General features: G+C 31.2%; 1 protein-coding gene, 1 long non-coding RNA gene and 15 other non-coding genes across 17 annotated transcripts; 1 reads left to right on the top strand and 16 right to left on the bottom strand.

Annotated features, from left to right (window-relative positions):
* Positions 1-5,267: 5,267 nt before the first annotated feature.
* On the bottom strand, positions 5,268-5,339 carry Trnap-ugg (transfer RNA proline (anticodon UGG)). The gene has a single exon. It is a non-coding gene; the product is annotated as a tRNA-Pro (tRNA).
* Positions 5,340-7,562: 2,223 nt separating this feature from the next.
* Trnap-agg (transfer RNA proline (anticodon AGG)) lies at positions 7,563-7,634 on the bottom strand. Its single transcript has one exon. It is a non-coding gene; the product is annotated as a tRNA-Pro (tRNA).
* Positions 7,635-8,436: 802 nt separating this feature from the next.
* Positions 8,437-8,508, bottom strand: Trnap-ugg (transfer RNA proline (anticodon UGG)). Its single transcript has one exon. It is a non-coding gene; the product is annotated as a tRNA-Pro (tRNA).
* Positions 8,509-9,996: 1,488 nt separating this feature from the next.
* On the bottom strand, positions 9,997-10,068 carry Trnap-cgg (transfer RNA proline (anticodon CGG)). Its single transcript has one exon. It is a non-coding gene; the product is annotated as a tRNA-Pro (tRNA).
* A 3,160-nt stretch (positions 10,069-13,228) lies between these two features.
* Trnap-agg (transfer RNA proline (anticodon AGG)) lies at positions 13,229-13,300 on the bottom strand. The gene has a single exon. It is a non-coding gene; the product is annotated as a tRNA-Pro (tRNA).
* A 1,961-nt stretch (positions 13,301-15,261) lies between these two features.
* Trnap-ugg (transfer RNA proline (anticodon UGG)) lies at positions 15,262-15,333 on the bottom strand. The gene has a single exon. It is a non-coding gene; the product is annotated as a tRNA-Pro (tRNA).
* A 1,432-nt stretch (positions 15,334-16,765) lies between these two features.
* Positions 16,766-16,837, bottom strand: Trnap-agg (transfer RNA proline (anticodon AGG)). The gene has a single exon. It is a non-coding gene; the product is annotated as a tRNA-Pro (tRNA).
* A 2,442-nt stretch (positions 16,838-19,279) lies between these two features.
* Positions 19,280-19,351, bottom strand: Trnap-ugg (transfer RNA proline (anticodon UGG)). Its single transcript has one exon. It is a non-coding gene; the product is annotated as a tRNA-Pro (tRNA).
* Positions 19,352-24,664: 5,313 nt separating this feature from the next.
* On the bottom strand, positions 24,665-24,736 carry Trnap-agg (transfer RNA proline (anticodon AGG)). Its single transcript has one exon. It is a non-coding gene; the product is annotated as a tRNA-Pro (tRNA).
* Positions 24,737-25,125: 389 nt separating this feature from the next.
* Positions 25,126-25,197, bottom strand: Trnap-cgg (transfer RNA proline (anticodon CGG)). Its single transcript has one exon. It is a non-coding gene; the product is annotated as a tRNA-Pro (tRNA).
* Positions 25,198-27,743: 2,546 nt separating this feature from the next.
* On the bottom strand, positions 27,744-27,815 carry Trnap-ugg (transfer RNA proline (anticodon UGG)). Its single transcript has one exon. It is a non-coding gene; the product is annotated as a tRNA-Pro (tRNA).
* Positions 27,816-28,159: 344 nt separating this feature from the next.
* Positions 28,160-28,231, bottom strand: Trnap-agg (transfer RNA proline (anticodon AGG)). The gene has a single exon. It is a non-coding gene; the product is annotated as a tRNA-Pro (tRNA).
* Positions 28,232-29,333: 1,102 nt separating this feature from the next.
* On the bottom strand, positions 29,334-29,405 carry Trnap-ugg (transfer RNA proline (anticodon UGG)). The gene has a single exon. It is a non-coding gene; the product is annotated as a tRNA-Pro (tRNA).
* Positions 29,406-32,955: 3,550 nt separating this feature from the next.
* LOC128181067 (uncharacterized) lies at positions 32,956-36,293 on the top strand. Its single transcript, XR_008243280.1, has 3 exons — positions 32,956-34,031; positions 34,425-34,524; positions 34,924-36,293. It is a non-coding gene; the product is annotated as an uncharacterized LOC128181067 (long non-coding RNA).
* Positions 36,294-38,019: 1,726 nt separating this feature from the next.
* On the bottom strand, positions 38,020-38,091 carry Trnap-ugg (transfer RNA proline (anticodon UGG)). Its single transcript has one exon. It is a non-coding gene; the product is annotated as a tRNA-Pro (tRNA).
* A 2,308-nt stretch (positions 38,092-40,399) lies between these two features.
* Trnap-ugg (transfer RNA proline (anticodon UGG)) lies at positions 40,400-40,471 on the bottom strand. Its single transcript has one exon. It is a non-coding gene; the product is annotated as a tRNA-Pro (tRNA).
* A 13,575-nt stretch (positions 40,472-54,046) lies between these two features.
* LOC128181203 (uncharacterized) lies at positions 54,047-57,193 on the bottom strand. The gene is made up of 2 exons (XM_052849509.1): positions 57,050-57,193; positions 54,047-55,641 (listed from the first exon to the last, which is right to left on the bottom strand). Exons 1-2 carry the CDS (start codon positions 57,094-57,096, stop codon positions 54,795-54,797), a joined length of 894 nt encoding a protein of 297 aa, XP_052705469.1. The 5' UTR covers positions 57,097-57,193; the 3' UTR covers positions 54,047-54,794.
* Positions 57,194-60,948: the final 3,755 nt, after the last annotated feature.

Below are 60,948 nucleotides of genomic sequence, written 5' to 3'. Positions count from 1 at the left end.
ATATTTTTTTGAACTAATTTTGGAACAATGCCTGTCTTTAACATTTTACATTGATAAAAAATCTTTGAAATCATATTTTAAAAATGCATATAGTTAAAAAGTTATTTTTAAAATAAAAGAAATTAAATTAGTCAAATAAGTAGAATAAACAAAAAAAAATGGAACTGTTTCCCCATGTCTCACGCACATTATTTCATATAAATTAAAATTTGATTCCATAGCACATATATAATATGTGCTATAAAAAAAATATAAAAATCATGCGTTTAACTGTTTTAAAAATAATTTTGATAAAAACAGTCTAATTTTCTATCAATAAGTGAACCTATTAAATACAATCATCAAAACATTCTTTAAATTTATCATAATATGTTTGTTATGAGTAATCAATATAAATGTGCTTTGTCATTTTAATTTGAGTGTTTTTATCAGCTGAAGTTTATCAAAAATATGTTTAGTCAATTCGGTTTGGATGTGTATCTAATTGTTATCGAAAATATATTAATATCTATCTTAATTTTGTTTATGGTTCCTAAGAGACTTGATGAATAAATATCACCTTTTAAATTATTTTCTTCTTTATTAATTATATGTGCAATAATTATAATATTCCTTCGGATCTGCATTATTGCTTGCTTAAATATCCTTATCAACACAAGATCGTGTTGAAAACCTTTTTGTATATAATGTTGATTACCTTGGAAATAATATGTGTCTGACAGAACTTTTCCTGTGTTTGCAAAACAATTGTGAAAAAGTTAATTTTTTTTATTTTATAGACTTTAACGACTTTCATAATGTATGCAAAAGCATGTAAGACCTAGATATTAAAACAATGTGATCAGAGTTTTATCCGGACGATATTGTACACCAAGATAAATGTATTTAAAGCAATATATGAATGGCCATTGTGTTACATGTATTTCTCTCTGCACAATATTAGGTTTCTCATTAAAATTGAGATGTTCCGTAGTTTCTAAATTAGCCGAATAAGTTAGACAGTAAAAAAAAAATTAAAAATCTTGAGGTTCATACAACAAATTGTCTTCCAAATTCACTTTGCTGCTTCGCATGTCTAACAAATTAAAATATTAAGACACATTTGAAATAATTTCCCGTAATTTTGTTAAATATGGAATATGTATTTTAATAAAGTTTGCATAAGCAGGTCCATGCCAACGCTAATACAGTACAAATATTTGACTACTAGCATGTACAGTGCTAGGGAATAGAGCTTTGATACTTTTGGTTTGGCTCATTTATAAAGATTTAAATTCAAAATCTTGCCTAATGTAATAACATGTTTAATAAGTGTAGGTAGGCTTTACACTTAAAACGCACAGAAAGACTTGTTTGTCATGAAAATATGCAGTCCGGATAACAAAAGTTAATAATCGAAATGAAATTGAACCCGTAAATTAGATGTCTATTAGTGGATGTAAAAATCACATCAAATAATATAAGGACTACTAGACTGGTTCATTATGTCTGATTTATTGAACAATTCTTTTTGTCATAAAAGGTGTTTAATGTACAGAAGGATTTACAAGAAGAAGCAGAGGATACTCACTCCTCAATGACTCCTGATCCTTCCTCTTTTTACGAACAAGTTTGAAAATACATTTGAAAATCTCATCAGTTTAAGCAGTTAATGGCACATTTTCTTCCAGAATTGTCAATGTAAATGTATATTTTGCGATGAGATTTTGATCATATTATCAGTAAATCTGTTATTGAATAGTAGACGATTTCTTCAAAATTAATTAATTTTTTTTTTGGGGGGGGGGGGGGTTAACTTTCTATATTTTAATTTAAAGTAAACAAACCTTTGAATCAACGATATCTGCCCACGTATATAATTCTTCAGTATCCTGCGACAGAGTACCGAGTGATTCATTCGGATTTATTGTCAGATATATTGAAAATGAACTTACTCGTCAATTCGGTAATAATCGAAGTCATACATGTAATTTGTATTATTGCAATAGAAGTCATATGACCTTAATGTCATGTTTTTGCTTACATTGTCAGGTTTAGACCTAAAATAAATGTGAAAAACGTTTGGAACTGCTTATTTAAATTAAAAACGAATCAGCAGATAGAAAAATCAGCTTGAAAAAGATCTTTTATCGGTATGTTTAACTAAAGTAAACAAACAAATCTTATTTGTTGTCTTAATTGTTTTTTTAATCTTTTTTATTTTTGTAACTTTCTTTTTTTTTACTAAAGACCGCCTTTTATTTTTAGCAAATAATGCGTGATCGCGTTTAGACCAGCGTGCAAGATTAGATAAACTGAAAAAAATGCATGAAACTAAATTTAAACAAAATTACGAAGAAAACTGCTGGACCGTTGTTTTTGCAGAGACTTTTATTAATTGTTTTGCAAAAAATGATTGTTATAGCTCAAATACTAGTATACTAGTTAAAATCATTACATTAAAATAAAGATAAATCCAAGTTCAAGAATTTTGATTGTTTTTTAAAGGTTTGCTGGACTTGGCGCCGGGTTTTGGGTCCTTTTCAGTAGCTTCTGTTGCGTTTATTTCTTAACCTAATATCACTTCTGTTAAATTTTTTAAAGAGTCTAGTAAATTTCCAAAATGAATTAAGATTTTAGGCTGTGATACAATAAGCTCTTTCTAAGTTTTTCTCCTTCCAATTATCGAAAATGGGATAATTTTAGCTTTTCTGCCAGTGATCAAACATACGATTGATATTGATATACATGATAGGTGGAGCTGGCATTATCAGAATATTCAGGTATTGTTATTAGACTTGCATGAATAACAATGCCATGTATAAAAATTTATGTGATCACTCTTTCACCATAGCCCTATCTATTTTATATAGTACAAGTATACTATTTACTATGGTTTCAACAATTAGACCACTAGACTTCAAATCAACACTTGACAACTTAATGTGTTCGAAAATATTGTCTTAGTTTGTACATAACATGCTATCTTACACGTCACGTGATAGAATTTTGCATTCACAGAGTTACCCGAGGTGAGAAATTATGTGGTGAATTATAATATTCAAAATGCATCAACCCTTGGTTACACTGGGGAAAGCAAAAGTCAGAAGAAGCGGTTTTTTCTCATTTAAACCATGAGCGCATGTTTGTCTATTAAAACCCCTTTGACATAATTTTGATAATGCAAAAATACAACTATTGTTAAACGGAGAACAACAGACAAACATGCACTGACTATGTATGAAGTCAGTATAAAAGTGGGCGCCCTCTTTATCGTATGGAGATTCAAAAAATCGTGATGACCCCTGCCTATGAAAACAAATTTGTACTTGGTAACAATATACTTTTATTTAACGCAATTACCTAAAGTTGCAGTTTAGATGTTTACCATTACCAAATATCGCATGTCTTTTAGTACAGTCATCTTTTATTTGTGCAAGACTTATTCATTTTTACTCATTCCGATCAAAATAATGTCCTGGCTTATTAACAGAGTTAATAATTCATAAAGTGTATAATTACAAAAAACCATTTCTACGGACCATACAACATTTGTTATCTTAAATGTACAGGAATTTATCAAACCTAATATATTTGTGAACTCTTTTACATGTAAGTACAAAATTTGTTGCAATAATCGAAGTTAACATTTTGTTTAAAGGTAATTTCACTATAACCTATATACACTCTTTCTTTGCTCATGTGTAAATTTATAACCCCACTCCGAAGGACAAGATGGAATACTGTTTTACCCTTGTGTGTCTATCTGTCCGTATGTACTTCTGTCTGTCCGTACGGAACAAAAATTTCTGTCGCATTTTCTAAGCAACTATTTATTGCAGATGCTTGAAATTTTAACACACTATATGTGTAGGCATGCCATATCGTGGGATACATTTTTGTACCCATCAGACGTCAACTTCCTGTTAAATGACGAATTTGTTTACTTTTAGCCTAAATTTTCGAACAAATTTTTGTCAAAGCAACTATTTATCGCAGATGCTTGAAATTTTAACACACCATTTGTTTAGGCATGCCATATTGTGGGATATATTTTTGTATCAATGGGATGCCAACGTTCTGTTAAATGCCGACTTTGCATATTCACATCAGAGCGGGGCTATCACTAGTAAGCATTAGGTCACATATATATCTTGTTTAAATATTATAAATATCAATTTCAGAATGGAAAATTATTGAACCTTCAAAGTGTAAAAACATGTTTGGAAACTATGTAAGTACAAAAAAAGCCTTTTTTCTATTTTTTTCCCCAAAATATGGGACCCAATTTCGACCAACAACTTTAAGTCAAAGACGAAAAGTTCTTATTGTCTATTTTTTGGTACAGATGAAACAATATATACTTTCAACATGATAGCAATAAAATATGATCGTTATTTATAAACACAAGTTTAGATCACAAAGTATAAAGTCAATCGGAAAACGTATCAACCAAACCATTTTGCATATTTTCCTGTGATTCACGCTCTTAATTCTACAACTTTACAACACAGTTATTAACTTTTAATAGTCTTCAGGTAAAAAAAGGTCCAAAAATATTATTATAATACATCAACCAAGACGACAATAAAGAAGCAGGAAATATATAGAAAGACCGAGAACAATTGTTCAATGTACTGCCTATTGAAAACAAGTGCCTCTCATTGTTACTAATATCAAATCCTCTCAAATATTTTTTAAAGTCCATTATAGGAATTTTATTTTGACGTCCTTAATTTCTGATCTCATGTATTTGACGTAGCCTTACTGAAATCTGAATTCGTAAACAAAACTATTTGATAACATATGACAACTAAGAATGTTATAAAAACTAAGTTCAGGTCATGTTTTTGGTTTAATATTCGTTATAGACCTGAAATGAATGTGAAAATCGTTAGGAACTGTTTATTTATGTTCAAAACGAAAAAGCAGATAGAAAAATTAGCTTATAAAGAACCAGTGTACTGAACAAATGTAAACAAAACACAACACGCCCTGTTTACATAACAAAGAATTGTGAGCTCTGTATCTTTCTTAGAACCCTACGACATATACTCAAATTTTAAATATAATAAGAAATGCATCACTAAAGCATTGTACATGTAAACAATTAAAATTATAATAAATTGACAAAATCGTGACCATTCCTTTTTAAGGACACACGAGAAGTTCCTCAGTTTTACGTATTTTTCCATGATATGTTATTCCTTATCAGTTATCATTTAAACCTGTTAATTCCCAAAAATTCAAAGTAAATAACCAAGCTCTTGCAATTAAGTAAAACTATTGGGCTCGTCCGGGATTTGAACCCGGGACCTCTCGCACCCAAAGCGAGAATCATACCCCTAGACCAACGAGCCAGTTGTATGCTAAATACTTAAAGGTCTAACCCCCCCCCCCCCCCCCCCCACTATTATTTGATGATACGCAACAGCTGGCTTTCCTTCGTGAGTTAAAAAAAGTGTTGACACGCATAGTTTACTACACACTGAGATCAATGATTTGCTTAAAAGAAGTCTGGGGTTGTGTTTGAATTGATTATAGATTTAACAGAATATTTTAAACCTACATAATTTTTCAGAATGATGGGTAAGGGTTTCAAAATACACTAATCTTATTCTTAAACGATCTAAGGTTTCACTATTGCTATTATGTATTTGAATTTTTCAGCCAAATTTATCGTTAAGTGTACTGATCGGTGTCATTTACATTGGAATTTAAATTAAAGACAGGAACTTAGATTAAAATAAAGTGTTAAATATAGATATCTGCATTTGTTATTTTTTTAATGTTTAATCGACCGAAAGTGATTGGAATAACCATCCTTAGTCAAAAATACAATACAGCACCAAAAACAAAAATCAGCACAAAACATGAATTCTTTCATATCATAAGAGAGCAGTATCAAACGGGCAAAGTAATTACTGGAGTATCTAATGATAATTTATCATCGACAAATCTCCAATTCCCCCTACTCAAACTTACTTTGGGAATCATACCTTGCTAACTAAGTGTTTTTATATAAACAAAATTACATTTATGAATATATTTTTTTCAAAATATACATATCAACTGATGACATATCATTGTTCCGACCGAGCAACCATTATTTAACCCATTTTATACTTTGCATTATGTATTGACTTAACAAAATGATAATCTTTTGATAGATTGTTAAATTCATAAAAATTCAGTTCATGTAATACTAATTTTTTCTATCTACATTTCAAAAACTATTTTTTATAGCGAATATTTGATTGTTATCAAATGTAGTATAATCAAGATGCTCACACTTTTTATGTGTTTTAATTCACATACTTTCTGTCCTGGACATTAACATTTTTTAAACTGGTCACAAAATATGCTAGAACAAAATAGGAATCAAGACATTCTTACATTTACTAAGTTTTTAACTATGTTTTTAAACTTTTGAAGGTTTCGAATTTATAACTTTCCATTTTCAAATTGATATTCACAATTTTTAACTAAAACACAAAAATAACAATAATAAGATGGGGTTAAGAAAGTTATTTTTAAACAAAATGTTAACATTGATCAAAACTAATAATTTTGAACTTTCCAATTTCAAATTATTTTTAGGTGTGATAAATTCCTGTACGATTCTTGTCAGATTACAAATACCATGCATAGTCGGTCGGAATGATTTCCTGCCAGTAAATAAACAGCTTTGGTATTTTACAGGAAGTCGTCAAAGTTATTCAAACTATTGAATTTCCTGGGTGATGATATCATTTGGATTACATTTATAAGTCTTCCACATGTGAGTTTAATAGATATCAAAAATTATAAGTTTGCATAAATCTCTCTCTTTTCCTTCATTGGTTTAAAATTTTAGTCAGATGTATAACAACACTGTTAACAGGTCAATCAATCTGACTATAGGTTAAACAAAGGTCAAATATAAAATTCGCAAAGAACAAACCAAAATAATAGAAGAAAATACAATTAATACAGCCTGCTTTAAAGGGGCATGGTCACAATTTTGGTCAAATTCTATTTTTATGTTTTTATTATCAACAATACTTTAAAATGCATTTCTAATAATCAAATAAAATTTGAGATTCATTCGTAAAGTTAGAAGCAAGATACAGGACTCACAATGCTTTGTCATGTAAACAAAGCTCGTGCCCTGTTTTTGTTTACATAGATTCAATATACCAGTAAAAAATCTTTTTCCAGCTTATTAGTCTATCTTTTTATTAATCTTAAGCATAGATAATAAGTTCCTAACGTTTAAAACATTCGTTTTAGGTTTAAAACTGAAATTTTTACTTCAACGTTCAAAATGTAAACAAACGCTTTGTTTACATAGCGAAGAATTTCAAGCTCTGTTACTTGCTTATAACTCAACAAATGACAATCAAATTAAGTTGCCTATTAAAAAATGTTATTCTAAAGTATTGTAAATATTAAAATCGGAAAAATAATTTTTGACCAAAATCGTGACCATGCCCCTTAAACTAATCAATATGGAGTTGTCCCATACTACCTTAAACTTAAATATATCTCTGCAAACACACCGAACCCCCAAAAAGAAAACATTTAACAGCAAAAAAATTCTTGGGCTCGTCCGGGATTTGAACCCGGGACCTCTCGCACCCTAAGCGAGAATCATACCCCTAGACCAACGAGCCAGATGAAGTCCATACAATAGAATCTTAACACAACTTACCTAACTAGATAAGACGCAACAGCTGGGTTTCTTCTGTAAGTATGACCACACGTGCGTGCAGATCTAGAGCGATCCTATATACAGAAACTCGAGATTGGAATGAATTGATTCTCAATAAAACTGAATGTTTTGAACAAATATGATCATTTAGTATGATTAACTTTAATATTCAATTATTCACTAAGTACAATTGTTTTTTTTTTAGTTTTAACTATTAATATTTTTTTCTAAGCTACAATACCCAAGAGCTTAAGTGTTTATTTTAGCAGTGCATGTTACAGTGGCTTCCATTCTTTATCTGAAATTTGTTTCTAACCTTATCAGCTTTTTCTGAGGGAAGGCACTTAATTACATGGAAAAAACTTAAGGAGTACTGTAGATTAAATTGCAATTCCTTGCCAAAAAACTTTCAATTTAAATACCTTTAATATAACAAAGATATTAAAATGACTTATAACAAATAAAAATACGAATACTTTATGACTGTATTTTAATTTAATCATTAGTGATAAAAATTGTCCTGTATCGCTCAAACATTGTATTAAATAAGCACATCAAATGTTCAAATATATATGCCCTAAAGATAAATATTCCCAAAATGCACTTTAACCACAACTTGTGTATTTGAAGACAATGAAATATCGGCAATTTACTCTTTTTATAATTTTGTTTTTCATTAATTGAGCAATTAGGAACAAGATCTTAATGCCTAAGGGCATTAGTAACTCATTATAAATCAACTATTAATTAAGTGATAAAAGATTGGGCTCGTCCGGGATTTGAACCCGGGACCTCTCGCACCCAAAGCGAGAATCATACCCCTAGACCAACGAGCCATTATAACTATACTCGTATTCAAATCGTAAACACCTACAAGATGCATGCTTGCAAATAAAGCTCGACATGGTTCATAAACACTTGATAAGTCGATGTCAATCGATTGTTCTGGTTGATGCATATGTTTTCCCCTAACATTGTAGTTGTTTCTGACACGTTGACTAATTCCGTCCTTTTTCTCATGCTATCTTTGTGTTGTAGAATATACATGTAAATAAATAAGGAATATGTTTGAATTAATAAGATAAATATTTTTTTTTCTTTTGAAAACGAGATTGAGTATTGTGACACATCGATTTATTCAATGAAATGATTAAAATAAATATTTATACGTATTGTATACACCTGTAATATGAATCAAAGGGTTAAAGGGACCTAGACCCATTATGAGCCGAAACTTTTTTTTTTGTTTTCTTTTATGTTTATTCAATGTTTATTTTAAGATAAGTTTGAAGAGGCATGGTCACGATTTTGGTCAAAATTTTGTTTCTTTTTTGTTTTTGTTTACAATATGCTTTAGTAAGACATTTTCTGATAGTCAGCCAAAGTTTGAGTCGTCGAATTTTAAGCAAGATACAGAGCTCACAATACATTATATAAACAAAGCCTAGGTCATGTTTTTGTTTACATTTTGAACGTTGAAAAGAAAATTCCAGGTAAAGACCTAAAATGAATATGACAAACGCGAGAAACTGTTTACTGACGTTAAAAATGATAGAAAAATTAGCTTGAATATGAAATTTTACCGGTTTATTAACCAATGTAAACAAAAACATAGCACATGCTTTGTTTTCAAACTAAAGAATTGTGAGCTCTGGTTCTTATTCTTAACTCTAGGACTGACTAGGGTTAATCACCAGAAATGCATTGATAAACTAATGTAAACAATATAAAAATAAAAAATAAGATTAGACGAAAATCGTCACCGTACCCCTTTAAAATACTGTACTTGTGTATTTTGAATGGTTGACCAACGTTTGAATGTCAGAAGTCAATTTACAAGCAAGATGCAGAAACAAAAGATCATTGTTACGCAAAGAAAGTCTAAGTTTTATATTTGTTTACAAATAAGGTTAAGTAAAAAAATAAAGCATTTTTTGACAACTTGTTACGGACAACATGAACTAATTCTATGCGTTCATAAATAATGTTGAAAATAACAAAGAAAGCAACATTTGATGAAAACTTACGGCAATACATTACATATGTAAACAATAAAAAGACTCGAGCTTTGTTTACAGAACAAAGAATTTCAAACTCTGTATCTTGCTTGTAACTCGATAATAGACTTACAAAATTTGACGTACCATTAAAGATGCCCATTTTAATCATCTAAGATATTAAAAAGGGAAAAGTAAAATTTGAAAATTTTGAGCTCAAATCATGTCTAAGTAACTGAAGTTAAGAATTATGACGTAAGTTTTCTTCCGTTTTACATAAATTTCAATTGGAAAAACAATCTAATGGAGATTTCCAAAAAATGAATTGGGGTCGTCCGGGATTTGAACCCAGGACCTCTCGCACCCGAAGCGAGAATCATACCCCTAGACCAACGAGCCGGTTATTTCCGATGGGATATGGTTACAATTTTCTGTATATTAGGAAGGTCATCATAAATCGTTATTTAATTGATCAGACGCAACAGCTTGGTTTCTTCCTTAAGTACGAAAAATGTCTACTGACCTAGATTAAATCAGTGAGATTGATTTTTTGCTTCATACACACTATGTCAAATTTTGCATAAATGTTACAATGAATAAACGAGTGGTTATACACACATGGTAATTAGGGAAAATTGCAAAAAGTCATCTTTAATTACAATTGTTTTCCAAGGTACAGTGCAAGTACGCTTTATCAGTGAATTTATATATAGATATGTTGAAGCGACCTAAAAGTCTTTATCTCAGATAAATTGGTTACCTTCTTGTGGATATTGTTTTCTTTACATGGAAAAGACTTAAGTGTTAATGAATTACAAATGCTTTAAACATTTATTTGAATTACCAATACCATTGCAATGGTTTTGAAATGACTTGTAATTTATCAAATTATAATTTTTGTTAATGTATTTTGATTAATTTTCAAATTACATATTATAAAAAAAATTATGAAACTTTAGAAAAAGACGCATGCATACAATCATAAAATAAATTTAAATTTTTTTTAAAAACATGAAGGGAGACATACACTTGAAATGGACGATCAAAAGATTTCTCCTTTAGATCAGGTACATGAGAATTTCTTGTTAGAGATTCTGTTCAGGTTCATAAAAAGAAAGATAATAGTGGAAATACTTCGTGGATCAATTGGAATGATTTCTTTAGTTTAATGTATAGTATGTTTGTATGCATTTACTCAAAAAACTTTTATCTTTTAACAATTATTATTTGTTCAGAGCATTTCGCTTTTTATTATATCATTTTAATTATAAATTGATATAAAAATCGTAAAATCAAACTTTATACAAACGATATTGAATTTTGTGACCTTTTGGATTAGAGAGTCGATTTAATCTTAAAGGTAGATAACGATAATACTCGTTTTCTAGTCTTGGTTATTACATATTGATTACCAAATTGGTTTAATTGTGTCAATAAGTATTGTTTATGCAAAGCGCTATTTTGTAAGATTTATGTCTCTTGGTCTAACAAAAATGTTTATGATATACTTTGATCACTTTACCATTTCTTATGACTTCATTTAATGTTCCTTGAACTTTGAAATACCATGTAATGTATCACTCAATATATATGTACTAAATGTGAATTTTTTCAATAGCCCTATTCTACTAGGCCTATACTGTTACGATACTACTTGCATGTCATATGAAAAGATACATACCGGCTGGCAACTTTACTCACCGCTTGAAATATTTTCGCATTTCCATGTCATACAATGTTTTCTGTCATATTTAATGTTCATGCATTGTCATACTATCTTAATGCTGTGTAAAAATTAATAACTTCTTTTACAGATTTTTGGACCTTCTTGTTTACATGTATGACCTAATGACACGTAGTAAGTCTTGATTAATTATCACATCTAACACATGCCATTAAAATGTATTTTGAAGACTATGGATAAAAACTCATTAACTCATTGTGTATCAGTTCATATAAAGGTCCTATTGATGTTAAATTCAAATGTCTTATTTTAAAGTTAAGTACAAATAGAATAGTTTACTTCAAATTAAAAAAATATATATTTAAAAATGGACTTGAAGAAATATCAATTCACTAAGAAGAAAATATTTATTTTTTAGAGGAAAAAGATTTAAAAATAGAAATATCAACTAAGCTTTGATTTCGGGGGGGGGGGGGGGGGTAAACTTTTTCATTCACTATCAATAATGTGTATATCTAATAATATTATATCCCTTTTATAAAAGATTGCTTTCACTGGCAGGGATAGTTATAACTGATTACACAAAAACACTATCACTTTTTTTCCTATCTCAGTTATTTTAAGTATTGGCTAAAAGATAATAAATCATGATTCTAAATACGCCATGATTCATAATACGCAAGTTTATCTACAATAAGAAAAAAAGAATGTTTTATTATTTCTATTCATCTGTGATTAAAAGGATTGTAATTGCCCGGAATTTCAACTCGGGACCTTTCGCATCTTCTGCTTTATTCGCTTTCTATGGACTTAAATGGTCACGATTTTTGTCAAATTCTATTTTCCTGGTTTTTTTCTTACAATGGTTAAGAAATGCATTTCTAATGATCAAATGAATTTTAGAGTCAGATACAGGGCCCACAATTCTTTGTCATGTAAACAAGGCTCTTGCCCTTATTTTCTTGACATCGGTTCGATTTACCAGAAAAACATGATTCATCATGTCTTTTTCAACTTGATTTGTCTCTGTTCTTATTCATTTAAAACATAAATAAGCTGTTCCTATAAGGTTTAGCACATTCATTTAAGGTCAAAATCTGGAGTTTTCACTTTAACATTCAAATTGTAAACGAAAGCTTTATAATATAAAATATTATAAATAAATAATATGTAATTTGTAAATTAATCAAAATACATTAACAAAAATTATAATTTGATAAATTACAAGTCATTTCAAAACCATCGCAATGGTATTGGTAATTCAAATAAATGTTTAAAGCATTTGTAATTAGTTAACACTTAAGTCTTTTCCATGTAAAGAAAATAATATCCGCAAGAAGGAAACCAATTTTTTTTACAATGCTTTAGAAATGCATTTCCAATGATCAAATGAATTTTAGAGTCAGTAGTAGAGTTATTAGCAATATACAGGGCCCACAATTCTTTGTAATGTAAACAAGGCTCGTGGCCTATTTTTCTTTACATCGGTTCGATATACAAGAAAACATTTTTTTCAACTTGATTTGTCTCTGTTCTTATTCATTTGAAACATAAATAACCTGTTCCTATAACGTTTAACACATTCATTTAAGGTCAAAAGGTTTTCACTTTAACATTCAAACTGTATACGAAAGCTTTGTTTACATACCAATGAACGGTAAGTACTGTAACTCTCTTATAACGAATTACACTCAAATTTTGGTTTCATATTAAAAATGCCTTAATACTGCAAAAAAAAATAAAATCTAAAAAAGATCTGTGACCAATTTGTGACCATTCCCCTTTAAGAACCCAACATATTTCAGTAGAAAGTCAGCATCAAATATTTGGAATCCTCCCTAACACCTAAAAAAAGAAATTGCAAAAATGTGCATTGGGCTCGTCCGGGATTTGAACCCGGGACCTCTCGCACCCTAAGCGAGAATCATACCCCTAGACCAACGAGCCAGATGTCTATTTCATTTTGTGATTTTAAAATGCTAAAAACTAAATACTTTTAACCCTTACCATTATCGTTTCATAGAAAAAACAACAGACCTAAACTGACTACATAGTCACCGGTTTTTTTAATATCTAGATTTGAATGATTTCATTATTGATAAAGCATTTCACAAAACAATAGCTATGGTTCATTTACATACTTATTACAAAACAATTTTTAGTTCGTTAGAGCTAAGCAACAACACACATATGCTTTGTTAAAGCGACCTTGTACAATGTCTGTTTCCAACCTTATCATTTTATCTGTATGGATGGGTTCATTTACATGCGAAATACTAAAGTTGTCAATAAAACTGTATTAACTTGCTGTCAAAAGTCTTAAATTCAACTGCCTCTATACTTGCATGTACAATGATTTTGAAATGACTTGTAACACATAATTTAATAATATCTTAATTAAATTCGAAATTACTATTATATTGCGCTAGGAAAAATATTCGTAGATGAACATTAAGCTTAGATAAGCAGAATGTATATTCTTTGCATTTTGAAGGGTATAGTCGAGTTAATTTCAAAGTACAAGACTTGATATTAATCATTACAAGTGTTTTTAATTGTGTTTATTCGCCAGTTTTCTTTGAGATTTGTGTTTCTTTGTTTGATAAGATCTGAAATTTTAAAAAAAAATCTATAGACCTGTTTACAATCATTACATCTTTGACAGCTTTTTACAAGTTCATCAAATTGTCAAACAATGGCCTAAGGGCAATAATTCTTTAAAGGCACTTTTAACACAAGCTGTAGATGTGAAAGACAATAAATTAAAAACCACCGCCCCACTCTATAATTTGGCTTCAATTTCTTTTAAAAGTCTTTTAGATAAATCATAACAAATTATTCACTTGTTTTAACAGGTCGGGTACACTACCTTATATGGATAGCATTATTTAACACGTGACAGTATTTTTGGCAAACAGATTCTCCAATCCAGTGAATGAGTTGCAATGCATGACGGTCTATAACGTGTTTACGATTCAACAAACGCACGTGGTATTTGTCTGTTTTATACACAATATTTAATTGCTTGCCGGAATGTTTGTACGTCTTGATTTTTACTTTAGAAGGTAAAAAATTAAAGATTACGTACCATTAACTTTATTCCATGCTCACATTAAAAAATACTGTTGTTTTAGTTGATTAATTGTTGCTTCAAAAATGATCAATATCAAACGACTGACAAACATACGCATACAAGTACAAACATATTATGATAAGAAAAAAAACATCACATGTATGTATTGGTGACTTTATCATTGTGCACTAGAAATAAATACAGGTAACTGTACATTTTTTAACATACGTGAATACTAGTAGCCACGGTAGTAGAAATGCACAACTATACAAACGCAGAAGCACAAGCTATATGCAGCATAAAGTATTTTGTCCGTTAAGCATTCTGATGAATGTCCCTGAAGAAAATATCAACGCGTGGTTCTACTAATGTTGTCCCAAATATGGGGTATCACGTGAAAAAAAAACAGAACTCACTGCTTTTAATTCATTAGGACGTACCTCTCTTTTGAACATTGACAATGGGGTATTTAAATAGGTTGATATAAGTCCTCATATGCAATAGTTTTTAAATGTGAGCATAGAAATTGAAGTTCAGACATAATTGTCCATATTACTTCCATAAATTCTGAAAAATCATTCAAAATGAGTTTCCAAAGGACAATTCAAAATGGTATATATTTTCAATACGCTTTGTATACACTGATACTTGTAGTAGCCCACAATGCCTTGCAACTCATTCACCTGATTGGTTTGTCGATAAAAGTAAACAGGTGCCTAATTTAGTATGCAAATTTATGCCGACGTCACAAAATATAGTGGTCTCGACCTGTTTAATATTCTATTTCTTTGGACATTGGTAGTTTATTATTTTAAAACACTATCAGAAAAATTTTGGGCTCGTCCGGGATTTGAACCCGGGACCTCTCGCACCCAAAGCGAGAATCATACCCCTAGACCAACGAGCCATGGTATGTGTAACGCAATAATAAGGTTTTTGAAATCTTAGTACCGCCAAAATAAGACGCGTGTGTAATTAAAGTTCGACAAAGTTCATACGCAACTGCGAAATAGCTTTTCAGGTTTATCTCTCCACTAACATAAATTTTGTTCCTGTAGCTTTCGACATGTTTTTCAATTACATAAATTTTGTTTTAGTTAATGCAATGTTGTCTATTTAACTATTAGAACATGCAAATAAATTTACAAGGTATGTTTCAGAATGACGATGAAAACAATCATTCAAAAATCTACAACATTTCTTTGGAATTCAAAAAAAATGTGAAGCTTGGATGCTCACTCCTCCTAGATAATCTCTATCTTTTTGGAGGTCCATGTTGCTCTGCTTTGAATTTGTATTTCGTTTTATGGATTTATGAGATGGTTGACATTTTGTTATTGTCATTTTTCATGTATATTTTTACTTTTCAAAAAATATTTAGAAATCACTTCAAAATATACATATAATGTATCATAAGTAGATCAAAAATATATTATGTAGATATTTTATATGGTTGATTGTAATTAATAAAAAATAACACAAATTAAGAGAAATAAAACATAATAGCTCATAAGTTTTGTAAACTGTTGTGAAGCCAAGAAATTATTCCCAATAGCTATAACATTTGAATAGATTAATGAGGTATGATTCTCGCTTTGGGTGCAAAAGGTCCCGGGTCAAAATCCCGGACGATTCCAAAATATTTGTTCTTGGCTTTTAGATAAGGGACTACCAATGTCCTAAAACTAGAGATAAACCGCAACTAGGCCTATAGAATCTCCAAAATGAACAGAATGAACGCTTTTAACGCGCCATCTGATTTATATGCATATATAACCCTCGTGCCGTCGAGAGATATAAATATAAGCTGTAAAACTTGTTTACAGGTCGTTGTAAAATATATTAAGTTCAGAGTTGTTGTTTTTTTTTTTTATATACATTCATTTTCATTTCTTAAGAAGAGAAAGGTAGCATACTTTTATATTCTATAGCTGAACACTGTAATTTACATATAGCTACAAAGAGTGAGCATTAAAAGTTATAATTTATTTAGCCATCGGAATTGCTATATTTCTGATATATTAGTTCTCTGATTATTATTTTAGGTATCAATAAGATTTATGAGCAAACCTGTTCATTTTTATGACTGAAATTTTTAAGAATGTTAGTTAAAACAATGAATTTTCCATTAAACACTTCTCTGAAAGAAGATTGAAATTGCATCTTTGAAAAATGTGAAGGAAAATGAGAGGTGAGATTTCTTTTATATTTTAAATATCAAGAGGTTTTATTCCATATAACTAAACATAAACATAAAAGCATAAAAATAATCTTCGCCTATCTGTTGTGAATTAACTTTATCTTATAAATATGACTTTTAAATTATTGCAAAAATATTTGGGCTCGTCCGGGATTTGAACCCGGGACCTCTCGCACCCTAAGCGAGAATCATACCCCTAGACCAACGAGCCATATATCTGTTGCAACTCAAGATTTTTAAAATGCCATTAACTGATAGTCTCAACCCTATTTTTTTTATTTAATATGGTACAACAGCTGGATTCCCTCCGTTAGTTTGATAATATACAAGGACAGATATAAAATGAGTATCTATAGTGAGATAAATGTTTTTCTTTTTAAAAACATCAATATATGAATGAATTGATAATCAATAAAGCAGAATATTTTTAAATTTGCTCATAATAAATTAACAGCTATGGTTCATTTATATACCAGTTACAAAACAATGTTTAGTTTTAACTTTTGAGATTATTTATTTTTAACCTACAGTACAAATGTGCTTTAAGTTTACAATTTATACAACTTGATGCAAAGTTTCTTTCCAACCTTATCAGCTAATCTGAAAGAACAGGGTCATATGTATAAACAATACACGAATACCTATTTGAATTACAAGTACTTGCCAAAAAAAGTAGAATTCAATTACCATCCAAATGGTTTTTAAATTACTTAAATCTGAAATAAAAATATTTCAAACACGTATATTTTTTAATTTTAAATTCGTATTTCATTTATAAAATCACATTGAGTAAAACTTTATAAATGAAAAATCACGAGGATTGGTTGATAATAGCAATCATGGTATACATCAGAATTGTTTCATGATAGGTTATAGTAAGGGTGATAACGGGATTAAAACCAATGGGGATACTTTTTAAATCTGTCAGATTTTCCTTAAAATCATATAAACATGTGTATTGATTTGCATTCACTCAGTAAACTTTAATTTTGTATTATATTACATTTCGTCCTTTCTTTTACTTTAATTTTGGTTATACATTTGTAGTTCAACAATCTTTTCCTAAAATATTATAAACTAGTGATATTGGTAACATTTAAATATTATCAATTTAATCTCAAATAAACATGCCTTGATATTAATCAAAGAACTGATTTACACCATAGCACATTCCTGATCGTCAATTCTGAGTTAAGCTTTAAATGAGTGTGAAAATCAATAAACCATTAACTTCATATTTTTTGCCGTCAATTTATAAATGATTCTTACTACAAAGTTATTCAAATCTATAATTCATTCACACAATGTAAGAATCATACACTTATACCAGCGAGTCATTGATAATATTATTTTAATGAATCACCCCTTTCAAGAACGAGTTCTTAATTCCAAGGCGGAACTTTTCTCTTGATTTTGCTATGTCCAATTGATAAAAGGCAGCTGTTTCAACAGAAATATAAGATTTTTAATCTAATGTTATTTATATTATATATGTTTATTTACAAAACGAGCACATGACAGTTTCAAGGTCATAATTTTATAGAAGACAAGTGAGTAATTTAGGACACAAGAACTATTTATTTACCATTGAATCAAACACAAAATATCCCGCAGCACCATACCGAGATTTACATTCTAACACACAGTTTATAACTGATTAAAAAACAACACACTTAACCCTTCATTAAACACTTAATGAGAGTCAACAGCTTTGTTAGTAATTAATTAAATCATTCAATAAAAAGTGAATCTCGGGTAAATAAAGCGGAAAAATAGAAAATTGTTTTGGCTGTTCAATTCAATTCTTTATTCACTCAAGACCAGTTCACTGGTATTTGAGGTTCAAAATCAGTATATACAAATGTACACGAATACAGTCAAGGATCTCATGTACAGTAGAAGTAATTATGACAAAAAAGGTTAAAATCACCATACAATAGGTTGTTAAAGTTGGTTTCTGGAAGAACAGACTTTGAAAATTTTCTTAAGATTTTAGTTTTTCTACATTGAAAGTATTCATGAGCTCGTTAAATTTTATAATATTTGGGTTTTCATAAAATCTCTTGGGTAAAAACATTTTTCTGTCGTTTACAAAATGTGTACATTCTAAAACATAATGAAATTCATCCCCAATACTATTAGAATCACACATTGTACATTTTCTTAAATGTTTTTCAATATTATGCCATCTACCTGTTTCAATGGGGAATCGATGATTACATGTTCCTAATTTTGTAAACGTGATCCGTAGATCTGTAGGTAAAATCAACAAGTACTTTTCTAAATTGAGATTTGTTTTAAAAATTCTATAATTAATACATTTTGGTGAGTTATCTACTATACTTCTCCAATCTTGTACAGATTGATTTTGCAAACTTGATATTTTAGAGCTTAACTCCAGGTCACTATTGATGAATAATATAATCATGTAATACTTAATGCCAAATATTATCTTGTCAAGTATTTGATTAGTTAAAAAAAATATTCAGGAAAATTAACTTTATTTTTTCTAAATCTTTTTTGCAATTTTTGCTTCATTTCATCAAAAGTATTATTAAAAATTTAAAAAAAAAATAGTGGATAATGTGTTTTAATATTCTATTTTTCAGAACAGTGGTAGTTTATTATTTTAAAAACATTAACAAAAAATTTCGGGCTCGTCCGGGATTTGAACCCGGGACCTCTCGCACCCAAAGCGAGAATCATACCCCTAGACCAACGAGCCATGGTAAAACATTTGTAATAATCAAGGTTTATGAAATCTTAGTACCGCCAAGATAAGACACTTGTGTGATTGTGTTCGCTAAAGTTCATATGCTATTGCTAAGTCGCTTTTCATGTTTATCTTTCTCTCGATTTCTATTTATCTTGTGTTTCTGTGGTCATGTTTCTAACTATACAGTTTTTTCTTATTTCTTAATGAAGTGCTATCTTGTAGAACATACAAGAAAATAATAGGTTTATTTTATAATGACGAAAAATACAAGCATTTAAAATAGTTCTTACATTTCTTTAGAACAAGTTTGTGTGATACATTTATACTTTAAAATAATGATTTAGAAATCTCATACAAATAAATTAAGAGATCAAAATTTTAATCTGTTGATCATTTATATGATGTATATATTAAAATCAATAACAATAACACAAATGAAAAAAAAAACTTAATACCTCGCGAGTTTTGCAATCTGTAGCGAAGCCAAGTTATTATTCCCGATAGCTGTTCAAAATATTTGAATAGATTAATGAAGTATGATTCTCGACTAACGTCAAACAGAGTGGGCTCTGTATTTCTCTTTTTACTCTTCGACTGACACTTAAAGGGACATGGCCACAGTATTGTTCAGAGTTGGGGTCAATAACTTTGAAAAGTAATTAATTACTTTCAAATACATTGACAATTTTATCAATTACTTGCAATTACAATTACATTGATTTTTTAAAATGTAATTAATTACTCTCAATTACTTTGATAAATGTAATTAATTACATTTCAAATACTTTAGTTTTATTTTTTTAAATCTTGAGAACATATACATATATTAACAGCATTAAGATATACAGAGCTTTATGTACGGTTATGTTTTTAAAGGTTGTATAGTTCAGTTCAGATCAGATTTCTTGAATATTTCTATAAAAAATTTTCTTTAACCATAAATTCATTAAGTACCATTGAGTTCATTTTTGGTTCTGAATAATATTTTCTCTATAGTGAATTAATTTTTATTCACATATTAAAACTATGTTTATTCAGAAAGTACAACTTACGGCAGTACAGCATATCAGTATATATAAATGATAATTGTTATAATTCACAAGAATGAGATATTTTGACTCCTTTAAGTCTAAAATCAATGGGGGGTCTTGGGTGTTAACAGAGTTCACACCTCCACAAAATAAGATCTTTACCTATTGCCCTGGGCAGTGTTGACTGTATAAACATATGAAACATTATGGGACATTAAATTATTGTATAAACAAAAGTCAATGCCAAACATGTATAAAATCTATTTATCATTATAAGACACCTTTTTTATATTTAAAACTTGGAAAAAAAAGTAATTGAGATGTAATTGAAAAGTAATTGAAAATACACAATATTTTTGGAATGTATTTAAATACATTCAATTACTTGTAATTGAAGACAGACTCAATTACAAATTACTTTCAATTACTTTGAAAAATGTAATTAATTACACTCAATTACAAATACTTTTTTCAATTACCCCATCCCTGGTACTGTTCAAATTCTGTTTTTCTGTTTTCATTATCTGCAATGCTTTAGGAATGCATTACTAATGATCAAATGCAATTTGAGAGTCAGTCGTAAAGTTTTACGCAAGATGTATGTACAGAACTCGTATTTATTTATTATGTAAACAAAGCTCGTGCCCCATAATAAAATCATATCAAGCTGATTTGTCTATCTTCATATTCATTTTAAAGCATAAATAAACAGTTCTTAATGTTTAACACATTCATTTTAGGTTAAAGCAATATGAGCTGCAATTTTCACGATGAAATTTTGTTTAACGAAAATGTTATTTTATACTAAAATGGCAAAAATATCATGGTTTTTTAATTTCTTTTCGCCAAATTTCTGTGAAAAGGGCTGTTAAGGAGCCTTAATTGAAGCGAAATTGAATTATTGTCGTCCTGTACAAAAATTGATTTGCTATATGTTTTGTAGAAGAGATATCCTTCCTCTGACAAAAATTAATGATTTTTCCAACCTTATTTATCATAAAAGTTTAAGTTATATGCAGACTTACCATAGTAGCAGGTTTTTGCAGCAAAATAACATTCTAAAAAATACAGCTCATATTGCTTTTAATTAAAAATTGGAATTTGTACTTAAACATTCAAAATTTAGACAAAGTTGTATTTACTTAGCAAATAATTGTAAGCTCTGTAACTCACTTACAACTCAACGAATGACACTCAAATTCTGGTTGTTTATTAAAATGCCTCACAGAAGCAATGTAAACATTAAAATTGGAAAAAAAAGATCGAAATTGTGACCATGTCCCTTTAAATTTTGATTTACTACTAGAAATGTCTTACTAAAACATTGTAAACATTAAAACGAAAAAATAATATTTGACAAAAAAACGTGACCATAACCTTCTAACAGATCAAATATCATATTATAATGGTATAATCATATACCATTATTTACAAAACGAACACATGGCAGTTTCAACGTCATAATAATATAGAGGACAAAAGTGATTCATGTAGGGCACAAGCACTACTTATTTATCATAGATATCCTGCAGTAGCCATACCGAGATTTATATACTAACACACAAACGACCATTTAAGCTGTTTATTTCATCTTTTCACTTTTTATCCTGCAACTGATAAAAAGACATGCTTACACACTTACCTAAATTGAAACACTTGAAACGACATTACAGCTGCGTTTCATGTGTAAGTAGTTTATAAAATCTTTCAATAAAATGTGCATAAGGAATAAATGAGGAGAGATACTCGAAAAAACGTTTTTGCTACAAACTTAATGTTTTAGAGCTTAAAATTTGTCGCAATTCACTAATACTATAATTATCTATTATTGCTTGTCAAAAACAGTTTGGTCAAGCATTTAATTCGCTAATAAAACAAAATATTCAAGAAATTAAAATCGCAATTTATTTTTGCATCTTTTCAATATATGGATAAAATAAAATATAAGGAATAAACAACAGTCACAACTGTAAGTCTGTATAGATTATTAAAACGCCTTCCGAATTCTTAGATTTAGTTTAATGCACATACTGAATTTTCTGTTTACATTAAAGCAGTGAGTTTCAATTCCTAATATTTTTAGGGCACAATAGCAATCACTAGTGTAACAAGACAATGTACAGGTTTTGAGGTGATGTGAATTAGGTAATAAATGACAAACAATTCTGTTTTGATTGACTCAAAGTATTCCTGTTTATTTATTTTATCATGTATCAATTGAGTAGTCAATGGTAAACCTTTAAAAATATATTCCATATCTTTTTCTGATTCAAAGATCTCTCAATTAACTTTCTTTTTAAGCCATGATTTCTTTATTTCACCTAGTAATTTTCGTGACTTCATTCTAACTATTAAATTTGTTTCCTATATAAATTTAAATAGATCAATGATTGAAAATATCAATATAGTGCGGTTAAACAAAAACAATATCCTCATCACTAAACCTAGTAATTTTGCTGATATGTTAAAGTAAATTATCATTACGCTCTACAAAATATTAACCATTTTCGTTAAAAAGAATTAACATTAACCTGAAATCGGGATGCGTTGGGTTATCGAACATTTCAATTAAAAGGGCACAACGGTTGTGCCCATCGAAATTCTTTTATAATCTTCTGATGGAGAAGTGTTCGTCCTTAAAATATAGGAAAAAATCAAAACATTTATGTACAACATTATTTAGTATTTTCATTGACTTAATAAATATACATGATGGGTAATATGTTAACCATCCAGCTTCCTTCATCATTAATGTCATAGTCTTTTATTATTAAACCTTATAATCGCAGTCGTAATGACAGAGAGATTTCAGGCTCAATTTTTTGTTGATTTGTCTTCGACAAAAAAATCAGTTTCAAGAGGGTACAATTAAAAACATATCCAATTTTTTGGTTGACATGGGGTAGCTGCAGGTCTGTAGCTCCCAGTCTGAAAAAATTCGGATGGACGACCTATAGGAGATACAGTGCCACCAATTGAAAAAAATTGTATATCTACTGCACACAAAAACGTGCACTAGTTTTGGACTGATTAACCTTATCAATACTCAGAAACTGTAAAAACAATAGTATCATTAAATTTTGTGTGCAATTTACTACTGATATCGTCATCTTACTTGCCGCAGACTTTCTCCGGAACACGCAACCGACCTCAGAAAATCAAGTATTTAAATTTACATCGAGATCGAGAGTCGCCATTTTTACAGTAAACAAACTTCACTCCACTTTACGGGGCTGGTGACTATCAGAGGCAAGTAAAGAGACGATATCAGTTGTAAATTGCATTGAAAATTTAATGGTACTAATAGTTTTCATACAATTTGGGTGTAAATAAGGTTAATCAATCCAAAACCAGCGCTTGTTTTAGTGCGCAATAAATATATAAATTTTTAAATGGTAGGCACTGTAGCTCCTAGGCCGTCCATCCGATTTTTTTTCATACCAGGAGCTATAGACCTGCAGCTAGACTTGGGGGATTTCAACCTAGAGCAGATCCAAGAGTAACTATCTAATTGCAAACTGTCGATTCAACTGAAAAATTAGTTCGTCAAGGATTTCAAGCCGGGTCCTCAAGCGATAATCATATCTCAAGACCAGTTGTTAACAGGTTGTGTTCAAAGTCACGTGACTTCAATATGTCATTTACTAAAAAGTATTAATTATTATATTGTTTTAGATAAAAAAGCTAAAATTCCCTCTTTAACTTGATATCATGTGACTTGTACTTCTTTATCATATTTTTATATGGTGATGTTTTACATTATAGAAACCACCATTTATAAACATAATATTTGATGGCTCTACAAATAAAGTTTTCTCAATCATTTCCATACTTATTGAAGTGACTATTAAGGACATCTTATCTTATACGAAGTTCACAACCATATTATTCATTCTGATGACTAAGAGATTCCACTCTACGAAAGCATATCTGTGCATTGAACTGTATATTTATTACAGAATAAATATTCCAATTCTACCTTAAAGCGCTATAAACTTAATTTAAAACAGTGCTGTGATGTCATTCCTTTATTCCAGCAGTCTAAAATTATACCTGCGACAGTCCAATAATAGTGAGTTTCTTAATATCAGAAAGTGACCAGTGGTTACAGTACTGATATCCTTCAAAATCGGACTGTCTCAGGTAAATCAACAATAAAATTTAATGGCAGTGTTTTAAGTACGATATATGCCTCAAACACTTCTGTACGAAAAAATATCAAACAATTTTTTTACAGAACTGTTTCCGGCATATATCCATTACTTACCGAATTTGATTTAAGTAAAATATTGGGCTCGTCCGGGATTTGAACCCGGGACCTCTCGCACCCTAAGCGAGAATCATACCCCTAGACCAACGAGCCAATTAATTTAAATCCCACGCGATTTCAACATTAATTTTAATAAACAGATAGATTATTTTGAAGATATAGATATTGATTATGGGTTTTCTTTTTAGGCCCATTTATAACTTAATATCTAGACCATCTTCAATATAAACTGTATATAAGATATTCTTTTTGTCGACGCCACATATAAGGTTTCATTTATTTTTCCATATGTGTTAAAGTGCCTAAGGAATACGAAGTTTCAACATTATTTGTCTAATGACAAAAAGATCCTGCTTTACGATTTTCAGAGCATTGCATGCAACTAATTTATTACAAGATGAATAACTCTTAAATGTTCCAAATCTATCTTGATGAATTTGATTAAATTTTGATTTAGCTTATCTAAATTTATGTAAAATATTGGGCTCGTCCGGGATTTGAACCCGGGACCTCTCGCACCCGAAGCGAGAATCATACCCCTAGACCAACGAGCCGTGTGATATTGATATCCTATCTACAAGTAAATTAAGTTGATATTATTCGTTTAATTTATTATTATATATTTTTTTTGATATATAACTGATGTTAACAAAACCAATTCTACTTTAGTTCAAATAAATAACATAATTCCTTTTTTAGTTGTCCTTGCTAAATGCATTTTGTATGTAAAACTTCCAGTTGTTCTTTTATTGAATGTTCAAAGAGATGTTTTTTAAGGGATGTATGCACATTGGACATTAGCGGTCGTTTGTCATCAAGTATTACAGGATGAAATTCTGCCATTCGGTCAACTAAAATGTGACTAAATGACTACGGAAAGGTGATTGCATGGCATAGTTTTGTCATTCAGTCACCTTTTAATACCTTTCAGTTTACGTTCAGTTGTCTAATTGGCACTGGTTCATTTTGTATATTATCTTGCATATCCTGCAATGATTCTCATGTCAAGGCCCAACCACGTCCCAAAATGTTGTTTTTCTGGAGTATTATAAGATAAATCACAAGTATTCTCGAGAAAATGAAAAAAAAAAACCATACGAGTATACTTTTTTTATTCTTCAGGTAGATACATGCAAAGCTCAGCAGCAATGACATTCTCTTTGTAATCGGAACGAAAATAATACTCTTGCAACTGTGATTTTTTAAATTTTGTCCTAAAATGTATCGATTCAGGACTTTTCTTTTACTATAAAGACACACATGTACAGGAAAGCATGGGTTTTTTTTTTTCTTTACTTGCATGAGAGATTAATTATTATCTAATCATGTCCTATTTTTCAGTTTAATTCTTTTTACATTGAAAATTTTACTCTTCTTCCAATACTTTTATTATTTTTGGTTTGTGTTTGGCTGATCTTACCGTCTGACTTAATCAACCGTTTGATCTTTATTAATCATATTCTAAAACGTCTATAAATTTAGTTTCATCACCTGAGAATGATTATCTATACCCTTTGTTAGTCACTAAAACAATGCTCATGTTTAAAGGTGCATGGTCACAATTTTTGTCAAAAATTATCTTTCCGTATTTAATGTTTTCAATGCTTCAATAAGGCATTTCCAACTGTCAACCAAAATTTGAGTTACAGCCGTCGTGTCCAAAGTGAGATACAGAGCTCACAATTCTTTGTAAACAAATCTTACGTTTTGCATGTTGAAGTGAAATCTATTTATGCTTAAAAAGCTGACATGAATTCATAAATTCGCATCATTTCCCTTTTATCTCCGACTACCGCCATATTAGTTGTCGATTTCTATTGTTCTGCTCATCGCTACACACCCCCTATATAAGGCCGAGAGCACTATTCATGCTTCACCGCATTCAGAAATTTCATACACCCGAACACGTTACCTTGGACGAAAAGACTTGTAAAAACGCGTTTTGAACAAAAATAATATGACAACCACTGCCATGGCAAGATATATCCAATAAACGACGAAACAAGACAGACTGAAATCCAGGTGCAGATACTTCGAAAATTCCTCGATAACTGTAGACCGTTTTCCTGTGTATGTTATAACATCGCACATGCGCGAACCACACACTGTGGCAGATCGAGCAATGTCAATTATCGCATGGATTTTAGAAATGGGGCGTTTTTGTAGAAACGGATGGAAACGTTGTTACTTTGTTGGATTTACTATCATTTAGCTACTGTGTTGGATGTAGTGTCGCCGGGGTTTTCAAGAAGATGCAGACGTTATGCACTCTGTATGAACGACACACGTGTTCGATGTGCATGCGAAGTAAGGCAGCACTGTCTGTGCAAAATAATATGGATACCTTGGACATCCTTTCAAAGGATAAATATATTTTGTATTTCATTGATTGTTGTTTTCTTTATTCTTTATTACTACAATGTGTAGTTCATGCATTTAGAAGTCCGTGCAACGCGAATGCCTCGATCGGAAAGCAACCGACCGTAACTTTCTCAACCGGTATATATACCCCAGTGGCAGTAGAGGAGCGATCGAAACTAATATGGCGACCAAATGCTTTTATGAATTCATGTCAGCTTTAAAATGAATAAGAACAAGGAAAAAATCAGGTTGAAAAAGATCTATTACCGGTATATTAACCCAGTGTAAACATAAACAGGATACGAGCCTTGTTTACATGAGGAAGAATTGTGAGCTCTGTATCTTGCTTATAATTCTACGACTGACACAAAATTTTGGTTGATCATTAGAAATGCATTTTTAAAGCATTATAAACACTAAAAAGAGAAAAATGTAATTTGATCAAAACCATGCCCCTTTTAACGTGACAATAACAGTATTGTAAGAATTTTGCTAAAACAGTATTTCAAAAATGTAACCGAAGTCCGATTAATTAACATTAGATTCTTCCTTCTGGATAACTCATTTACGTATATTTTTTGTATATATGTACTAATTTGCTTAGAGCATTTCATCTTACCTTATCCGATTTGAATTGATTATTACTTGTAGTTGTAGTTGGTTATAATAACCAATAATCAATAGCCAATGATTCCTATAGACTATCTACTTATCTAATAAACCTTATATAAAAAATATCGGGCTCGTCCGGGATTTGAACCCGGGACCTCTCGCACCCAAAGCGAGAATCATACCCCTAGATCAACGAGCCAGTTAACTACACTAAATTTAAAGGGAATGAATTGAATATTATAATTGTTAAGAAAAAAGCTAGTGTTTTTGTAACGATGTATGCATTTAACAAATGTTAATTTCTATGTCTTACCGTACCAGTTATGTAAACTTACTTTCTGGGAACTAACTACATAACGTTGTCAACATCATTCTTATCATCACTACCGTAACAGCTGTTGTTCGGTGAGCTCTCTCACAATGTAAGATAACTCTTTCGGAAAACAGAAAAAACTAAACAAAAGTAATTTTCACGATATCAAGGTTTTATTTTTCCTGGTAAATGACAAATCCATGCCTTTTTTACTGAACTAAAAACTTTTAGGGCTCGTCCGGGATTTGAACCCGGGACCTCTCGCACCCTAAGCGAGAATCATACCCCTAGACCAACGAGCCATTGAGAACGATATGTTTTTCTAATTTTGAGACGATATCTTACCAATCATTTTGAATTCTGTTTAAGTCAGAAGAAATAGTGTTGATTATTTAATGCTCTAAACGTTTACTTTATTGTATACTAGTATTCTCCTTAAAAGACCAAAGGAACCAAGTTATAAACAGTAACTTAAGGTTAATTTGGTTTTAAAAATTTTTTGGTACAAATTACATTTTTATTTGATAGTCTTTAAAAAAGTACTTTTTAGGAAAATTAGATGATTTTACATTAAAATTGACTCTTGTTTTCATGTATAAAGTAGTTATTAAGATTATAAGAGGCACGGTCACCAATGCTTTAATTGCTTGTCCTATTTTTAAATTAAAACCTTGTCAATCAACCTCAATTTTGATACAATCCGAGGAAATACTTGTGTTAATGACACAAAGAAATTTAAATGCGTTGTATATCTCAAAGTTAGACCCATTTAACAAAGTGCGTTTTAATTTACTGCAATTCTTAATGCCAGTTATGATTGATTCAATAATATATTTTGCCCTTCCAACGATAGAGGAACAACAAAATGAGGGTATAATAAAAATAACAAAATGACATTATGACTACTTTACATTTACTCATATATGAAAAGTATCTATGTTATGTTCTTTGCCTTCAAACATTAGCATATGCGTAAAGCACAAAGCAAATAATTGAATAATAAATACTTTCTCTTTTTATTGGGAAAGGTTGGGTCATTCTGTGGTCCTAAATTATATTTTAATTTTGTAATGAATAGTAGTACTAAAGGATTCGATGCAGACAATCAAAATAATTCATTTCTACATTTTCGTAGAATCTACCCAACAAATGATCACACATCACAGTAAAAAGTGATAAGGTTAAAAAAACCGATTAGTTAAAATATTAAACTGTCTGTTACTTGCAATATAAGTTTAATGGGGTAATGAAGGATTATTTAAATCTTATCTTGAGTCTATCAAATATAATATAAATAAGCTGCAGCTGTTTGTCTCAAATAGTAATATGGGCTTGGAACAACTGTGAAAACCTTTGAAACATTCAAAGATAAATGATCTTTGCAAATTCTAAATAAAAAACGTTGGGCTCGTCCGGGATTTGAACCCGGGACCTCTCGCACCCAAAGCGAGAATCATACCCCTAGACCAACGAGCCATAAAATGTTGCAAAGCAATAAAAATGAACTAAGAATATTGATGTCCATTAAATCTTACCTGTAAAATATTTAAGGTCAGACGACACGTTCCTCGAGAATCTTTTTTGGATCTCCTCGTAATAAAGAGTTCCTATAAAAAATATTAATTTTATAATTATCTTAAAAATGATTAGAATTTTATTGGTTGTTGTCATGTGTCTAAATGGCCGAGTGGTTACAACCGTGGGCGCTCACTGCTAGAAGCATATAGAATCTAGAGGTCGTGAGTTCAAATCCCCGCCCCGGCCGTGACAGAGTTCAAAAGAGTGAATTTTGCTGTGCTGAATATGTATTTATTTTTATATCAGCGATTCAAGTGTATTTTCAAGAAGATTATATAGGATAATGCATACTTTAGTATTTTGCAGAAATACCTGGTAAGGTACCCTAATTTTTTGCAGGAAAGCTCGTCAAAATAGTAGTAAACCATCAACAAATTCCTGGAAGAAGTTATATAAAATTGAGGAACGTGTCGTCTGACCTTAAGAGCTTACGGTACGGTCGACAGATGTGTTAATAACGTTTCCTTCAGGGATAACAACAACTAAAACGACAAAACAAACATAATTCAACAATATATCAAAAAGTCATAGATTATTTGTTCATCATTCACATACATACATTAAGTGAACATACACTCAAATACATAATTTGAAAAGCATAACTTGTTCTATAAAAAGAATAGTTGTCACTACCTATTACATTCCCCTTTTTCTATGATTGAGTTCTTGCTTTTATCAGAATTGTGCTTTTAAAAAAATCCATTAATCTCTACTACTCTTAAATTCTACACCTGTTTTTAAATAGATTAAATAACCTTTGAATTTCCAATTCCTACAATGTAGTCTTTTTTTATTTGTATATTGATGAATTTCAAGCAATCGTCATTAAGGTGGAATAACACATCATCACAAAATGGTTTACCGGTGATCGAAACGACATTTCTTTTTTATTAAAAGGATTTTATGGAATGTAACATGTAACTTACTCCATAGCCGAATAAAGTGTCGGACTTGTGATCTGTACATCCCAAGTTCGAATCCCGCAGGGGCTTTTGTTTTTACTTACTGGAATAATTATTTTAGACATTCTTTTTTTATCCCAAAACCGCAAATTTTTCGCTTATTTGACATTTGTACAGTTTATTTATCATTATATCTTTCATCATCAAAAAATTCCCTGTTAATCTAAGTGACTTTTTCCAGGTGTGTTATTCCACCTTAACAATGTTATTTTTGGAGACAGTAGGATTCATTGAAGCAAAAGTAACTTAACTTTGTGTATCATAGGATTAACTTTTATTTTACAATAAGTAAATTGCTAGGTTCGTTCGTTTCATAAGCAAGAATTACACCCACGTCCAGAGTCAAATAAGTCCAACATATAACAAGTTTTTCAAAAATAATTCTACGATGTTTGATATGAAATCTTTAAATTGTATATTGATTTTTATTTTTCAATATAACAAAATCGTCGTATGTATATGCCTTTGCATAACTTTGTACAGTGATTATTTTTTTATAAAAAGGAAACGAGTTTTCAATTAATACCAAATCAAAAGCTATCGGCTATCAATAGTCATTCATATATCAAAAAAAGAATTTTCAAACTAATTGATAAATTAAAGGATTCAAAGTTCAGCTATTTCAGAAGGTATGGAACATCGTCATGTTGAAGATCAAAATGAACAATAATGTGGTATCATGAATTGCTTCACTGGATGAAAAATCAAGTTTCAGCAAAACTGAAACTATATGGAAACCTTGCTGAAACTTGAAGTTGAAGTTTCATGTATAGTTTCCGCAATGCGGAAACCATTATATCGATTCAGCAAGTATCCGTTAGGTTTCAGTCAGCAGAAACTTTAGTCTAAGATTCCTGATGGTTTCCGCAATGCGGAAACTAAATTTGAATCGTGTGAATAGTTGTGTAAATTATTATGGAAATATCAATCAGTTTCAGAACATTTCCGCTAGGTTTCAGTATGCTGAAACTTTAAGTTAAGATTCCTGATGGTTTCCGCAATGCGGAAACTAAATTTTGAATTTGAAACTTTAAGTTAAGATTCCAAATGGTTTACGCATTGCTGAAACTATTACTAAAATTGATTTGAGTTTAATAGTGATATCATTTATTTTCAACAGGTTTAAGTTTAATTCTAGCCTAATGATAATGAATCCGTACATACTAAAATGTATAGTAAGGTTTCAGCGTGACTGAAACTATATGTATACATGTAACTATCTTCAAATGTGCCAAATAAGGCGATTAAGAACCTTACTAAGTAATTAATTGAATTTGAAAAGAAAAACTGATGTCTGATCTTGTTTAATGCATATGATGAAATCATTAATCTTAGGTACTCGGGCACGTGTATACATGTGTATACATTCTTTGTCCAGGTGACCACCTCTGTGATTTTCCTGTATATTCTGTGTGGATTGCAGGGTTTTTTCTGTCAGGAGTGAACAAAAGACTGTTACATAACATATACACAGTACAAAGCGTGAGTTTATAACTGGAGCCCGGCGGGAATTTTTTTTCAATTTGTGTGTACCTGAGTTAGTAAAACTGATAAGTAAATTATAATTATTTAGTAAAATAAATTAATATACCTATTTTGTAAGACTCCTTCTTAAATCATTTAGTTATCATTTGAATGAACATTGAGGTACAGTAACTAATTAAGCAAACAAATTAAGGTAAAGTCGTTGTAAATTTTTACAAATCGTACCAAATATTCGTACAACCTGAAGTTTAGAGCTAATTCATTTCTTTTTTAATACCACGCCAACACATGTACACAGGAATTTTTTTTTTAAATTCTACAGTTGATAATAACAAGTAAAACCCACTTGGAGTTTGAGTCTAATATAATAATTGTTTAATTATTTACATGCATTTCAGACTTTACTGCATGTATGACTGTATCATGATTCACTGGCGTCGGAAGCAAATTGAAAGTGGGGGGGGGGGCTAGACTAATCCTCAGAAATATTGAGGAAAAACCCTAAAAAACCCTAATTCCCAAAATCATGAAAATCCTAGTCCGTGAGGGGGGGGGGGGGGTATACCTATACTATATACTTCCGAAAATAAATTTCCCTACCCAATTTTTTTTCCCCAAAATCATGAAATTCCTAATCAAAGGAGCAATTGTAAAATAATTTACTATTCTTGCAGCTTATCCAAGATATCAATGTGCACGGCATAAACTCTTTCTACCTTTAATTCTACGGAAACAAGTTGATATATTAGGAGGGGGGGGGGGCTAGTATGCCTATTACTCCAACTTCTCAATCTTTCAAGGTAAATTTAGGAACAATTACATTTCCGGGGAGAAAAAGTGGGGGGGGGGGGGGGGGGCTATATGCCTATTGGTTAAGTCTAACTTTGCACTAAGCCCCCCCCCCCCTAGCCCCCCCCCCCCCTCCCCTCGGTTCGACGCCTATGTGATTCGTGCATTTCTATACTTTGTATTTACTTTCTGTACTGTAAACACAGATATTGTTACATGTTTATGAAACATGCACATGTTTCTGTTATAAGATATAATAAGCATTATTTATGATTTTACTGAAGTTATACGTTATATTACAAAATCAGTTTAAAATCCAGCACTAGCCATGTGGTGCAAGTGATTTTAATCCCATTTTTAAAATTTGATTATACATTCGTATACATTTGATGTAGAAAGTATACCAAGTAATTAAAATTATATTTTGTTTATATATGGTCAGTCCGACGTGTACGTCTTACTTCCCGGCTTGTTTAACGCGTTTGTATTTTAATTTCATAAGTATTCTTAACGTACTGCTCATTGCATGACCAATCAGTGCACATGTGTAACTGTAAAATAATTGCCATCAATTCATCGTAGTTGTAAATTCACCGTACGGGTGAACGCTGTTAACCGGACCCTGTTAATTGATCGGCATCTAATTATATTTGTGATTTCTGTGTGTTCATGCAGAACCTGCTCTGTGATGAACATAATATTTTCACACCTCTATATTTTGAATAAGAATATGACCGTGCTTATAATCGCGGTGAAAATTGGACAAGTCACGACTAACTTGTCAGTAAACTATATATGGCTCTATCATATTTAGTTTGGCAAAATCATCAGTACATGTAAATAAAATATAGTTAAAGACAAAATCTGATACATATGTCTCATTAAAACTTGTTTAATTTCATAAGACATTTGTAAACAAACGGTCGGCCATTTTTTTTGGTTTATCACGTGTTACAAATACAATTGCAACAAACACACGCCAATACGTTGTCGTATTTAACCAGGAAATACTGACTCCGACAGTTCTTATTTAAAATAAATATACATGTAAAAAGTATACTATTCGGTAAAAAATGATAATTTTGATTAAACATTATTCATTTTAAACTATCCCAAGATGCACTTTTCCAAGATTTAGCGGGTTCTGATTGGTCAGTATTGGCGCACTTTATGATTCCGAGCGAAGGTTAAAATGGACAAGAAGGTGCTGATGTAAAATGGAGAATTGGGAAGCATTAATAGCCTCTACAACAAGGAGATAATGCAGAAAGGAAGAACTCATATCAAGGTAACTTAATTCACAATATAGATACTCCCAGTAACATTTTCAAGGCTGTAATTTATCTCTCATTTGTAAACGAGATCTCGCGCCATCAAATCAAGATGGCGTCATTTTTTTCAAACTTGGTTCGGCGTTTTAATTTTTATTACCGTATCTCTTTTAAATATACGTTTTGACCAAGTTAACCATTAACCAACTTCATATGCATGATAATCAAGATTATCCAGGGTATACACATATATATTTATATAAACGTCCCTAATATATGAATGCTTGGTTGGTAAACAAGACAAACAATGAATCTTTCGCACATTTTACAATTTACAAACTCTAAATGTAACGAAAAAAAATTATTAATTAAACCCGGAAAATGAAATCTATCACGTTTTTCTTTTTCAGCATTGACAGCATACAAAGTCAATGTTTCCGGTGATTAGTTGCATCCTCTGTTCGGTGATTCGGGTGAATGTTTTGACCAGCTGGACGATGTGAACGCAAGGTATTGCTTTGAAATTGATTATTTTCACCATTAACTCATACATTTGTTGGATGTTTATAATTTACTGTAGTAATGTTTGGGAAATCCAGGTCTAAGTTCTTGAAAAGGATGTTGATGGGGGGGGGGGGGGGGACACACTTATTGTTGATAAGTTTTTCCATTGTTCAACAAACAATAATTGAATCAAAATGAAAATAACATAGCTTCAAACATAAAATGAAACATTTTAGACCAGATACTACTGTAGTCATTATATGACATAGTTTAAACAGCAACTGGCAACTGCATAGTAGCTTCTGTATTCAGAATTTTATTCAGAATGCTTTAATTTACAACATGTTAGGCTGAATGACTTATGTTTATAAAAATCTAAATGAAACTTTATTATTCATGTTTAAGGTAAATAGAACAGACATAAAGTACAGCCCAGTGAAAGGAACAAGTTCATCGCAAGAAGAAGAATTTTAATGCTACCACTGTCCAGAACTACTAAGTCTGCTGTAGCCATGATGTGATCATTTGAGTGCTTCACCGGTCTGGACAATGCTCGAAAGTCCCCCAAAAAGGCATATTTCCATAAACCACGACTCGGGTTACATCAACAACAGCCAAGGACACTCCTTATTGATTCGAATGGACACATCTCTACGACCCGACTAAACCTCTGCAGAACAAGACTTTTTAACTGTAAAGTATTCTTATTTCAAAAAACCTATAAACTATAAAAGTACTTTTTTTATATGATCAAATACCAGTATATTACAATGTCTGTCTGTAAGCTAGAATCTTAGAAAATCACATGGTTTTGACTTATTAAATGATTGATTAGACCTTGCAGATATTAACTTTCATTTTCTTAAATAATTTGTTATATTTGCAAATATTGCATAAAATATTAGACTCCATGTAACATATATCCTCACACCTCCAAGTGGATAAGTGTTAACTACTTTTTTTTCCATTTTCTTTGTTTAAACATTTATTGATAACTTAGTTTTTATTTGCAGCAATATATGAAAAATTAAGAAACCAATCTTAAATGTAAAAACACTGCATTAGGAGATGAATGCATGGGTCATAGAAATGATAAAATACACCAAACAATATTCAATTATGTCGTATATGAAAATATATAAAGACAACATATACCCCATGTATTACAATTTTTATATAACAAAATTACTTGAATGGAAAGTTGTTTCCATGTGGGTTTTATTTCAATCTGTGTTATGTAACTAATATATAATTGGAGTTAGCTTTTATATCATAAGTAAAATGCTGGTATTGATGAGAATTGTAAGGTGAATGATCTGTGTGATACTTTGTATTTTATACATTCATGCTACAAAAAGCAAGTACATGTACATGTAGTAATACTTGTCATATATAAACAATGTATATTTTACTTCATGTCTTGGATTTAAAATATTTAAAAATATTAATGTAGGTAAAGTAGTGAAATGTAGGAAGGTAAACCGTGTGTAAAGAAGAATATTCATCAGGAATGAAGTGTGTTGCAATCAGCATAATTAATTAAATGTGTACATCATATTTTTGCACATGATTTGACAGACTGCTCCATTGTTAGCTTTTTATTGGCCAACAAGCTTTTCATATCTCCCTCTGGGTCATCTATTAAATACTGACAGGCTTATGATATTAAAATCTGATCAGTTGGTACATCATGGGTGGAAATGAAAAGTTCACTTTGGACTTAATGGATTATCAAAAAAATGATATCAAATCCTGTTCTATTGTAAAACATTAGATTATATTACTAACAAAGAAAAGGTTTATCCCAACTTGTAAGTGGGTCACTTTGACCTCATTTTGGAATTTATTGACATATTCAAATCAAATCTGGGTCATACCTCTATAGTCAACTACTATCTTGTAGTGTATTTTTTTTTTAAAGATGGATACTTTAGACTTTTCAAAACTATTTTATGGTGTACATAGTCATTGTAGTTCAAAACAAATTGAGACAAGTGTATCATGTTCATGTAACAGTGAAGTTTTCTTTGTTTATTCATGTACGTGCAGTTATTTTGTAAATTGCATTCATATATTTAAAAAAGTAAGATCTTTGTTGCATTTTTAAAGGGAGATTTGATAGGCATTTAATCGAGATAAAAAAAATACAAATGTAAAGATTTCTATGGGAGTTTTTTTTATTGTGCAATTTTATCATTTTTTACATAAAAGTCCCTAATAAGGGAATTGCCATATGGATGTTTCTCCATTATTGTATCTTGGCTGTATTTTATTTATTATTGGAAACAATTTCAGATTTTTGAATAAAATAAATTTGGAACTGTTTGAAATTGTTTTGTTTTTATATAAAGTAGAAACCTTGCTCAGCTTTTGTGAAAGCAAAAATATAAAAAGTTTCAGTAAGTTTCAGTTGCGGAAACCCTTTGTAAACAATATGTTTCCCAATTGTATATGGAGGTTGAAACTATGCAGAAACTTCAAGTTTCAGTAAGTTTCCGTCGCGGAACCATTTGTAAACAATATGTATCCCAAACGTATATGGAGATTGAAACTATGCAGAAACTTCAAGTTTCAGTAAGTTTCCGTTGCGGAAACCATTTGGATTCATGGACAGCCTAAGTTTCAGCACTGCGGAAACTTAATGAAACTTGAAGTTTCCGTGCTGAAACCTGTCGGAAACTTAAGGTAACCTTAAGTTTCCGCAGAGTTTCCAAAGGGTTTCCGCAGCGCTGAAACCAGATATTTCATCCAGTGCTTGAAATTTACAGGTTTGTGGGGACGTAATTTCGTGAACTATCTTATACCTACAAGCGGAAATAGACTTTATAACACTAATTCAATAATATGGGGAGGATGTTAATTCGTGGATGAGAGGTACCCACGAATTCCACGAAAATTGAGCCACCAGGAAATCTATTGAGTTCACAGTATGCGATTATTTCAGCAAAGGTAAGAAGGCAACTAAGGTTGATTTACTTTGCTTCTTCAGTGATAAGACAATAAAAGCAATATTTATTGAATTTGAAATCTAAGTAACAAAATGATATGAATTTTGGTTTAGATTTTAGAAGTGTTGGTTTCAAATCTTGAACGAACACAAAATCTTTTTATTACTGGTATTATTCAGTAGTCAAATAATGTTAAACGCTGGTTGATATGATCGAAAAAAGTCTAATGCAACATGTGTTTAGGAAATTTCCTAGCGTACCTTAAATATATTCAAATATTAACAAAAGCTAGAATTGCATGACTTATATACTAGTTTAGTGGACGAATAACTAATAGAGGATGAACCCGTGTCAATTAGTCACCTAAATATTAACCGAGGTCTAAAACGTGACTGAATGACAGAGTTATGCCATTTATTTACCTTTCAGTCAATTTTGAGTTGACTGAATAGCGGAGATTCATCCTGTGTAGAAGAACACAAGTAATAAATAAATAAATTATTATATTTTGCATAGCCTTCAGATGATCACATGAATAACCACAAAAAAGATCGGGCTCGTCCGGGATTTGAACCCGGGACCTCTCGCACCCAAAGCGAGAATCATACCCCTAGACCAACGAGCCGTGTGATAATATATTATATGCATATCAAGCAATAGAAGGTGAACTAAGATTATTGATGTCTATTAAATGTCTTACCTGTAAAATGTTTGAGAGCTGACGGTACGGTCGACAGCTGTCTGAATAGCACATCCTTCGGGAATAACGGCGAGAAAAACAACAGAACAGACATGATAATAGCTTATAAGCACATCGGGAAAAAATCATAGATTATTTCAATTCAAATTTATTTTAATAATTACCCATATTAATTAAATTAACATACAACCAAAAACATAATTTGAAAACCATAACTTGTTCTTTAAAAAGAATAGTTGCCACTAGTTATTATATCCCCCTTTTTCTCAGTTACTCGTTTTCATTGATTATCAATAGAATACAGAATACATGTATAATTGCTTTTATCAGAATTGTACTTTCAAAACAAATCCATAATTCATTACAATTCCCATATTCTATACTTCAATTTAATAATACAATTGAAAAATTTTGAAAAATGATTTTTTTTTAATTCTAACGTTGTATTTTTTTTAAATATGTACATTGATAAGTTTCACGCAATAATCATCAACATTGTTTTTTTTCGGAAAAAATGGAATTCATTAAATCACAAGTTATTCAGTAGTGTGCATCAGATGATTGAGTTTTACTATACACTAACGTGCCAAAAGTATGTCAACTTTTCTTTTTTCCCTTTATATTTCATTGAAAACAATGCTTATATATAAAAGGGTTTTTGCTGTTATTTTTGTCAGATTTTAAAGAAATTTTTATTGATTAAAGTAGATTCAATTTGCACTTTTTGACATTAAAACAGTTTTGACACCTCATTTGTAAATTATTATATCAAACAAAACATGGAGATCTTTTTCAAGCCCTCTTTTATATATCTTTTGCAATGTGCGAGCCGAAAAATCTTACTTTGGATTGTTAATATAAAATCTTAAGAACTGAAGGTTGGAAAAATATTGAAACAAGTTAGTTAAAAAACCAGAGAAATTCTGAATTTATCAATCTAAGTGTTTTCAAAATCGGTCAAGGTTTTTTTTTAAGATTCTTTGAAACGTGTTGGTTTTCAATTAAATATATAGTAAAAGAAAAAAATAACATACTTTTGGCACCAAAGCTAATTGCTGGGTTCGTTTGTTTCATAAGCTAGAATCCCACCTACGTCCAGAGTCAGATAAGTCTACCATATAACATGTTTTTTTTTAAGTTTCCACGTTGTATGATTTGACTAATCTTTAATATTTATATGTGTATATTGATTTATATCTTTCAGTGTGACAAAATCGTGTTACCGATATGCTTTGGCATAACTGTGTACAATGGTTTATATTATATAAAAAAAGGAAACAAACAAACAAATATATATATATATATATATATATATATATATATATATATATATATATATATATATATATATATATATATATATATATATATATATATATATATAACTGATTGATTGATTGTATGACTAGAAGTCCTGTTATTTAAGAAGGTAGGAGACATCTTCATATTTTGAAATCCTTTTTTTAATAATGAACAATAAAACTAATCTTTCAATATTTTTTCTGTCACTTTTGAGATGTCAGGCTTTGTAGGGCAATCAAAAAAAAAATCAGCAACGAAATTATTCGTCATGGGGACCTGCTTGGGCCTTTCCACTGTTATAAAAATTTTAAAAATAATTTCAAAATAGTCAGAAACTATACAATTGGAAAATACATGTAGCTCATAAATTATTTTTTACATTTGATAAACTTTCATCCATATTGTTACACAAGGTGTCCTATATCTTTAATATTTATACAATTGTATGTAAGAAGAAATATTTGTTTGTGTTTTCCTCAAATCTAACCTTGGATCTAATAAAAATGGCTTTGGCCTCCTTCGTGTTAAAACCTGGGACCCATCGCACTCTAAGCGAAAATCATAACCCTAGACCAACAAGCCTGTATGGATTAAAGGTTTTTTTATCAATTCATTTTAAAAGCGGCGATATTGCTTCTAGTTTTCATATCATAAGTGCAGTCCAGTCAATTTGCTACAACTCTGATGCAATCCGGAGAAATCCTCTTGTATAATTAACATTTGAACTTTAAATTTCATTGTACATGTATAAATGTATTGAATTTTTTAGATATCAATTGTTAACCTCTAATTCAAGATATTTCGCTTATTCTGCATATGTACCGTTTATCTATTACAATACTTTTCATAATTAAAGACTTTTCAATTTCAAACAGAGGTCAGCAATTTTGTGATGATGTGTTATCCCAACATTAATTACCACAGAAAGCTCGGGCTCGTCCGGGATTTGAACCCGGGACCTCTCGCACCCAAAGCGAGAATCATAACCCTTGACCAACGAGCCTATATTAATGATTTATGTACATCATGCAATAGAATGTGAACTAATATTATTGCATCTTCGCTAGCCAAGGGTTTACGATCCACTCTGCTCCTCTACAGGAGCAGAGAGGATCATAAACCCTTGGCTAGCGAAGATGAGATTATTGATGTCCATCAGAATTTACCTGTTATGTTAAGAACTAGGAGTAAGGTCGACAGTTGTGTAAATGACATGTCCTTTAAAGGGGGCATAGTCACGATTTCGGTCAAATTCTTTTTTTTCTTTTTTTTTTTTGTTATTTACAATTCTTTAGGAATGCATTTCTAATGATCAAACGAAATTTGAGAGACAGTTGTAAAAATATAAGCAATATACTCGGCTAACAATTCTTTGCTATGTTTACAAGGCTCGGCCCTGTTTTTTGTTCAATATACCAGTGAGAAATCTTTTTTAAGTTAATTTGTATATATTCTGATTTATTTAAAGCTTAGATAAACAGTTCCTATCGTTAAACACATTAATTACAGGTGTTAAACTGGAATTTTTGCTTCATCATTCAAAATGTAAACAAAAGCTTTGTTTACATAGCAAAAGTTTTTAATCTCTGTGACTCGCTTATAACTCAGCTAATGACACTCAAATTTCGGTTGCCAATTAAAAATGCCTTACTGAAGCATTGTAATTTTCAAAATCGGAAAAAGAATTTTCAACTAAAATCGTGATCATGCCCCTATAAGTTTATCCACATTGTTAACGACAGAACAATGTTGTTAAGCAAATGATGTTACAGAAAATATGTTTTCGTTTTGTAGATAATACAGGTGATAATTCGGTTGAGTTTCACTGGTAAAAACTTTAAAATAAAATCCAAAAACTATGTTTTTTCTTATTTCTAAAGGTTTTCAATTCTTTTCTTCTGTCAACCATTCAGGCTAAACTTTTCTTCGGATTATCTTTTTAAAACAATTTGTGTATATCATAATGATAAAATTAACGTTGCTGAAAAAACAAGCATTTCTTAGGCAAAATGCATTCACTAACAACGGGTATCAAGAAAGGTTTATCCGTTTGTCAATTTCGATGAAGCATTTCTTATACTGATAGTGCTAGATAAATTTCAAAGTTTTAAAATATTTTCTGATTAAAAGGCACTGTGAATTGTGATATGAACAGAAAAAAACTGAATGATTTTCCAAACTGTGTCACTGGAAAAAACGATAATGGCATTAATGCCCATCACTTTTAGACAAAAAATTTTCAATGTACTGTTTCAAATACATGAATTGAGTATTCTAGATAAATGTATTATTCATGTGCGTTAGGGTATTGATAAATTGGATTATGAATTCAGTATTGAGTTTATTTTTTATTGCTAAAATTTTATAACTTTTCTTCGGATTCATATGACCTATTTACAATATGTTCTGAAGTTCAACTTTTCCACCCATTAATATATAAACGTAGATGTATTTTGCTTAAGAAAAATTCATTATGTATATTGAGTTGTAAACCCATAAAGTAGCTAAAGTGTTTATCACTACCAAATATATATATTTTACAATAATAGTTTAAAACTATTCAAGAATCGCCGTTTATACAATTAATTTAAGATAACATTACAGTATATATTGTGACACACTTAATTTTTAAAGGGGCATAGTCACGATTTTGGTCACATTTTATTTTCCTGTTTTTGTTATTTACAATGCTTAAAGTAGTCCGAGTATCGCACTACGTCATAATACGGATTTTACAATATTGGTTCGACTTTTACAAAGCGTTTTTGATACCCGGTATTGATTTTGCTCTACATCGCTGTTGTAGGCCTAAACAATGGCAATAATAAGCAATTAGAACGGTAATATATGTATTCTATATGAGAGATAGAAATGATTAATGTTGAGGAACTCGATTCTGTTAAAGTAAAATGAAAAACGAAGTTTCTGATTAACCAGGATCTCAGGTATGCTTATATCTTCTTTCATTTGACCCCCCCCCCCCCCCGATTTTTTCTTTTTCTTTTACTAAAACCGGTTTAAATTTAGAGACAGAAGTTATTTCGAATTTAATCAGTCGTAAATTAATTAATGTTTAAATGATATCTAACATTGTTGACAGATCTAGGCAGAAAACTGTAGCAAAATGTGATTTTTACAGATTTTTTCGTCAGGGTCTACTTGGTTTAGTGCTTATAGCGTGAAAAGTAATCCGTCAACATATAATTTTTTTTACCAAATCTTTTTTCTTAGATGTCAATCTATAGAATAAACACCATGAATTTAAGTTTGAGTCCATAGAATAGTCAAAAAATTACCAAACGCGATACTAGCATTGCATTTTTTTTATTCTATTTTGTTACATCAAGTCCATAAAGCGTACTTACTTACAAAAATTTGCGCAAAACTATTGATGAGATATGGCTTAAATAAATATTAATACTCTATTTTGTATGTTCAGTTCTAATTTTCCCAAAATTGGTAATTATTTTTAGGAAAAACGGACGTCTGGCAAATTTCATAATTGTCAATAATTTTCGCAAGGGGGTACACCCATCTGAGAGGTGATAACAAACAAACTAGCATGTAAACATACATATATTCTTTTGTATATGTATTGCTAGAATGTATATTTATCATTTAAAGCTAAGCTTTTAATGATTGAGCCCATTTAGTGCCGAGAATAGGACTACCTTAAGAAATGCATTTATAATGATTAAACGAAATTTGAGAGTCAGTGGTAGAGTTACATGTATAAGCAAGATACAGGGCTCATAATTATTTGTCTTGTAAACAAGACTCGCGTTCTGTTTTTGTTTACAAAGGTTCAATATAACAGTAAAGATTTTTTAAAGCTTATTTGTATATATATTGTATTCTTATTCATTTTAGCATAAATAAACAGTTTCACAAATTCATTATAGGTGTTAAAATGGAATTTTTACTTCATCATTCAAAATGTAAACAAAAGCTTTGTTTACATAGCAAAGAATTGTAAGCTCTGTAACTCGCCTATAACTTAATGAATAACACTTAAATTTTGATTGCCTATTAAAATGCCTCACTAAAGCACTGTAATTTTAAAAATCGGAATAAATAATCGACCAAAATCGTGATCATTTCCCTTTAATACCAATAATACTATCAAAACATAAGTAAAAACAGTCGTATCCCAATGGTTAATGGGAAGGAATCCCTTTTGAAAAGAACCGTTACAGAGTGTAGAATAACTCATATGAGTAAATCAATAAGTATATCTATGTTAGTTTCTTTAATAATATTGGTAAGAATCCACATAAAAATTGTCACACGATATTTCAAAACATTTTATCCATTTATACTTCCGTAGCAGTAGCAGCTTTATTGTCAAATAGAGATCTATGCACAGGAAATGAATTTTCACAATGTAAATAACATTTTCAATTATCAGATAGTTAATAACCCTTTTACTTTTTACTTAGGAATTAAGAAGAATCTCATTTGCAATAGATATAAGACCTTAAGAGATGATGTTTCATTGGGATTTGGTTAAAACCACATGCAGGCATTGTTTTCGGTAATTTGAAAGCGGAAGTGACATTTGACATAGCAACGATACACTCCAAGCAGATTGCAATATGCTAAGCTAAGAATTACTAAGCATATTGCTTAGAAATTTTGTGCAACGGAAATTTAACAACTTCATTAGTTAAGATTATTCTTAAGAAAGTTTAGCATAAAATTAAGGAAACTCTTAGAATTTTTATGCATACAACTCCAGAGTTTTATAAAATATCTTAAAAAGTCTAAGGATCTTATAAAGTCTCAAATCTTGCTAATTTTTGTATACCAAATCGATAAAGCAAACCTTCACAAAACTGACTCGCAAGATAAAAAAAATATATTTCAATTATATTTTTAAGAACCAAGTTAAACAACACTAAGTACTTATTGTAGAAAAAAGCCTATAAAACAAAAAAGTGCCAATGAGTAAAACTTGTTTGCTAACCCTGTATGGTTTACCATCCATGTATTTCGCTGTGATAAGTTTACATACAGACTGAGATGATTTGAAAAGTTTTGTGTAAATCAACACAAAAAATATACGTCAACTCTGTCAAAATAAAGATGTTTTCCCCTTAAACATACAAAATTATCGGACTCGTCCGGGATTTGAACCCGGGACCTCTCGCACCCTAATTGAGAGTAATACCCCTAGACCAGCGAGCTCTTCTTAAGATTGCTCTTAATTCTTTTATTTAATTTCAATTTAAAAACTTTTTATTTTATTTTATTTTAAAAACCTGATTAGTACTGTAAGTTTGATGTTATTTTATGGTGTAATATTATGATATTATGATAATGCTCTAATTTTTTAAAAATTATTTTAATTTAAAAACCTAATATTTAATTTTATTTTTAAAACCTGATTAGCACTTTAAGTTTAATGTTATATTGTGATGTTATAGTCGTCCTGTCAATCAAATTCAATTTTGATGTAATACATAAATACTCTTCTTACCTTAATACAATGAACCTTAAATTTACATGTAATCGTATGAATACCAAATAAACAAAACGCGTTTAAATGTTTAATTATTTGCACAAGATACTTGTAAGTTATTTTAGGTCATTGAACAATTGTGTCGAACCATTAGCGAAGTAATGAATTGCTTCTCAAGCCCCTCAGACGTTTATATTTCTGATGAAGCTAAGACAAAACGATATGTACAAGTTATAATTATTATTTCTTACCATTCTACCATTTTAATGCACAAAATTATTAATCATATGTTTAAAAAATGTATGTGATTGGCACTAGTTTCTAGATATTCTTGAAATCTACACGAGTACATTTTTTTTAAAGAGAACGATAAAAAAGTTTAACTTTCGCTAAATAAATATAAAATTTCTTATGAAAATGTCATTACCGATTATCAAAGTGCGAACATATTACAGCTACATGTATATTGAACGTACAAACAATTTTTATTTGTTCATTAATGTAAGAAATAGGATGGATTTAATCTTCTTTTTTTCGATGGAGGGAGTGGACTATATAAATTAATAAATCTCTGGCAATTCTCAAAGGTGTCAAATCAGCTGCGTATCGCAGACTTGTATATTTCCCATCCTTTGTTAGATCTGCTATTAGATATGTTCCTCGAAAATGGTGTGAGATAATGTGTAATATTTCACAAACTTTTTATTGACTATATTCATAGAAAATTAAATCATTAGTACATTAGAAAATCAATGTGACATACCTGTAAACATCTTGATGGTAAATGATTCACCATGGTCTTGTCATCAGGTGGATCCTCCATCATGGTTGTTTAGGCGATGACCACTACTGGAGTGATCAAGTACCAGCCCGAAACCACACAGCTATCCGCCTTCTATTTTAACTGCAACACACTGAATGTTTATTAACGATTACAAAAAGTCTTATTGTTGAACTTTTCACTGCTCTTCTCGCTTTTTCCTTACCCACATAGATGCTATTTCTGCCTCTCTTCCAAGACTTTCAATGAGTTGCCGTCTGTGAGTAGCAGTTGTTCCGACAATTCGCAAGGCCCTCCACAGTCCACATGAGTTGCCCCACAAATCCACAGCATCCAGCTTCCACTGGGAGACACCATACTCTCCAGCTTTGCTTCTGACAGTCTACAACCAGATCTTAGTACTATTTCATCTTCCGCTCATGGGATTTTTCAAACATATCATTTTATGTTGGTTACAGCAGAAAAGGCCTGAGGGACACCAAATAACATTATCAGGTCTCTGATGGGTAACTGATTTTTCTTGTAAAAATTGTAACGACCATTGCGATCTGCCTGCATCTGCCAGACGCCCGCGGTACCTATTATATATCTTAAATTATTATTTTTGAAATTTTAAAGATACATGTATATTAAATATAACTTTGATGAAATGACTCGTTGGTCTAGGGTTTGATTCTTGGTTTGGGTGCGATAGGTCCGGGGTTTAAATCCCAAACGAGCCCAGTATTTTCTCTCTGATAAAAGACAATAATAAGGTACAGTAAAAGGTATGTTCCAATATGTTGTAAGTTTCTTTTATAATCGTGATGTTTAACAGCATGACTTTCTTGAAAAGTGTAAGCTATTGATCTGCATGTTATGGTTCACGACCTGTAAAGACTTTTACATTTTTTACACCTTTATAAAAAGTTTTTTTTTTTGGAAAATTTATTATAGATTCAAATATGTGCAACATGCAAATCTTTAAACGACGTTTACATTACATTACGATTTGCGCGCATTCATCCAAATGAATATCAATAGCATTATCTCATATGGATAAACGTTTTTTTCTTAAAAAACATTTTCAAATTATAAATCATTTGTATTCAAATTGCATTACTTTGTACACAAAGCAATTGTCATACCCATGTAGCAAACAAATAGATTGATTAAATACCAATAACGCTATATAGAAAAACATTTTGATTAATCTTTTTTGCTCTTATCTTTCATATTAAATCATCAACCTATTTCATTTTTGGGATTACTTTTTAATTATATTCTGTGTGTGTATGTCTTTTTTTTTTTTAAATTACAAATTCATAAAAGGAACTTGGGAGGAAAAACTTGATTTATATATCAAAAAGAGGTGCAAAATACAGATTGTTTTCTCTTTTTTTTTCTTAAAAATCATATTTTGTTCTTATTACTCGATGTTACTTGAGAACAGCCTAGCCAACTACAAAGCAGACTTTACGTGTCGTAATATTTGTATAGACAAGTATAGACAGCTAGGAACAACTGTAGAATCTGGTGGACTTTCATCAGGAAAGTAAATTGTTTACTTTTTGTTCAAATCACATTCAGGTCAGACGACGCGTTCCTCGAGCATCTTTCTTGTATCTCCTCGTAAAAAAGAGTTCATATAAGAATTATTATTTTCATAAATATTTCAAAATGATTAAAATCTACTTGTAGATGGTAACATGCCTGGCTGGTTATAGTCATTGCCGATCAAAAAAGAAAAAAAAAAGAAAAGAAAAAGGCATGGCCGCTCACTGCCACGAGCGTAGGTTATTGAGGTCGTGAGTTCAAAGCCCAGCCCCAGCCAAGATAGAGTTACACTATGGTGTTTCGCTGTGCTGTATACTTATTTACTTTAATATCGGCAATTTAAGTGTATTTTTAAAAAGATTAGGAAATTACGTACTCTAGTATTTTGCAGAAATGCCTGGTAAGATATCCTAATTTTTTCCAAGAAAGCTTGTCGAAGTAGTAGTAAACCATTAACAAATTCCTGGAAAAAGTTATATAAAATTGAGGAACGTGTCTTCTGACCTTAATAACAATTTATCATATCATTATGGCTATAGCTATCGATTTTTAATTCACAAATATCTTTTTAAAAGTTTCTTTTTTACGGTATATGACTTGACAAATCTTTCAAATTTTTTTTATCTTTTAAATAAAAAAAAGAGTAACTTATATGAACGAAGGAAAAGTTTGGAAAATGCTATATACAAATTTCCTATGATAGCTTATTTTAATTAAATTCAAAAGGGTATAATTTTATCCTTGCACAGCTTAGTTCTGTTGATTATAAAAATCATTCCCTAGAGCAAATTATTCTTTTACATCACTATCGACTCAAGTGAAAAATATTCAAACTCAATTACTAAATTTCTAAAAATTTGATAATTTTCGAGTTTGCATTTCTTTTAAGTGGGTGGAAAAAAATACAACAATCATACCAAATGTGTCAAGAAAAGAAAGTGTCAAGAAAAGGTGATAACAAGCTTTTGCAACTCAAAACTACAAAGATTTTTTTTAAAAAAAGCATAGTTTCAGGTTTGTTTATTTCTACACTGTGTGTTTGCCAATAGTATACTAGTACTTTAAGCTTCAAAAGGTTGGGATTGTCATTATAAACAGCAATCGTTTTTTAAAAGACATAGAAAAGAAAACACACAATTTACGACTTAATTTAAATACATGTGTAATTGTTTTCGTACAGGAAGCAGAAAAAAATATTTTAAGTAAAACAAGAAAATATTTTGTTCTAAGTCATACATTTATATACTTTTAAAATATTCTTGAAACTAGTAGAAATAAATCAGGTTGTTAGTCGATACCGGTTGGGTTTTTTTTTTTTTTTTGCATCACTCTGATTATTTAGATTGGATTTTAACACTGTTCTATGAATATATAATTTACGGTATGACAGCTCTGCATTTAATGAGTCAGCATTTCTCACATTACTGCGTAGGTGTTAAAACTAATCAATCTAAAATAAAAACTTTAAATGAAATTTTATTTTTAGTTCATTATTGAGTTCCTGACACTCAAATCCCATATGGCTTTATTTTTTTACTAATTACACATTTTATAGCTTTTCTTTAAGATCTTGGTAATGGTTTTGTATTGAAACCATCATAGTTTGCATTTTTAAAAAATATTATGAGAGTATTTTAGATTCCATATCGTTTAATCAAACATTTTACATCATTTTAAAGAAATAAAACAATTTATCACGGTCTTGTTTTGCCGAAATGGGTGGTTTTGCATCGTTATATATTTGGAGGATCGGGGGAGAGCGCAAGGCTGCTCTTAAAAAAGTTAATTTCGCAGGTTTATCTGATTTATGGGTTAAAAGAATTTTCACTTCTTGTGTTTTCAATGTATTGAAATTATACAAGACTTAATATTTACACAAAAAAGAAATGTAAAGATCACACGGCACAGTGGTCATAGATGTTAGGCTAGTAACTCAAAGGTCGATGGTTCAAGTCCGATGTGGTCATTTGATCTTGTAAGTTCATCTGCACTTGGACATGGCAATTTGTCTACATTGTCTCAGTCCATCCAGCTGAAATTCGGTATCGGCATACGCTGGGGTTTTCTGCGGATTCAGGGGGATAAAAAGCATTTCATTTCATTTTCGTAGAACAATATAAACGCTTTGAGAGCTAAACTTTATAAAAAGAAACACTTTTTGCGTAGATTCCCGGGCGACAATTGATAGCCGCAGTTGCGTTTTATTGTTAATTCTTTATTTACTAGCGACAAATACAAGTTTACATTAGAGTCAATTAGAGACTTTATAGAGTTTTACCAATAGATTTGATAGATATAAAAAAGAAACATATTATTCTTCTTTAAGAGGACTCGATGGTGGTAACCATTTTTAAACTATACTTATACATTACTTATGTAGCAATATACCTTCATCAGCTGCATATGGTGTTTTTGTCTCTCAGTTAATTCGATACACAAGGGCAAGCTCTTCGTATGAACAGTTTATAAGACGAGGCAAACTACTGTCAAACAAGTTGAAAAAAACAGGACTATCAACAGTCGCGTTTGAAGTTATATTTTCGTAAGTTCTATGGTCGATATAACGACCTTGTCAGCAAATACAATCTCCTACTGGGTCGCATGCTATCTGACGTTTTTCATACTAATTGTTAGACCATAATTAATCCTCTAATTGTCTACGGACTTTTCCGTTATTCTTGATTACGACAAAGAGCACACGGCTGGTGTGACCGGCCAGTAGAGGATGCTCACTCCTCCTAACACCCCTGCGAATGTTATTGTCATTCAAATTTTAGATCACGTGGTTTTATTTGACCCTTTCAGTTCCGAAGTAAAAATATGCCTCGTGTTTATAGTCTATTTTAAAGAATCTAGGTACTTGTAGTCAAATATAAATTCTAGAGGTTTATTTATTTTAAACTTTATCTTCATTAATTGGTGGATAAAATGTGTTCTAGAAATAAATGTAACAATACAAAAAAAGGGTTTTTTCTGCTGTTGCGACAATTAACATGCGTAGTAGAGATCCCCCCTAAGAATTAATTTTCGATCCGCGCCTGACCTAGTAATAACATCAATAGTGAAACAGACTGTACTATTTTATGCAGAATGTTCCTTGAAAATGGCTCGATATACTAAGTTTTTATGCAAAACATTCACCCATTATTTTAAAAAAAACATGGTATTGCACACCACAAGCATCAAACATGGCTATGATTTTATTAAGCAACCCAATGTTTATATTATCAACAACTGTTCACGTGGTTTTAACTAACGATAACTCTGTTCTGAATATCATCGTTTAATTTAAAAAACCGCTAGATGGTGAAATAAGACATACATCTTAAAAGATGTTGATGTTTTAGCATAAATCCAAGTAGGATATGATAAGAAAATCGACGAGTACTTACGTATTTTGAGAATATTATCCGAACACTTATACTTCCGCTCGAAATTTCACAGGAACTGAACAAATCTCGGTGAAGTCTTGTGAACTTTCATTCGAGCACCTCTAGATTTATTACATACTTAACAACGATAAAGAAAACATTCCGAACACATTCGCAGGGGTGCTAAGCACCTGATCCTACCTCTATCTTTTTAAAGGTCCGTGTTGCTCTGCTTTGAATTTGCATTTCGTTTTATGGGTTTTTGAGATGGTTGACAGTTTATTAATTTTTCATTAATCTCCTTAGGAAGAAACGTTCAATAAATTGCAGATGCACACCCTGTGGATTTGTGATTTGTTTCGTTTCTAGAAGGGTGGAATTTTAGTTTGGGAATCAGATAGAAGTCACATGGGACTAAATCTGGAGAAAACGGGGGTGTGTTAGCATAGTAAACTTTTCGTATTCTTTTAGTTATAATAGGACGTTTTCCATTGTTTGAAGCCCAGATTATGTTAGAGCTCTTACGTTTTGGCTAAAAAAGTATTCCAAAGTCTCATCACTAGTAACCGATTTTTGTTCATAACTAAGCAAATCCAATAGCGTTTATCTTTCTAATGTGGTACGAGACATCTGTCGATATTAATGTGGATTCAAGTACATTATAATTGAAATACTTTAACCAGTTAAAGAATTATCAGATTTTACAATATTTAACGAAAAAAAAAGATTTAAAAATATTTGGAAAGGTAACATTTTTTTTTAATTCCAAGTGGGATTCGAACTCATGACTTACGAATCCTTACCCACTGCACTTCAATGTTAGATGACAATCATGGGAAAGAACTGTTTATAAAACTTTACTTGATGATATTGTATATTTCGATAAATAATACGTTACAATATAAAAGTGTCCCATAAGCTTTAGAATTTTTTCAAAATACTATGAACACGTACTTACGACATGGTTGTCATCTGACCAAATTGCCTCGCGGTATATCTTTTTCCTCTAAGATTAAGTGGATATTTACGATGTTATTATTGGATAACGTGGGAACTGTTGCATAGCATCTTTAAATGACGAGCAGCATCTTTAGGGTGTTTGTAAACTGTTTTTAATTTACATTCCCGCCTACTTATAAAGCTATGAGACATTTGACACAGTTTCAATAGAAATCGCATATACCTCACGATGAATATCTCGGGGTTTAATGCCAGATAGGGACCTACATTTTAATTTAGTCCTAATTTCAAGTGCCTTGTTTGCTCCTTTTCCTGTCATTTTGAATATAGTGTAATTAATACACTATAAAGCAATGTATACTGTAGCTTAGTCAGTGAAATTGTGATTATGAAATTTTCTTTTGCTACGGTTCAGTGATCAATCTTACGTGTTTATGTGGTTTCAGTAAAATATTTACACGATTTTCACGCGAACAAGGTGAAATGCAATTAGTTTTGGAACATTCCACCTATCTCTTCATTTAGATTTAAATGTGGAAACATTTAAGATACTCACACATTACGGTGTGAATAGAGTCATTATCACTGTTAACCCTGTGGAAGTTGTTGTCTTTACGATATCATTCCAAGGAGGTATTAGACACCATTCTAGACTGTAACACCTTTTCTTTCCTAATTTAAATGTATTGATGTAGTGTAGCGCAATTTTTTAAGGCGCCAGCTATTGATCTGCAAGCTTAATGGGGATGTGCCACCATCTTGTACATTTGAGGATAAGAATGTAAATATTTTTTGAACTGGCTTGTTTTTGCCCAAAACTGGCCAAAAATGTTACCAAAAGATATAAAATCAATACATATGGAGTCCGACATGTCATTTTGTTTGAGAAATATGCATACAAGAGCAAGACAATACCTTTTTAATCACTCAGAACAGCTGTCGAACTGCGCAGCTACAGTCATATATTGAAGATTAAAAAATCTGAAAAATATGAAGGGGGTTCACTGGTGTCCTCTCTACAACTATTTGCTGAGAAAAAGCTTGAATAGACATCATAATTCAATGAAAATGTATATGCAATGTACCTCCATAGACACGGACAAATATATCTTGTGGTTTTTGAGGCCCATTTTAAGAACAGGGTATCTTACTTTGAGACAAAGTTACAACTTAAATAATCAAGCTTAGACATTTTTTTTCAACAAATGTTGTTAAAATAAGAGAGGACACCAATGAACCCCCTTCCTATTTTTTCTTATTTTTAAATCTTGAAAATAAGTCTGTACCTGCTCAGTTCGACAGCTGTTCTAAGTGATTAAAAAGACATGTTCCTGTTCTAGCATGCCTACTTTTTAAACAAAATAACATGTAGGACTTCGTATTTACTGTTTTATATCTTTTGGCAACATAATTGACCAGTTTTGGGCAGAAACAAGCCAGCTCAAAAAATGTTTGCATTCTTATCCTCAAATGTACAAGATGGCCGCACATCCCCCTTAAGGCTTGAGTTTTTTACATTTTTACCCTTTTAAGGATTTTATGGTTTAAGTATTATACAACTGCGAAATTTCAAAACGTTGATGATATTTTCACACAATGTTGTTTTCCTAAAGTGTTGAATTCATACAACCATCGATCAATTTTTTTCTCGCCGACAGTTCATCGGGGTTTTCTTTCGTTCAAGTACAAGTACTCGAATACGCGGTGATTATATTTACACCAACGCTTCAAGAAAAAATCAAACAAAATTTCAACCTTGCCTTTGTCACGATCGTATATTTTTCATTATGGTTGTAGAAGCTCGGCCCAGTGTCGGTTTAAATGACTAAACAGTTTATTTCAGTTATTAATATGGTGTAAAGTTACGATAATAAACGTCTCTTGAACAAATTCCTGACATGTATGTGAAGGTTTTTCCTTTGATGACTGGTTTATAATAATTTCCAATACTCATTCTGTACCTTAGTAGGAGCGGCCCAACATTGGGAAAATAACTTTAGAATCTACAAGTTATTATACCGTATCAAATAAAAGCGTGATGGTTTTACCGTACACTGATTTAAAATGCATCCACAACTGCAAACTTAATTTCTTCTACATAAATACCTTAGAAATTAATTGTATAAATTTCAATAAATTCAACAAGTTCAAGATAAACAAAATTAAAAACCTGAAAATAAGAATGTAAGGTTCGTAAACCTGATGTATTTCATAATCAAGTTTTATTTAATATTCAAATAAACTTTCTTACTTTTACTCATGACTTTTAATCACAAGAAATAAAAGGGGCGATTCAAAGGAAGTATCTTGGGCCTTGATGATTTATATCATGAATGCTATATAGTTATAGGAGTTATTTACACATAATGGATATTCAATGATGTTGAGTTATTTCCCATGGGACGTAATACCTTAAAAAGGTTGTTTAATTGAAAAGTAGTGTACAGCGCAAAGTATATGGTGGGTGAACTCAAACATTTATTTTCTTTTGAAAAGACTTTATTGTGGTTCAAAATCCCAAATGAAACAAAGAGGTACAGTATTTAAACTTCTTCAAAACATTATTAATTCAATCAAATTAAAAAAGTAAAATTAAACAATTTTATACAAAATGTAAGGGTTGCTCACTTGTTCAAATTGCTCGATTCATATAGAAAACAATATGTAAGAAACATTCTCCAGCATTATAGAACAATTGAATATTATATTTACAGTTAGAACCATGATGTTTGTCAGGTCTTTCATTAAGGTCAGACGACACGTTCCTCGAGAATCTTTTTTGTATCTCCTCGTAATAAAGAGTTCCAATAAAAAATATTAATTTTATAATTACTTTAAAAATGAAAATTTACTTGGATATTGTTATATGTCTAGATGGTCGAGTGGTTAGAACCGTGGCCGCTCACTGCCAGAAGCGTATAGGTGCTAGAGGTCGTGAGTTCAAAGCCCCGCCCCGGCGGAGATATAATTTTATTAAAGTGAATTTTCCTGTGGTGTAGATGTATTTATTTTTATATCAGCAATTCAAGTGTATTTTCACGAAGATTATACAGGAAATTGCATACTCTAGTATTTTGCAGAAATGCCTGGTAAAGTACCTTAATTTTTTGCAAGAAGGCTTGTCAAAGTATAGTAAACCATTAACAAATTCCTGGAAAAAGTTATCTAAAATTAAGGAACGTGACGTCTGACCTTAAATCAGGTGGAAGTCATGCTCCTACTTGTCAAACTGGGAGCGTTTACCGATGATTCCAGAGGCTATGGAGTCGAACGTTTTCCGATAAGGAGTATGCTTTACGTAGGGATAAAGCCAATACCAGAAATATTCGTCGCGGAAAATGCGGCGGAATGTCGAACGTTTGTTTCGCACGTGATCTACGCCATTGCTTGCATCGTTAATAAACCATCCTTTGTGTCCTTCGTTTGTTTCAGAGGATGGTAAGGGAACTCTCGACATGGCGTCGTCTGTTTTTTGCTTCAAGCATTGTAGCAGCAAGTTCAGTATCAGGCTGAAGTCTGCAGCCGCTTCTAGTGGGTTCTTGGAGTCTTTATAGTCGCATTCCAAAGGGAGTATTTCGATGTCAGATGCCTCTGTCTTATTTGAGCCACCGTTGCCCAGAGAATTATTCTTTTCCAAGTCGTTTCTTTTTTCCTTTATGTTGTCATTCTCGTTATTATCTTCACCATTTTCATCATCATGGAACTTATGGCCATTTTCTTCATTATCAAATGTACCTGACCCTTCCTCGTCGTCATCAATGCGGTAGTCAATGGAAACCTTGTCGTCATTTCCTCTGGTAGGGGCATTAATGGCTGCGGATATCACGCCATTGTATTTCACGCCGTTCTCTTGGCGGGAAGTCGTTACATCTTCTTTACCCTCATTTGTCATTTTCTCTTTTCGGTTGCCAGATTTAAAAGACAAGATGGATTCTTTGACTTCATCGGCCGGCCCCAGTTTGATCTTTAGAGCGTTTCTAAAAAAGAAGTCCATTGGATCTCTGGATTTGTTGCCGGACATGACTGCCAAAAAGTCATCGTCGGGTATTTCCTTCCCATTTACACTGGTTAAATGCAAAATGTATGCCGCAATTATTCATGCAGGATAAAAAATATTTTGGGGAAAGATAACCCTTATGAAGATGTATTAATTCCATAAATGGAAAAAAATAAGTTGTAGAGGAAACTGTGTCTCAAGATATATCTTGTATATCTAAAAGACGTAAACTTGCATTTTTGTTGTATTGGTTTTGTTTTGACAAATGTTTTGGTCCGAACATCTTAATTACCTACAGTTAAAGTATAAACATAACGGGTTTTCAAAGTTCATTCCATATTAAAGACAGAATTCTGGGGGGTTTTTTAAGATTATATTTTGCTGAAAAAATTTGAATTTGATAAATTTGCGAGCAACCAATACCTTGATGATAAATAAAGCTTCAAATCAGCGATTAATTTATCAAAAGAAAGATTTATGAACTATGATATTCATGTTATATCAAATAATAAATACATTTTTGTAAATGGCTACAAATTTCCAATTTCGCGATTTTCCTTTTCAAAACAAAATGTCTTTACAGTTTCCAACAAAAATATTTAACAATGGAATATTAAAAGAACAAGAAATTGCGGCTTGTTTTCTATAAACAGACATGTGAATGGCTTAAAGATATCGATGAAAATATTCGATGAGAAAAAACATTGACCAACTGGGTTATCTAATGAAGAATAAACCACTGTAGAGACTGATGTATAACTAATTTACAACAGAATGGTCACTTAAGATTACAACACTTGCAATGGAAAAACTGCAGATATCATAGATATCAATTTTTTAAAAAATCATACATTTTATAAATAAAAATTAAAATTACATTCAGATATAAAACATGTTCACGTTCGATTTGTCTTCAATAACCTTAGAGATATAATTTTCATGTTAAAATTACTCGATGAGACTCTGACGTCATTAATTTACACCACCTATTTTGTAACTTTAAATTATCGAGAAAAACAAATGATCAATAATTGGCCAACCCCATATAATGTGCGTCATAAAAATCAAAGAACAATAACTTTTTATTTAATTTGGAAAACGTGTGCTCAGAAGTAAATTTGTTCTTTATTTGATATCTAGATGTCTTTTTGAAATCAAGGTAAAAAAGAGAACAAAGGGTAGAAATAATGAATACCAAGTTTGATTTTCGTGCAATTAATTTCGCGAAGTTCCCTTAGACTAGAATATTATTAACAGTAGCAAACTCTTTTCGAAAGATTTGGTTTTCAGTATTAAACAATTCACCTCATTTGCAAACTTGAACTAATGCTGAAAAGAATCTTTTATTTCGTTGCAAAGTTACGATTATTTCGTACAGGTGACGGTTTCTACAGTGGAACTTGAAAAGATAAATTCAGTTTGTCAATTTTTTTTTTCATCAAATGTTGTTAATAGCAAATTATAGAATTTCTCACCTCAAAATCAAGATGATGGGTGCCAAAAGTCTAAAAACAAACTTCATAGCTGAAAAAAAAAGAGCTAGGAAAGTTACTGGTAGGTTATGGAGCTTTTCGCGACCTTCTTCTTATCCTTGGTTACAACGTTATTAAACAACGACGGCGTATGTCTAGCTTTCTAAAGGTTGCATGTATCCTTGTATTGTTTGATTACGGTATTTAATATTCAAATAGATCCAACAAATACTGGATTTTACATTTTTAACAATAATAGTGAGCCAGACTCTCTCTTTAAAAAACTCTTGACATTTACGGCAATGGTGATAAAATATGGAGAAAAATGAACGATTTTGTGATTATTTCTAAAGAGGGGGGAAAGGTAAAGAATATTCACCAAAGTCGTTCTAAAAGATTTTTGCTTTCCCTTTTAATATGTACAGCCGCTCAAAAGTTGCTGTTTCTTAAGTATCGGGGGATTTAAAAATGATAAAATTCCCATCGGTTAATGAATAAATCCAATGCCCTGAAACAAAGATACACCCGTTAGAAGTATTCAGGAGACAATGTTGATGAATGAATTTATATAATAAATACCTGTGGGATGGTTGGCGCTATCGGTTGCTTGTGAGCCACCCAAGGATAGAACAGTGTATGATATACACCAGGAAACGCGAGGAAACGAATCCAATAGCCGCTGTTCCATCACGTGATTGGTGATATTTCAACTCTAGGGTTGGCAATTATTGGCAAATAAATACTCAGACATAATGAAATTGTTTTTGATTCACTACGTGCATGAAATCTAATATCTTGTATTTACAGGAATCGGAGTCTAACAAGGTACACGTGTTAAAATAGGAGATATTTCTTTCACTTGAAAATGTACTTCATGTGTAAAGAAAATAAATAGGGAAAGGTAATCCAGATTTTCCGATATTTTTTTTCTTCAGATTGCTGACTGAGCACTTTTATTTTCTCTCTCTCTCTCTCTCTCTCTCTCTCTCTCTCTCTATATATATATATATTAACCCCCAACCATACATGGTTAATCCAGGATGTTAAATAGCGAATTTTTTGTCCGATTATGTACGCAATGGGGTTAGTTTAATTTTGATTTTATTTAGTTAGTCGGTATGAAATCTTCATGATAATTAGACTTTGATATTTGAAATGACATTAAAAAATTAATTTTACTAATTAATTAAAAATTCAATGTTATACTCAATTTGAACATAAAGCATTACCACTTCTTTAACCACATATTTAACACTGGCCTAAAGAATATCCGCAGCATCAGACTGAGGATCTTGAAGCCTTCATGAATCCAGCGGATAATCATGCAATCTCTAGCAAATTTACCAAGACCATTCTTTAGTATCTATCTTTATCAAAGAGTGTGGCCTTTGTGTTTCAACAAACTTGAATCCCCTTTGCCCAAGGAAGCTAAAGTGCCAAGTTTAGTTGAAATCGGTTCTAGACACGAAGTCGAAAATGTAAAATGTTCACGGACATACAGACGTAAAATGAACAACATTTGAACAGAAAAGCTCACTTGAGCCTTTCGCTCAGCTAAAAACGATACAACATACTCGAAGAAAGCTGCCCTTCCCGCTATTTTCCTTCCATGTTAATTAGTGAACATATTCTTTATGGAGCTAAATCTGGAGAGGTGTTGACGTCTTATTAGAACTGCCGCACCCGTTATTTTAGTCAGCTCAACAAAATATTTTAATCATTCTCAATAGAATTCTATCGATTTAACTGTAATTTAAAATCATATTTGTTTTCTTGTATGTCGGGATTTCTCTTTTAAGAGATATTTTAAAATCCATATTTTGTCAAATAGATATACTTCATAGGCGTCGGAACCGGGGGGGCTAGGGGGGGCTTAGCCCCCCCACTTTTTTTGCAAAGTTATACGTAACCATTACAAACATAGCATGATAGAGGGTTCAGCCCCCCCCCCCCCCCCCCCCACTTTTTGTCGTAGGAAAGATTATTGTTCCTAAATTTACCTTGAAAGATTGAGCAGTTAGTTTCAGAAGTATACTAGCCCCCCCCCCCCCCCCCCCCCCCCACGGATTAGGAATTCCATGATTTTGGAAAAAAAATTTGGGTAAGTAATTTTTTTGTTTTTGGAAGTATAGGTATCCTTCCCCCCCCCCCCCCCCCCCCCCCACGGATTAGGATTTCCATGATTTTTGGAATTACTTTTTTCTCAATATTTCTGAGGATTAGTCTAGCCCCCCCACTTTCAATTTGCTTCCGACGCCTATGTACTTGTATAAATAGGAAGCCATAATATTGTACACATTCACAAATTCAGTGTATGCCCCTATACGCTTCCAAAGCGCTGCAATATTTGGATCTGTTGCAGAACCCAATCTTGGTCTTTATGCAACAGAGAGAGAGAGAGAGAGAGAGAGAGAGAGAGAGAGAGTCGGCCAGGAGTTCAGGAGTTAGTAGTGACGGTTCAGCTATGGTGGTCCTAAATGCCTCTACTACGTGACTTTCACGACCATTTCTATCAGGTGGTTCCAGTTGATGGTTGGAATTACTGAAACGTTTTTTTTGTTAGTTTATGCTGTCTTTTATCAAAACGAGGACTTCGAGAGTTATTCCGCACGCAGTTCCCTTAAATGTCTGATGTTCCAAATTCTTGGTATCTTGTAGTTTGGCCTTTTTTGTTTTTGAAATTTGATTTTTGGTGGGTAGAGCAAGCACCGACTCTCCACTATCTTGTACATTAGCATCAGCCGTAAGCTAAATCTTTTATCTTCTAGTCTCCCTTTTCTCAAGTTCTTTCCCTCATCTTTGTTATTTTTCCCTTTTTCCTTCTTTTGTAATCCTTATAGATAACTCCGGTGGCTCTATTTTGTATCTTCAATTTATATGCATCTCCTTTAAATTTGGGTTCCAGAATGTAGCACCATATTCCATGAGAGATCGAATAAAGAAGATATAAGCGGTCATTCTGCATTTTCTTTACACACGTTGTAGATGTGTGCATTTCAGTTTAGATCAGTAAATTGTGTAGACCAAGATAAGGGTTGTCTTGAACTTCCTGTAAAATATGTTAGTTGAGTTGCTAAAATTTTAATGTTTTCTTATTTATTGACAATATATGATATAATATATTTTTGGCGTTAAACTGCATTCCCAAATTGCTTGTCCGTTTTTGTAATTTTTTTAGATCCTACTTATTTTTTTGTATAGAGGGCAGTCATCAGCAAATGGTTGAGCTATTGAATTACGGGAGGTCATTTATATTGCACAAAAACATGGTTGATATAGTTGTTGGGAATGATATGCACTGCGAAACACATGGTAAGCATAGTTGTTGATATACATATTGTGGAAATACCAACACCGACTTACCTACTGTGGATGTTGTGCTATTTGGATCTTCCCAGCAATCCTTTTAACCTTGTTCTGATATTTCCTTTAGCCAACTTTTAATAGCAGCTCATGCCGTCTTTGTAAAGTTTGTGGTTGTAACACCTACCTGTTTTAAGGTATTCGGCTGTTACCACAGCGGTCGTTATTTTTTATTTCTTTGAATGTCTGAGGAGAATTCCGGTAAGTATGTCCCTAGTCTGCTGATAATTTATCGTATTTTACTGTCCAGTTGGTACAATTTGTCGTCAGATGTTTGTCTCATTTGTAAAATGATTCTGATTTTCTGTTTTCCCTACTCAGAGGAAGATCGATGTGCCTCTTATTTTTTTTTTCGTGTTAGATTACAAAATTACCAAGCCATAATATACATATAGCCAAATATCGCTATTTTGGATTACATGTATCTTATTTACTACATTTATCTTCGGCCAAGCTGCGCCGTCTTGCTTTACTTTATGTATTTCTCCGTGCCGGTTGGACGCGAATTTTTCTAGATATTTACCTTTCCTCTGCAAAAT

This window comes from Crassostrea angulata, chromosome 4, assembly GCF_025612915.1.
Source record: "Crassostrea angulata isolate pt1a10 chromosome 4, ASM2561291v2, whole genome shotgun sequence".
NCBI lineage: Eukaryota > Metazoa > Mollusca > Bivalvia > Ostreida > Ostreidae > Magallana > Magallana angulata.
This window is presented reverse-complemented; position numbering and strand designations above follow the sequence as displayed.

What these genes read in the sequence shown, in the direction of transcription:
- LOC128181203 (XM_052849509.1), bottom strand. Translation starts at nt 57,096, where the DNA reads ATGAAGTTTGTTTTTAGACTTTTGGCACCCATCATCTTGATTTTGAG. An exon ending in CCCATCATCTTGATTTTGAG is followed by an intron (nt 55,642 to 57,049) that starts GTGAGAAATTCT and finishes GCATTTAACCAG; the next exon opens with TGTAAATGGGAAGGAAATAC.